The sequence below is a fragment of the Lathyrus oleraceus genome, chromosome 2 (genome assembly GCF_024323335.1).
Source record: "Lathyrus oleraceus cultivar Zhongwan6 chromosome 2, CAAS_Psat_ZW6_1.0, whole genome shotgun sequence".
NCBI classification, from domain to species: Eukaryota; Viridiplantae; Streptophyta; class Magnoliopsida; order Fabales; family Fabaceae; genus Lathyrus; species Lathyrus oleraceus.
In genome coordinates, this window is record NC_066580.1 from 60,276,074 (window position 1) to 60,348,162 (window position 72,089).

A 72,089-nucleotide genomic window follows, 5' to 3' on the forward strand; every position below is an offset into this window, starting at 1 on the left:
TTGTGTATTATCAATGACTTCCACCGAAGGTGGTAAAATGATGTCTTGAGCAGTTACATATCCAGAGTTGGTTGAAAGACCAAAAAGTGGAATCTAGGGGAGTTCATAGGTGAGAATAGTCAAAATTTATCTGAGATACATTATCCAAAAATCTGGCATGATCTCTGATTATAATACCTCGGGTGCAAATGAAACTATTTTCTTGAAATTTAACTGTCTCAATTCTCGGTTTTTGGTTCACACGTCCTATTGCGGCAAATGCTTGTCAAAAAGCATGAGCGATTCATCCTTCCCGAACGCAGCATACAACTATCCATTGTACTGCGCTCTCCAAGTGTGCTTGTTTCCCCTTCTTTCTTATCATGACAAGTCTTTGTGGAATAACTCTGATGAGAAGAAAAAAGAAAACGTTAAGGGAATAGTTCTACCTATCAATATGTATGGTCTTGGACTATAAATAATGATCTTTCTTTAGAGTTTGGCTAGAGCCGCGAACCATAAAGTACTTGCCACTGGTGCCACAGAGAGATATGTTTTTAGATCTCGCATTTCAAATCCTCCTTCGTTTTTTCTTGTAATTTGTAATACATAATAATACAGAATATAGGAATATTATTCAATGTTTTTTTTATTAATAAAACCACTTGGATTTGTCAGGGGAAGTCCGAATCCAAATTGAATTGTACAACAATTAATTATCTACAGGACGCTTGCCTCGCCAACGTTTAGCTTCGGCTCTGCCCAAACTTTTCTGGTTTACCCCAACATTCCCCAGTCTTTTTATTATTTTCTTTTTTTTTCAATTTTCTCACATTCATTTCTGTCGAATTCTATGTGAAGTGAAAGAGTTTTATCCTGGGCCGACACTGACACTGAGAGACGAAAGCTAGGGGAGCGAATGGGATTAGAGACCCATAAATTCTCGTACTTTCATTTTTTTTTCCAATTTTTCATTAAATAGATTGATGAATGAATAGAAAAAACAAATTAACACAACATATGTTGTCCCGAACAAATAGGACTGCAATAACGTAAGAGACATGTATAGATATCTATAGCTGAAGTTAGATCTATGAATGTTTAATAAATCCCAGTCTTTTTATGCACTGCAATCCTCCAATTCTAAAATAGCAGTTTAACAAAACATGCGCCAATTACAAAAATGGCTTTTTTAATAGGTACACTTTCTCTTTGTGGTATCCCACCTTTTGCTTGTTTTTGGTCCAAGGATGAGATTCTTAATGATAGTTGAGTCAAAGGAAAATTGAAAGCGAAGCAGTGGTAATTCTAAGGATTCCTCCGGGAAAAAATAGGAAGGTTTGCGTGTTCTTTGGCAATAAATATTTGTCATCATTTGTCGAATTGACAGTAATTTATTTTCTAACTATGTCTAAATTACATAAATTTTTATACCTTTTCATTATTCTTTTCTTCTAATCTTCTAAAATATTAAAAAATAAGAAAACACAAGGGCTCTAACCATATTTCGGCTCGTGATCAATCCATAGATACCAATAGAAAATAAATAGGCACTCAAAACCCTCTACAAAGGATAGTCCGGTTCGCTTGAAGATAATCTTTTCTATGATCAGACTCGATCATATCCTGCATGAACAGGCTCCGTAATATCTAAGGAACTCGGCAAAATAGCCCCGTAACTTCGGGAGAAGGGGTGCCTCCTCACAAAGGGGGTCACAGTGACTAGGCCCGGGCGACTGTTTACCAAAAACACAGGTCTCCGCAAAGTCGTAAGACCATGTATGGGGGTTGATGCCTGCCCAGTGTCGGAAGGTTAAGGAAGTTGGTGACCTGATGACAGGGAAGCAGGCGACCGAAGCGTGCTCTACGTCTGGAAGATTTGCGAATCCCTTATGCTTATGTTAAAACTTTCCAAGGTCCTCCTCACGGAATCCAAGTTGAGAGAGATAAATTATTCACATTTCATTTGATGGTCAAAGGCAAATTGAAAGTGAAGCAGTGGTAATTCTAAGGATTCCTCCGGGAAAAAATAGAAATGTCTCCTACGTTACCCGTACTAGGGTCGTGTTATAAATGCCCTAGCTAAACCTATTGACGATCGAGGAGAAATTTCAACTTCGGAATCTCGGTTAATTGGAAAATAAGAAAAAAATACCACTTGAAAGATACAATTGAAAATAATTGATTCATGAATCAATTATTACGGACGAACAAAAAGAAAAATAGAGTTACATAGGTAAGATGTAAGATACTTATCCAGAAGTTTTCGCAATTCAATGATGTAGGATGGAATCATCAAAGATTTGACCTGTTCGAACTCTGTCTGTAACTCGTTAGAGAATCCAGAAACACAGAATTTTCTTTCTTTTCGGATAGGTCCTGAAAGGAGAAAGAAGGTTGGCATGCCAACAGACGTCTATTATGGAATTCACCCGACCCGAGAGTACGGTACCGATTTTTTTGATGCCCTTCCATGGATTCACCTATATACGCCGCATCTAAAGTAGCAAAAATAAGAGCTTGAATACCGCTTGTAAATAATCCAAGGAGCATAACAGGGATAGGAACTACTAAAGGTACTAACGAAACAAGAACAACAGCAAGAAGGAAGTTTGAGCTTAATGCAAATGGCTAAAATTTCTTCTGCTTTATATAATTATCAAATCAATCAAAAGTGTTCATATCTCTCATCAAAAGGTGCTATTCGATAATGTCTATTTAGCATACTCCCGGCTAACCCGACACAAAGAAGCTATCATATCCCATTTAAGTTGGGCCAGCCTATTTCGTAAAAAATACCCCAACCCGAAGCCTACATGAAAGTTATCCATTTGTTTCCATTGATATTACAAGTTCAATTTTATTTGTTTTGTTGCACGATATTGGCTATTTCTTTATTTTCTGATTGCCTCGAAAGAACAAAAGAAACATCTTCTTTCTGAAATAATTTAGGATCTCGAGCGGACTTCTCAGTAGGATTCAAATCCAACAGATAACATTCTGACCATATGTCCGCCAAAAAAGGAGCTTGCGCCACTCATGAGTAAATATTTCATAGTAGCCTCATTAGACCGTACATCTTTCTTGGTATATCCAGATAGTAGATAGGAGCATAAACTGAAACATTCTAGAGCTACAAAGATCGTTATTAAATCGTTAGTGCTGCATAAAACCATTCCTCCTAGAGTAGCGGTTAATATGAATAATAGAAACTCTGTTATAGCGCAATCAAAATATGGTTTTTGGGGTTGGAATTTGTGGCGTCAACCTATGGGTTTCATCGTTTTTCTAATTTCTTCGTGCAAGAAGAGAGACGGAAAGAGGACCAGAAAGACGAGATTGAAAACAGACTTGAAAAAATCTATATTTTACTTTCTATTTTACATTGATTTCTTTTATTGTCTTCTTTGTTCTATTTTTATTTCTGTAGGTGTTTAATTGGCTGCATTATATGGTAAAACACTAATGTCTTGACTGATGTCATGACATGTATATGTGACTACATTGTAGTTACTGCAGGACTAGCTAACACAGGATTATTGAATGCTGTGACATTCATACCTGTCTACAGATACTAAGGAACAGAAGTTCTGTTAGAACTTAGTATTCATTTGCAGTCTGGTTATCAAGGAAGAACCAGACCTGGCATAAGGCCTACTGACTGAATGTCAAACTGGATGTTGTGACATTCATCATTAACAGCAGCTACTGAAGATTAGGCAAAGTGGTGTTCTGCTATACTTCAGCATAAAACTTAGTTTGTTCTTCAAAAGAATAACAGAACTAACTTAAGGCCAAATGTATAAATGTTAAGTTGGACACTTTGACATTTATTAATGTAAGCTGTTACTGTAGTATGGTCATTTTGATCATGTACAGGTCAGCAAATTGTACAGTCTGTTTTCTGGAAAAACAGACTCAGCATATGGACCTTGATGTCAAGCTGAATGTCGTGACATTCGTGCCTGACAGCATATGCTAAATTGTAGGTTGTTCAGTTTTCTGTTTCAGCTTTTTCTCAGGCTATTCTTTAGGGATTCAACAGCTGAGAGAAAATCCAGGAAATCAACAACCAAGCTACATTCAATGAACCTAACAAATAGCCTATTTGTTAGCAACCTAAATGTTGAATTTGAGGGAACTTGTGTGACCTAAAATTCAGGAAAATACAGGTGCAAAAGCCCAGGTGCTGCAATATAAAAAGGAAGGCATTCCTTCATTCAATTTCGGGGATTTTGAGGCGTGAAGAGTCAGTGTGTCCATCATACTTCACTGCTGTATTTTGTGAGTCTTGTATTAGACGTATCTTGTAAGCCAAGCCATTATCAAGTAGATGATTGCTTTGGCATAGGGTGTTCATTGAGTTGTAAGTGTTGTGTCACTCAAAGCTTTTAAGCGTGAGTGCTGTGTATCTTGATTTAAGCTGTGAAGCATAATCAAGAGTTGTTTTTGAAGTGTGACTTCAAAGTGTCTTTAATATCACTGAGGTGATTGAGGGGGAGTGAGTAGGAACTCTGATCTTAGGTTAAGATTGAAATTGCATTGGGTAGGGATTAAGTGATAAGTTGTAAACGGGTGAGTTTAGCTTTGAATTGATACTACTAATAGTGGATTTCCTCCCTGGCTTGGTAGCCCCCAGATGTAGGTCATGTTGGACTGAACTGGGTGAACAATTACTTGTGTTATTTACTGCACTTACTGTTAAGTTCTGCATAATCCCTGTCTGTGCAGAATTGGATGTCATAACAACCAGTGTGACATCCAAAGTCTGATAACTAGAATTTCAATTGGCATCAGAGCAGGCACCCTGCCTGTGAAGTTCTGGGTGAGATCTAGGGAAGTTACTTTCTAGTACCATGGACAAGGATTTAGGACACTCAAACAGACCACCCATGTTGGATGGATCTAATTATGATGACTGGAAGCCTCGCATGATAGCCTTCTTAAGGTCTCTAGACAGCAAAGTCTGGAGAGCTGTCAACAAGGGATGGGAACATCCAACGAGGACTGATGAAGATGGAGTCAGTGTGCAGATTCCCGAAGAAGATTGGGACAAGGAACAAGAGGCATTAGCTCTTGGAAACTCCAAAGCCTTGAATGCACTATTCAATGGAATCACTAAGAACATCTTCAGGCTGGTGCACCATTGTGAACTAGCTAAGGAAGTTTGGGATACCCTCAAGGTAACTCATGAAGGTACTTCCAAGGTGAAGATGTCCAAACTTCAGATGTTGACAACCAAGTTTGAAAATCTGAGGATGAAAGAGGATGAGACTATTCATGACTTTCACATGAATATTCTTGAAATTGCAAACACCTCTGGTGGACTAGGTGAGAAAATGACTGAAGAGAAACTTGTAAGAAAGATTCTCAGGTCCTTGCCTAAGAGGTTTGCTATGAAGGTCACTGCCATAGAGGAGGCTCAGGACATCAGCAATATGAAGGTAGATGAGCTCATTGGTTCTCTCCAAACCTTTGAAATGGGCTTAGGTGAGTATGCTGAGAAGAAGAAAAGCATAGCCTTTATATCAAATGCTGAAGAGGAGTCAGAAGAAGGATATACAGGAGGTGATGAAAGTATATCAGAAGCCTTAGCCATGCTTGGGAGGCAATTCAACAAGTTCATGAAGAAGATTGATCAAAGAGGTAGACCTAATGTCAAGAACATCCCGTCTGACATTAAGAAAAGATCAACTTCTGAGGAGAAGTTCAACCATGGGAAGGGAATCCAGTGTCATGGCTGTGAAGGGTATGGACACGTCAGAGCTGAATGCCCTACTTACCTCAAATTGCAAAATAAGGGGCTAGCTATCACATGGTCTGAAGGAGATTCTGAAAGTGAATCTGAAGGAGAATCTGCCAAACATGTCACTGCACTAACCAGTGTGTGTGTCTCTGAAGATGACACAAGTGCAGATGAGCTGACATTTGATGAACTTGCTGCAGCATATAAGAAGCTGTGTACCACCAGTGCAGAAGTGCGTGCACAAGGAGAAAAGCAGAAGAAACTCATCAAGGAACTGGAAGATGAGAGACAGAAGCAACTGTCTGCCATAGAGGGGCTAAATGATGAGATAGCCCTTCTGACCTCCAAGCTGAACCAGATGACCAAATCCATCATAATGATGAATAAGGGAACTGACACCTTGGAAGAAATTCTAAAGGTGGGACAGCAGTCTGGAACCAAATCTGGGCTAGGATTTGGAAAAAGAACTGAACACAAACGCCCAAAGGCTAGAGTTCAGAAGTTCAAGCAGATGTCAAAGCCAATGTCTCAACATCAAGGAGCTAGGATGAATGATCATCAGAAGAGGAAATACCAGAATTGGAGGTGTCACCACTGTGGCAGGCTTGGTCATATAAAAGCCTTCTGCTACTGGATTCATGGCTTCCCTAACAGAGCCTCACATGTCAGACCTAAGCATAAAACACGTAAGCGATGTGTTCCCATTAAGAAGCAACAATGGTATGCTAGGATAGCACACACTGCCCTAAGGGCTTCTTCCAGAGAAGACTGGTACTTTGACAGTGGATGCTCAAGACATATGACTGGTATGGAAAATCTACTGGTAGATATTCAACCTCACACCACCAGCTATGTGACTTTTGGTGATGGTGCCAAAGGAAAAATAAGAGGTGTGGGCAAACTGGACTGTTCTGGAGTGCCAAAACTAAACAATGTGCTGTTAGTAAGAGGACTAACTGCAAACCTCATCAGCATAAGTCAGCTGTGTGATCAAGGTTTTCATGTTCAGTTTACTAAGGAGCTGTGCATTGTGACAAATGGTGACAATCAGGAAGTTATGAGAGGAACCAGGTCCAAAGACAACTGCTACCTGTGGGAACCTGATCTCTCTAACTTTTCCACAACATGCTCCTCAGCCAAGGAAGAACAGGAGGTGAAGCTGTGGCATAGAAGACTTGGACATCTCCACTTACGGGGAATGAAGAAGATCATATCCAAGGAAGCAGTCAGAGGAATGCCAAAGCTTCTGATTGATGAAGGAAGAGTCTGTGGAGAATGCCAAATGGGCAAGCAAACCAAGATGTCACACCCAAAGCTGGGACATTCCACAACCTCCAGAGTTCTGGAACTGCTGCACATGGACCTAATGGGACCTATGCAGGTTGAAAGTCTTGGTGGGAAGAAGTATGCCTACGTGGTGGTTGATGACCATTCCAGATACACGTGGATAAGCTTCATCAGAGAGAAGTCAGACACATTTGATGTCTTCAAAGATCTGTGCATAAGACTTCAAAGGGAAAAGGACAGTTGTGTGGTCCGGATTAGAAGTGATCATGGTACTGAATTCAAGAATTCCAAGTTTGATGAGTTTTGCTCATCTGAAGGAATAAGCCATGAGTTCTCCTCCCCTATAACTCCTCTGCAGAATGGAATAGTTGAAAGAAAAAATAGAACTATTCAAGAATCTGCCAGAGCAATGATTCATGCAAAGAAGCTCCCTATGCACTTTTGGGCTGAAGCAATGAATACCGCGTGCTATGTTCACAACAGAGTCACCTTGAGAAAAGGAACCTCCTCCACTCTGTATGAAATATGGAAGGGCAGAAAACCCACTGTGAATTACTTTCATATTTTTGGAAGTAAATGCTACATTCTCACAGATCGTGAACAGAGAAGGAAGCTAGATCCCAAAAGTGATGAAGGCGTATTTCTGGGATACTCCACTAACAGCAGAGCCTATAGAGTGTTCAACTACAGGACCAATGTCCTGATGGAGTCCATAAATGTCATTGTGGATGATAAAGAGGAAGGAACCGATGTCATGGAGGATGTTGAAACATTCCTTGACAGTCCAACTGACAGTCCAGTCAAGCCTGAAGAAGTACAGGAACCTTCTCCTGAATGTGAAGTAGAAGCACCCACCAAAGTGCCATCTATCAGAATTCAGAAAGACCACCCTAAGGATCTTATCATAGGGGATCCCACCAGTGGTGTAACTACCAGGTCAAGAGGAATAAACTCAAATTCCTGCTTTGTTTCCAAGGTTGAACCAAAGAATGTGAAAGAAGCCCTGACTGATGAATACTGGATCATTGCCATGCAAGAGGAACTCGAGCAGTTCACAAGGCATGAAGTATGGGAGCTGGTTCCAAGACCTGAAGGGTCCAACATCATTGGTACCATGTGGATCTACAAAAACAAATCTGATGAGAAAGGAGTAATTACTAGAAATAAAGCAAGACTAGTAGCTCAAGGATACACTCAAGTTGAAGGAGTAGACTTTGATGAGACATTTGCTCCTGTGGCTAGACTTGAGTCCATCAGATTGCTGTTGGGGGTAGCATGCATCCTGAAGTTTAAGCTGTTCCAAATGGATGTGAAGAGTGCATTCTTGAATGGCTACCTGAATGAAGAAGTCTATGTGGAACAACCCAAAGGGTTCTGTGATCCTAACCAACCTGAGCATGTATACAAGTTGAAGAAAGCCTTGTATGGGTTGAAGCAAGCACCCAGAGCTTGGTATGAAAGGTTAACCGAATTTCTGACCGCAAATGGATACAGAAAGGGTGGCATAGATAAAACCTTGTTTGTGAAGGATGAAGAAGGCAAAATCATGATAGCTCAAATCTATGTTGATGATATAGTCTTTGGTGGAATGTCAGAACAAATGGTTAAAAAATTTGTTCACCAGATGCAGTCTGAGTTTGAAATGAGTCTAGTGGGAGAACTGACCTATTTCCTTGGAATGCAAGTAAACCAAATGGAGGACTCTATGTTTCTCTCCCAAAGCAAGTATGCCAAGAACATAGTTAAAAGTTTGGTATGGATCATGCCAGGCACAAGAGGACTCCTGCTCCTACTCATCTGAAGTTAACCAAAGATGATGGAGGGCCTAGTGTTGATCAATGCCTGTACAGAAGCATGATAGGTAGTCTGCTGTATCTAACTGCAAGTAGACCTGACATTTCCTATGCAGTTGGAGTGTGTGCCAGATACCAAGCAGAGCCCAAGGTGAGCCACTTGAATCAAGTCAAAAGGATTCTCAAGTACATCAATGGGACGTGTGACTATGGGATGCTGTATTCACATGGGTCTAAGCCTGTCCTATCTGGGTATTGTGATGCTGATTGGGCTGGAAGTGCTGATGACAGAAAAAGCACATCAGGTGGATGTTTCTTCTTAGGAGAAAACCTCATATCGTGGTTCAGCAAGAAGCAGAACTGTGTCTCTCTGTCCACTGCAGAGGCTGAATACATAGCTGCTGGAAGCAGTTGCTCCCAACTGGTTTGGATGAAACAAATGCTCACTGAGTACAATGTCACTCAAAATGTTATGACATTGTTCTGTGATAATCTCAGTGCCATCAACATCTCCAAGAATCCCATCCAACATAGCAGGACCAAACATATTGACATTAGGCACCACTTCATCAGAGATCTGGTGGAAGACAAGGTGATCACTTTGGAACATGTAGCCACGGATCTTCAACTGGCTGACATATTTACAAAGGCTCTGGATGCTACTCAGTTTGAAAACTTAAGGAGCAAACTGGGAATATGTCTCTCTGAGACCTTATAGCAACCACTGATGTTTGGGATAAATTGTTTAATATCTCTGACTATTAAACAATTTGTACTAGGCTATGATTGGTCAACAGATCATAACTATGCTGCTTGCAACAAGGGTGGATACAAGAGGGTAAGGAGACACCCTACAGAGAGAAGGCCACTGTACCTGCAGGAGTTCAAGGATGTTGTTCATGCAGGAGTGGTTCTGGATGTCAGAAACAAAATCATGGCATCTGATATGGTGGTACCTACTGTAAAGCAAAAGTGGGTGATCACTTGATCGAAGCTGTGAAGCAAGATCAAGTGGATGTTAACTTGGTTGAAACTGTGAAGTAAAACCAAGTCTGGAACTCTGTCATTGTGCTCTGACTATGTTGTTGGCTTTGGCAACATTTGTGACAAAAAGGGGGAGTAATAACCACCAATACCCCTGACAAACAGAGTGGGTCTCTACAACAGACTCTCATGACAGATCTGAAGATTCCTCCCCTGCAGCAGCTGTGTGTTGAAGTTATTTTTAACTTCTGTAGTTGTGCTGCTTTGTGAAGTTTTTATTTAACTTCCATGTGTGTGAGTGTGCTGCCACTCTGAGTGTATTAGCTAGTAGTATTCCGCTGCCATGAACTCTGTTATGGGGATCAAAGTGTTTTAGCCAAAAATTTGCCAAAGGGGGAGTTTGTAGGTGTTTAATTGGCTGCATTATATGGTAAAACACTAATGTCTTGACTGATGTCATGACATGTATATGTGACTACATTGTAGTTACTGCAGGACTAGCTAACACAGGATTATTGAATGCTGTGACATTCATACCTGTCTACAGATACTAAGGAACAGAAGTTCTGTTAGAACTTAGTATTCATTTGCAGTCTGGTTATCAAGGAAGAACCAGACCTGGCATAAGGCCTACTGACTGAATGTCAAACTGGATGTTGTGACATTCATCATTAACAGCAGCTACTGAAGATTAGGCAAAGTGGTGTTCTGCTATACTTCAGCATAAAACTTAGTTTGTTCTTCAAAAGAATAACAGAACTAACTTAAGGCCAAATGTATAAATGTTAAGTTGGACACTTTGACATTTATTAATGTAAGCTGTTACTGTAGTATGGTCATTTTGATCATGTACAGGTCAGCAAATTGTACAGTCTGTTTTCTGGAAAAACAGACTCAGCATATGGACCTTGATGTCAAGCTGAATGTCGTGACATTCGTGCCTGACAGCATATGCTAAATTGTAGGTTGTTCAGTTTTCTGTTTCAGCTTTTTCTCAGGCTATTCTTTAGGGATTCAACAGCTGAGAGAAAATCCAGGAAATCAACAACCAAGCTACATTCAATGAACCTAACAAATAGCCTATTTGTTAGCAACCTAAATGTTGAATTTGAGGGAACTTGTGTGACCTAAAATTCAGGAAAATACAGGTGCAAAAGCCCAGGTGCTGCAATATAAAAAGGAAGGCATTCCTTCATTCAATTTCGGGGATTTTGAGGCGTGAAGAGTCAGTGTGTCCATCATACTTCACTGCTGTATTTTGTGAGTCTTGTATTAGACGTATCTTGTAAGCCAAGCCATTATCAAGTAGATGATTGCTTTGGCATAGGGTGTTCATTGAGTTGTAAGTGTTGTGTCACTCAAAGCTTTTAAGCGTGAGTGCTGTGTATCTTGATTTAAGCTGTGAAGCATAATCAAGAGTTGTTTTTGAAGTGTGACTTCAAAGTGTCTTTAATATCACTGAGGTGATTGAGGGGGAGTGAGTAGGAACTCTGATCTTAGGTTAAGATTGAAATTGCATTGGGTAGGGATTAAGTGATAAGTTGTAAACGGGTGAGTTTAGCTTTGAATTGATACTACTAATAGTGGATTTCCTCCCTGGCTTGGTAGCCCCCAGATGTAGGTCATGTTGGACTGAACTGGGTGAACAATTACTTGTGTTATTTACTGCACTTACTGTTAAGTTCTGCATAATCCCTGTCTGTGCAGAATTGGATGTCATAACAACCAGTGTGACATCCAAAGTCTGATAACTAGAATTTCAATTTCATTCAGATTAATCAAATTCCGACGTATACCTTTTCATGCGGATCCATTGGGTTTTTTGTTAAGTTAATCAGTAAATTTTCGGAAAAATCAGTATCAAGTTTGGATTTTGACGCACTTCACTTATTTCCAGAACATGAACAAGGAAAAATGTATTCCGAAGAAAAAAAAAAGAAACTTTTTTTTCGACGCAATTCGGACTACTCATACCAACGATACAATTTGCACTACAAGTTCAGAATTTTCTTTCTTTTCGGATAGGTCCTGAAAGGAGAAAGAAGGTTGGCATGCCAACAGGCTGCCCTTTATTCAAGTAGTTTTTTCTCGGGGAAATTACCTGAAGCTTATGCTTTTTTGAATCCAATTGTAGATTTGCTATTATTGTGAAAATTGGTGAATACAACCAACTATCATTAAGAATCTCATCCATGGACCAAAAACAAGCAAAAGGTGCGGATTAGGTTTATCGTTGGATGAACTGCATTGCTGATATTGATCCCAAAAAAGAAACGGTGGGTACGCGTCCTCAAAATGGAAAAATTGATATTGGGTTTAGGGATAATCAGGTTCGAACTAATGATGCCGCTTAATTTCCCGAAATTAGTCACTTCAACAGTCTTCGATGGTTATATGGGTATCCAAAATACGAACGAGATGGATGTTCAGCCAGGAGGTTTGCCTAGAAGCAGCCACCCTTCAAAGAGTGCGTAATAGCTCACTGATCGAGCGCTCTTGCGCCAAAGATGAACGGGGCTAAGCGATTTGCCGAAGGGTTTCAGACTTGGTGCAACTCAAAGTCATGATTCTATTTGGTTTGCACAACCAACAATTTATTCCAAGTCCTATTTGACCGTTATACATTGCTAACATCAGGAAATAGAATAATTGGTATTCTCGAGTAACCGGTTGAGTCGTTGCACTAAAAAACAAGTAAGTGTAATTCCTCCTAAACAATAAAATATATTGACATGAGGAGGGACATATTTACTAGTTATATCATCGGCAATGGCCTGAATCTCAAGACGTTCTTCGAACCAATCATAGACTTTATTGAGATAGGTAAACAATTTCGCCATATCCCCCATTTTTTCTTTGAGATTGATATCATATCGCATTAGGCTGTTTTTATGGGGACTTTCGCAGTTTGTGGATCAGTCGAATAAATGCAATAATTGGCCAGAATAAAGAAAAAATCTAATATAGTAATTTAATGTATAATTTGTACACGAATCAATTGCTTCTTAATCGTAAAATCGTTTCACAAATAGCTATATAAATAACCCCCTTTGGTATTTTACGAGGATGCTTACGCGAACCAATACGTCCAGTTTTCCGTGAACCAATTTTTGGTATAGATTTTGCCATTTTTTTTATTTGAAAAAAAATATAAGTCCGAAATATATGGATATATCCATTTCCTCTCAAAAAGGATTCTTTACTATTTTCTATCTAGTTATTCTATATTTATTCGATAATTCGATTCCGACCCTTATCTGAAGACCGCCCCAGAACCAGTCGATTGGCAATGCGTTGCTACCTGTTGGAACGCCTTGATAGGTGCATTTAACATGGATTTCTTTTCTTCAATCCCTAAAATCTTCTGACTCGAAGTATTTGAAATACGGGAAAAAAATACCATTCGGGTAATATTTCCAAAGGAGTTGCAAACGGATCCGCGGGTTCCCCAATCATTGATGGTTCGAGAACCGCTAAGCCCACGTTACAGGCAATAGTCCCCAGAATCACTACTGGAAAAATATATAAAAGATCGTTAGGCCATGCGGGTTCGGTTGATTTTTTAATTTGAGTATATGATCTAAACGAGTCACACATACACCCTAGTACATGTTCCTCGGCGTTGAGGGCATCCCCGAAGAGCGGGAGATTTTGTGATCCACAAACTGCGAAAGTCCCTTTTTTTCCTATCTCTATCCTGCTGAGACGAAACCAAAGGGTTTTTGGAATACCTAGTATCAATAGAAGTTATTATTTAGAGTTGAAATACTTAGACTTAAAAAAAACAAAAAAATAGTGGTTGGGAAGGTTATAGTAGCAAAAGCCATTGGAATTTTTATTTTATACATTGGAAGAATCCATGGGTCTCAACGGGGCCATTTTACAAATCATATCTCATGGATTTATTGGCGCTGCACTTTTTCGAGCTACCAAGTTGCTCTACTCTGCGATAAATTGATATTTTTTTGTATGTTTGTATTTATTGGATTATGTTATGATATAGTAATTGTGTTCTGAAGAGCTAATATGAAATAGTTAATAACTAGGAAGGATCCCAGTAGTTTAGGAAAGAATTCTTAGAAATGAACAATTTGTGTTCTATATTTTTTTATTTTAGAGGACAGGGCGATATGAATGTTCTATTATGTTACATATTCTGTTATGTCCCTAGCATTTCCATAACAAAAGTTCGTGTTGGTGATACGCACCAAATTTTCTATATTTATATCCCCCTTTTTTATAGCCACAATAGTGAATTTTTTTAGCTTTTTCAACTCAAGCAAGTAACCTTGTATGTTGAAATGGCTGGCGAACTTATTCCAATTCAATAATAGATCTCAATATTATGCCTTGAAGAGGACTCAAACCTCCACGCTGTTTAGCACGAGATTTTGAGTCTCGCGTGTCTACCATTTCACTACCAAGGCATCAATCTTTTTTCTTAGGCGCCCATTTTGTATGGGCTTTTAGTTTAATGTTTCTATTCAGCGCAAAATAGCTATTAAACGATTTTTTTAGTTTACTAGAAACATCAACATATTTTTTTAGCTCGACGGAAATTTTATTCTTTTCCTAAAGATTCTATCAAATAGAAATATTTTTCCTTAGTTTATCCTTAAAGAATCTATCATGATCATAAAAAGTAAAAAGGGGCAAAGTCATTTGCGAGAGTCATGATGATATTACTGAGGGACGTCTTTATCAGAATATTTTTTATTCTCATTTCGGACAATTAGCAATAATTTTTCTGTGGACACTACGCCAAATAAGGGAAAAGAGGGCACTTATTTTGGCCTATAACAACGCTTTTAAGCGCCCTCTAAAGTGGCGCTGGCATAGGTAAAGACAACGCTTTGTTTTCCTGGAGAAAGCGTTGTCTAAAGTGGCCCTTTAAGGGCCACATTCTAGTGCGCTTTCAGAAAAAAGCGCCCTCTGGAGTGGTCCATAAAGGGCCACCTTAGAGGGCGCTTTCTGGATAAAGCGTCCTCTAAAGTTGTCATGTAAAGCCACCTTAGAGAGCCACCTTAGAGGGCGCTTTCTGGATAAAGCGCCCTCTAAAGTTGTCAATGTAAAGCCACCTTAGAGGGCGCTTTCTGGACAAAGCGCCATCTAAAGTTGTCAATGTAAAGTGTTTAGAGGGCGCTTCCTGCAGAAAGCGCCCTCTAAAGTGTTAGTTATTTTAAAAAAATTTGTTTGAAAAGCAGTGGGTATTTAATTGGGAACCTGTTCGCATGCTGCAAAAGTGTAAAATTCATATTGATTTCATCCTTTAATCCAATGTTATACACCATTAATCCATTGATATATACAACATGAATCCATTTATATACAACATTAATCCTCCATATATACAACATTAATATATGATTATTTGATCAACAATATACAACAACATATTCATGATTTAGTAAAACTAGTACAACAAAAATATACAACATATATACAACAACAACATACAACAACAACATTCCATACATATATGTACAACAATATACAACCTAGCTATATGATTCTTTGATCAATAATGAATTGACACAATTCATCCTTCATTTCATCCAAATGAGCTCTTGAGTAAGATTTGTATTCGTCAAAGTACTACAATTAAGAGAATAAAACATATTCAAGATTTAGTAACAAATTAGATGAAATATCCGATAATATTAAAATAAACCCTAAGTTATTATTCCATACCATTTTTGGGATGTCTATACGATTCAACGCAATGATATCTCTCATAAATCTCAATACAAAAAATCCGCAATCGACCGAATTGTTTTGCTGAGGACACTACACAGAAAAACAAACAATATATATATAGTTAATTTCTTACAAACACTATTATAAGCAAAAAATAAACACTATTATAATTAAGCAAAAATAAGATACTTAATATATACCTAAACTCTGACCCAGGTAATGTCCTTCCTATTACGATAATTCTTTTTCGATCTAAATTTTAGTATTGCCCTAACAAAATAAAAACGTATATTGAGATCAATCTGACAGACATAATTAAATATACAAATACACACGAATATTTAGGGGAATTTCACTTACGCGTCAACCGTCTTCTTCATACTCGGATATTTACTCCAATCACCCGATAACGAATCCAGATAATACACTATGAGTCTCGAAAGATCCATAGCAACCAACACCCAGTGACCACTGTAAAATAAAACAAAAATTTAGATGAATGAAAATTTTCTACGTAAAAGATATACATAGATTAGAATGAAATTATTAGAAAGAAAATCTAACCCGTTGCCAGAATTAAACGGTAAAAAATACAAACTGGGTGTAGTATTATCGCCGGCCGCCATGAATCTATCGACTAGATCATTCTTTACGGATGTTAGATTTTTCGTTATTAACGTTGCGTTGATACGGGAAGCAGCAATAAAATTGAAACGGTTACACAATTCAGTTCCCCGCATCAATGTTACATACATATACCTTAAATAGAAACATAATAAACATTAGACTACTCATTGAAATGTGTAAATAAATTGTTCAATTAAGTAAATTATAGATTGATCGGAGTACCATATGTATGTATGAATGACAGCGATGCCCAATTCGTCGTGTTCAAAAAGTTGTTGCATGTCCTCCTTTGCAATTATTTCGAAATGAGTAATTCCGAAAACACCTTCATCAAAATCTATACTACGAATGGCCCCGTGCATAATATCGGACTCTTCCACCATTTTCTCAAGACGCATCATAATTTGAGATTTTGTCCCAGACGTCGTTGGAATATCCTTACCAGCGCTTTTCAACTTTCGACCGGGAACCTAAAAATTCATATAAAATAAATCATGACTTTTTGTGATGCAACAGAATCGTTGCGTATATAATTAAATGGGTATATATATTTGTACCTCTTTTTGAGATGCAACCGACTCGATGCGTCTTGAAATCCCTTTACCAACTTTATGTGTGGGTCTTGTAGGAGTCTAACATTACCATGTAATAAGGATTGATTAAATATCATAATTGTAGCTGAATTGAAATGTGAATACTAAATATTCATAATCATTTAGAACATATATACCTCGGCATCTGGGAAAATTAGATCTGACGGCCAACCAACAAAGGATCCGACTGCATCTCGCATCAACGTTGTCTCTGAAACAACGTCAGGTAATGGTAGAAGGGCGTCCGTATCTAATACAAGGTCAACCGAAACTTTCATATATCCCACCGGGAGGGGATTATGGTGAAGTAATTCACCCGAAGTATTGTGCACTTTTCCCTTGCCAACTATGCGATAAGTTGGTGACGATAGATACAGCTGACAAGGTGAAATGCCCTAAACCAATAATAAATGTTATTGTTAACGTGTATATGTGTCAAGTAAAAAAGTGCTATTTTAATTTCATAATAACATATATAATTACCTCGGGAAATTTCGGTTGACAATTGATACTAGCTCGGTCACTAGTATCTTTTGCCTCGGAAGCGCACCTTTCCTCTCTATACCTTGCATTCTCGTTTTGCAGTTGGAGTACTTGTGCCCTTAACTCCGCCAAGGTCTTCATCACCTCTTTGTTGGTAGGATTTTTTGTTTTTGGTTTTTTATAAAATGACGACGGAGTCACACCAAAACCCTTACCCCTCACACGACTGGAATACTCAGGAACATTTAGTACTCGACTAAGTACGCTCCTGCAATCCTGGACCTCGGTTGAAGGTAAGGTTTGGGATAAAGTCTCCTGAAATATTATTAGAGGAGATTAAAAATGAATTATATGTCTAACAAAATTTTCGATATAATTAAAGAAATAATGTTACATATACTTACACATTCGTCATAAACATTTTGGACCGCTTCAACGACAGCCCCATCCTTCCCAACCCGAGCAGCCTTCCATAATACGTGCTCCGGAAGAGATGTTGCGTCACTTTTCTCCTCGGCTATCTACACATTGAATTAGATTATAAGATCATCAATTATAACATATTGTGACAATGTATACGCTCATAGCATTTGAATATACTCACAATTCTTTGTTGTAACCGTGCATATCCCGTACGCCCTTTTTTGTACGAATACGCGGGTTTTGATGCCCTTTTCCGATTTTTGTCGCTTACTTCCTGGATAAAAAAGTTTAAGGCATATTAGAACCAAGTAACTTAACAATTCTATAATACCATAATTAATAGACATTACATGGAATTTTTCGTTTCTTCGTTTGGCGACAAAGTTATCCCATTCATCGGCTGAAATAATCTCGGCATACTTCATTGGCCGTTCTGCTTCAACAAATTTTCCTTCCTCATCCTTGAGAAATTTGTTGGACAAAAAGGATCGAAATCCTCGGAGTCTTTTTCCGGCCAATTGAATACAATATTTTTGCCGGCTTTCATCGATGTGAAAGGATCTCTAAAAAACATACACATGAGGTGTGTTATTATAAGTAATATTATAACAATATATGGTCAACAAATAGTCAAAAAAAAAATATAACAATATATGGTAAGTACCTGTATCTCGGACCATATTTTTTCTTTGCCAACCTTCAATTCCGGACTTCTCCAATTATCACATGTAATCGGAATATGTTGTCGAACAAGGAAACCAATGTAACTTGCCAACATTGAACCGTTAGGCTCAATTAGTTGGTCTTCAGCACTCCAATGTACTTCAAATTTTACACCCTTGTCTCTTGCACGAATGATTGACTTCATAACAGTCAATCCTCGTTTGATTTCTTTTTCAACATTGTTACGTGATCCATTCGCGTCATGGGTATCGTCTTGGTTAGCCATTTTATCTGTAATATAGAAATGATTCAATAAGACCCAAGTAAGACAATGACCATATTCGTGAAGCTACATAAAAAACACATTCATATACCTTCCATTTCTCTCATGTTACAACAATCTAAACTCTTTTTTTTTATCATTATTGAATACAAACTCACACACACCTACTGCATACAAAAGACCAATGCAAACTTATGGTGTTTGGAACATGAACAAACTTGCATCCATAATCATCAAACTTCCAAGCACAAGCTCAAACACACTTCAAATGATATCAGTTTTCAATCAGAAATAAAAAACTCAGTTTGCCCTAAACAACATTAATCAACATAATGCACAAAATGTAAAACTAAGTTTAGAAAATGCCCTAATCAAACACATGAAGAAAGTGAACGGTAACGATGGAGAAGAGAAATACCTTCAAGGTGACGGTAACGATGGAGAAGAAAGTGAACAGTGACGGTGGACGCAGATAACTCAGTGAACGTGAACGCAGCAGCAGAAAAAGGCGACGGCGACGACGACGGTGAGGGAGGGAGAACGAACGGAGGACGAGAGTAATCGCAGTAGAGAGTAATCGCAGTAGAGAGAAAACCCAGTTACGTAAACAAAATAGCTTGTAGAGAGGGAAAATAAAGAGACATGCAGTATATGTTATAATTTTAATGTTTACTAAAGGGGACCTTAGAGGGCGCTTTTGTAAAAAAAAGCGCCCTCTAAAGAGGGCCTAAGAGGGCGCTTCTGAAAGCGCTCTCTAAGGCTTTCCAAAAGCGCCTTCTAAACTGGAAATGTACATGGACTTAGAGAGCGCTTTTTTAAAAGCGCCCTCTAAGGGTAACCTTAGAGGGCGCTTTCATTAAAGCGCCCTCTATTGGTGTCCATCCATTTCCTCATTATTTTTTTTTTGGCTTCACTTTAGAGGGCGCTTTGTTACAAAAGCGCCCTCTAAAGGGGGCCTAAGAGGGCGCTTCTAAAAGCGCTCTCTAAGGCTTTCCATAAGCGCCTTCTAAACTGGAAATGTACATGGACATAGAGAGCGCTTTTTTAAAAGCGCCCTCTAAGGTTACCTTTAGAGGGCGCTTTCAATAAAGCGTCCTCTATTGGTGTCCCTCCATTTCCTCATTATTTTTTCGCTTCACTTTAGAGTGCGCTTTGTTACAAAAGCGCCCTCTAAAGTGCGCTGTCTATTCCAGTAGTATGCTCCTTATTTTTTCTCTTCACTTTAGAGTGCGCTTTTGTAATAAAGCGCCCTCTAAGGGGCGCTGTCTATTCCAGTTTTTGGCGTAATGGGACTTCCGTTCTCTTTTACATTTAAGAAAAGTCTGGAATCTTGGATTACTAATTGGTATAATACGAAAGAATCCGAAATTTTCTTGAATAGTATTCAAGAAAAAAGTACCTGTGAACCAACCCCCCACGGCAAAATAGGCGCAAGGAAAGGGCAATAGACCGGACCAACCCACAAAAACAAAACGGTCCCTCCGGACCTGAGACTCTTGAAGAATCTTTTCCATTCTTTGGTTATGTATGGAAAGATAGAAATAAAATGACTACTATTTTAGGTATTCACTTAATTTTGTTAGGTATAGGGTCTTTTCTTCTAGTATTTAAGACTTTTTATTTTGGAGGTATATATGATACCTGGGCTCCAGGAGGGGGAGATGTAAGAAAAATTACCAACTTCACCCTTAGTCCAAGCATTCTATTAATTCTATGGTCTTCTTCACAATATACATACTATAACTGACTAATTGTACGGTACAAGGAATTCTCTAAATATAGTATAAAAAAACTCTTATATCGATCGTATAAAGAACAAATATTCTTATAGAATATTTATAGTCAATTAATTAAAAACAGAGAAGCATCTATAAATAATAAGATACAAAGAGTCTAATAACAAGAACAAAGAATATACAAATAATAATAAGATATATATAATAGAATTTATATATGAAAATAAGAATAATTAAAAATATTATTTTAATATTTAATTATAATATAATTCTTTGAATAAAATAAATAAAATAATAATATTTAGATCAATCCGCCAAAATAACCGTGAGCAGCTACAATATTATAGGTTTCTTCCTCTTGACCGAATCTGTAACCTTCATTAGCAGATTCATTTTCTGTGGTTTCCCTGATCAAACTAGAAGTTACCAACAATCATAACTAAATCTTTCCATTTCTTTATTTGTTTTGTATAGGAGAGAGTGAAGCAAAATAGCTATTAAACGATTTTTTTAGTTTACTAGAAACATCAACATATTCTTTTAGATCGACGGAAATTTTATTATTTTCCTAAAGATTCTATCAATTAGAAATAGAGAACGAAGTAACTAGAAAAAAAGAGATTGTTCAAAGAGCAATCTTATCTCTATCACTATTGAGCTCCAATATACTATTTCTTCTTAACTTCTTCTTCACGGCATTATTGAGAATTTTGGAGTCTGAATCCCCTTGTCTAAGCCACATGTGTCTAGATTTTAATTTGAGGATACTTTCTCTATTTTTCATGGTTTGCCAGACCTTACTTGAAGCCAAATACGCTTTTCTGCTACAGCCCCACCACCTACCGCTAGTCAAATGAACAAAGCGATCTAAATCAATCAAATCCTTCGCATCTCTATCCACCTCTAAGTCAACTTTCCCAAAGCAACGAAGGTGATGGTGAGGTTGCGAGGTAGCAGGTTTCGAGGAACCTTCTGAAGAATGGAAAATTGTGGCGGAAGATACCTTGAATAGAAAGCTATCATGGCATTATTTTGGACATGGAACATGCTGGTAGAAGATTTGACCACTAAAATATAATGTGCAACTGAGTATGGATGGTTAATGAATATGATACTGCATTTAATTCATTAATCGTCTATTAAACTGAATTAAATAATGGTATTTATAGAATTGTTGAACTCATATATGCTCTAGCTAATTATCTGAATGATGAAATAGAAGATGAGACTCATTTCATGTGATTTAGTATTATGGTGATATATGTGGATATTTTATTGATGCTGGTTTTAATTTGATGTCGAAATCATTATAGAAATTTTGAAGTTTTTGGCTTGCGAATTAGGTGTCGTAATATGTGATAATGATAGGTGTAATATTTGTTGATATATGATATTTTTTTAAACTAATCTGAAATGATTAACAATGTTTAGAAAAATATCATATATCAACATTAATTTAGAGATTGTATCAGATATTTTTCTAAATTAAAATTTGAGTGAAATGTTTAACCAAATGGTTAACATTGTTTCTGACCCTCATGATCCCACCTCCAAAATAATTTACAAAAATTAACTTAATTGATATTTAAATCTATAACATGACTTTATTAAATTAAATCTATAACTATATTTAAGAAGTTAATTACATTTCAATACTTTATGCTAGATGGTGTGTCAAAGGGATTAATTATTCGACATCATCATAGAATATTGCTCACACATAGATCATATGAAACCTAAAGATGAAATACACTTCACTTTATTATTTCTCAACTATTTTTTAAATTCAAATTTCATACATTAACAAGCATTTCATATATCAACCTGGAGGTTTTATTTTGGTCTAGCACAATGTTTCAAATGATAACATAATTTAAAGTACAACCGCACCTATGACCTGTTTCTATATTATTGAAGTGCATAATACAGACAAAGTGAAACTCTAATTTGATATCTAACAGATATAATAGAATAATCAAGGTGAGTTTGAGATCAACATAACATGACTATTATCGAGTTATGGAAATATGATTTATCGACTTTAATAAAATGGAGTAGCAAGGGGTGAACTTGAACAAACTTGTGTTAATTTACCCAATAATATCTTATGAAGTTAAGACGAGTCAATAATATATAACTTATTTTAATTCCATTCCACTTTCCTTTTGTGAATAAACATCTAAAAGACCACCTTAAACACACATCTTCTTTAAGGCAACAACCTAGTCCTTACCTCTTTCCACAACTAACTTACACCACTCCTCAAATAAACACAAACATACTATCCACCCAACAACACACATTTTATCATCCAAATTTTACTACAACAAAGTTACACCAACACCCATTGTCCAAATACAAATATGCAACCATCCAAACAACAATCATATTTTAGCCATCAAATTCTACCACAGCAAACTTACACTAACACCCCTTAACCATAACATTACATGCAACACGCATACTTTATTCTCAATTTTAACAACAACCAGCTTATACTACAACTCCTCGTCCCAACTGAAACCTCCAAACATCTTAACAATAATTCACATTTTATTCACCCTAACCCATCGATAAGCCAACAACTTCTATCCTACAATATAAACACAAACTCAAATATCAACTCACCACTATCTTAAATGCATCTAGCATTGCTCTTTAGTCAAATTTTTGTTGGGGGAGATTTTTACTAGGGAGCATTGAACATTGTGAGACTTCTTTCTTTTGGAGCAACACCTTTGTGAGAGACACACCACATATTCACCTAAAACCTTAAGGTGATAGGTGAATGGGTTCTTTCACTTATAAATGCTCAAGTCTTCACATTTTCAACCAACGTGAGACTATTATCCATACTACTCACACTTGATACATTCTCAACACTCCCCCTCAAGCGTGAGTCCATAATGCTCCCCCTCAAGTGGAAGCTCGTCTTACTTCCACAAACTCTTGTATCGCACAGAGCATTTCTTATTCACCACCCTGGCGCCGTTGACACTCTTCAACGAAATATTTCTTACTCACCATCCTTGTGGCGCTGTTGACTTTCGATACAAGTAACCTGGTCCCTTTCTCGAACCAAAGGCTCTGATACTAGAGGTAGGAAATCCCTCAAAACCTATGGAGAATTTCAATCAATCTTGATGAACAAGATTGTTATTACCCACACAATAGCAATGAAAAAAGAAGAACAATGGAGAAAGAAAGAGTGTAAAGAACGATGAAGGAGAAGAAGAATTAAAATTCAGCAGAGTTTCTCTCTGACCACAAACTATGGAAAACTTCTTATTCACTTTGCAACTGCCAAAATACTGTGAATGCAATGTTATGAATACTCTATTCTCTTCATTACAAAAACAAGGATTACTCCCTTTATTTATAGATTTAGGTTAACTTGGACCTCAAGGCAAAACCCAAAACTATAAAAGCCCAAAATAGCTAACACTACTAAAATAGGTCTAAGTCAAAATCCTGTGTGAAGCAACATGCTTCGACACTTCGACACACCAACACAACTCAACATACTAGGTGGTTCGACACTTTCTTATTCTGTCGAACAACCTGCTTCGACACAAGGAATTACAATTCAACAATTTTCTTAAGAATAATTAGTATGAAGGAGCTATTTCTTCCAACAAAAAAAACCTGCATGCACAAGATAAAAATCTAGACACTCATTATCTTCTACTATCGTAGTCGAAAATGAAGATACTACAATCAAATAATGACTCATCAACGTGGAAGTGATGATCTCATTGAAATACAACATTGATATTTTTTTTAAAGATTAATGTAATATTGTGATTATATTAATATATAAGCATTTCTTTTAATTTTTAACATGTATTAAATATCAACTAACATATTTATATTTATTTTAATTATTTATCAAATTAAAATATAAATTATATTATATTATTTAAACAAAATTAAAATATTTTCTTAAAATGGTTATAAAAAAATAAAACTCTTCTTAAAACTCAGCTTCCATTTAAAAAAAAATCGTTTTCCTCTTCCCGCGGTGTTCATTTGAGAATACATCTTCCCTCATTTTCAGAAGAAAGAGAAAAGAGAAGAAAAGTAAAATGTCCGTCTCGTCACTCCCACGAACCACTCTCTCCATCGCGAATCCCTAGAAATTATATTGCAGGTCGATGGAGCAGATTCAGGACTTTACTCTACAATCCAGAAAACCCTAGAAATGTGGGCATTTATTATAAATTGAATAATTGAATATTACCCTTGGCTTATGATTCTTTGGTTGTTATTATCTGTTTTAATGAGTTTAATTATAGATAGCATGAAGGAATTAAGTTTTCTATGAGGTTTAAGATACTGATTATTTAAGCACTTAATGCTTTTGTAATGGTTAAGATGCTTGTGTTTCTTTTGTGCTTGTAAAGTTCTGCATATTTGGAAAAATGAGATAATTATCACGAGATTATGAGTTTTTAAATTTATGTGTTTATTCATGTGAATAATGTTCAATTGTTCATGTAATTATCTATGTAGCCAATAGTGTGAATTTGTTGGTTGGTTGATGTCTAAGATATTTTATGATTTGGTATCTTGTTTTTCATGAGAATAAAGTAAATCTAGGAGAGATGAAGATGATGCGTTGGATGTGTGGTAAGGCTAGATAAAATAGGATTAGAAATGAAAATATTAGAATCTTAGTGTAGCACCTATAGTAGAGAAGATGGTGAAAAATATACTTAGGTGGTTTGGACATGTATAGAGAAGATCTGTAGATCATGTGGTAAGGAGACTAGATCAGATGGAGAGAAGTCAAACAACTAGAGGAAGAGGAAAATCTAGAAAGGCTATAAGAGAAGTTATTAAGAAAGATCTCGAGATTAATGATTTAGATAGAAACATGGTCCTAGATAGAACATTACAACGAAAGTTGATCCACGTAACAAACCCCTCTTAATGGGATAAAGTGTTGTTGTTGGTACCTTGCTTCTCTTGTTTATGACACATGAATGTTTAGTTTTGAAATGAGCAAAACAACATAAGCTTTCTTTTCCCTCTTGTGGTGTGTTGTTTTCTTCATCTTTTCCTTTCTAGTAGTTTAAAGTGAGAACGATAAACTTAGTTGTGTTTGACAGAGCTCTCTAGGTGCTCCAGGATGACAATGCAAAGACCACAGTTGCAATTTCGGTCTTCGAAGTTACTCAGGTGACTCTTGAGTGTTTATTAGATTGTTGTTGTTGGAGTTGATGTTCTCTTGCAAGTTGTAATAATTATTTTGTTCAATGCGCAGACACATTAAGCACTTGAGTTATCCAAAGAAATCAAAGATGAGTTGAAACTTGAAAGAAGATGATAAATATGGTATTGTTATTACTTTCAATTTCAATACTAGTTAAACTTTTGTTTCTAGATTTTAGTTTATTATTGCAAAGACGAGAATGATAAAGGGGCGATATATGACTTAGAGCTGTTGATGGTGTCTGTTTTTATTGTTGCGAACCCATAAATTTTCTTAAATTTTCTTGTCTCTACTACCGTAGCTTTTGCATTAAAATCAGTGTTACCAAATAGCAGTGCCATGGCCACTATGGTGGATATACATATCGGTTTTTAGACTTGCCGCAATGGTAGCCAATATTGCAGTTTTTCCACCATAATCCGCTATAACGGCGCTGCAAAGCAGCCGGTATGGTGGGATTTTGACTCTCCCCCATGGACTGCCGTCCGCTATGGACAACACTGATTAAGATAAATGTTCATGTTACTTTTGTATCACTATCACATGAATGGATAATTTTCAAAATTTTCCCCTTGGTTGCACTTATGTGCTTTACATGAAAGCCAACATTTGTTAATAGGCATGATCTGTTTTCAAGAATTGAATAGATTCTGGTAGAGTTGTGGGTCGTTACTAGTAATATATAAACTTCTATCTTTCAAGTCTAATTATTAGATTGCAAAGTCCTTCTGATATTAAAATGGTATGTTAAGTTTCAACTCGATTAGCTTTGAAACTATTTGATAATGCATTTGATTCTTTTAAGTTTTTGAACCGTCAATTAATCAAATCCATTTGGTTTTTTAAATTTTTTGACATGTTGTATCTAACTTAAGTGTCATATAAAAGATGATTAAGAATTCTACACTAACAAAGCATCAAAATTACATTTTCTATTGCTATGAAACATGAACTAGACAAATGCATTTGCAGTGCTCCTATACCCAATTTATTGTTCTCTTTGAGGGATATGTTATTATTATAAAAGAAATTGTGATTGCTATTATTAGAAAATGGGAGAAGATGAAGAATTCATCATTTAGAATTCTCTAGAGTAGAGAGAGTAAGAGAGAAATTCTGTTATGATTGGATCTAAATGATAATTCTGTTACAGATTAATTGTTGACAACTATTTATAGTGGCTTCTAACTAATGTGAGTTAGTTACAACCATGTTGACTTAGCATGTGGTTTGTTATAACAAGCTACCAATTATGCTGACTTAGCATAAGGTTGTTACAAGATAAAGTCTAACTCAATCTATTTTGTTACCCAAAACAGTTACTCCTTTAGATAATGCAGAGACTCCATTGAGACTACAATTACTTTAATATCTCCCCTTTAATCTCAGGAGGATTTGTCTATGAAAAAATATGTACAACTCTATATTTTTAGTCTTGGCATGCAGCGCTGGGTTGTGGCACAGAGCCACAATACTCAAATTTTCACAAAATAGAATATGAGTAGTGGAGGGAACTTTGAGCTCATGGAGTAGGGATTGAAGCCATAAAACTTCTGCTGCAGTGTTTGTCAGACTTCTATATTCAACTTCAGGACTGGATCTGGCCACTAGAATCTATTTCTTGTACCACCATCACACTAAGTTATAGCCAAGATAGATGCATGACCCTGAGTGGGTTTCCTGTCATCAGGAGCAACTATTCGAAATTAAGTTACCACCATCACACTAAGTTGTAGTCAAGATGACATTTGTTAGACTTCTTTTAGCCGTTGCAACTATTCGACATTGGCCTATTCATCAACTTGAAATCAAAAATACTTTTTTACATGGTGATCTTGAAGAGGAAGTATATATGGAGCAACCACCTAGGTTTAATGCTCAGGGAGAGTCATCGAATATGGTGTGTAGGCTACACATGTCTCTTTATGGTCCTCAGCAATCTTCGAGAGCTTGGTTAGGCAGATTCAACAATGTAGTACAACAATTTGGTATGATACGTAACGAAGTTGACCATTCTATTTTTTTTTATCTTCCTCAGTCCAAAGGTGTATTTATCTTATTGTATATGTAGATGATATTGCCATAACTGGTAGTGATCAACAAGGATATTCCAGTTAAAACAACATCTCTCAAATCAATTTCAAACAAAAGATCTTGGTAAACTCCGTTATTTCTTGGGTATTGAGGTAGCCCAATCTAAAGATGGTTTGGTGATTTCTCATCGGAAATATGTTATGGATATTTTGGAAGAAACATGTTTGTTGAATGCCAAACCAACTGATACTCTTATGGATCAAAGTATCAAACTACTATCCAATTATGTGGAGCCTCTATCTGACCCAGGAAGGTATAGGAGATTGGTTGGAAAGTTGAATTATCTCACAGTCACTCGTCTGGACATTACTTTTGCAGTCAGTGTGGTAAGCCAATTCTTAAATTCCCCTTATCAAGAACACATGGATGTTGTTATCCGGATTCTGAGATACATCAAATATGTTCCAGGAAAAGGTATAATGTATGAAGATAAAAGACTTACTCAGATAGTTGGATACTCTGATGCTGATTGGACAGTGTCACCCATAGATAGACGATCCACCTCTGGATATTCTGTAATTCTTGTAGGAAACCTTGTATTTTCTGGAAAAGTAAGAAATAAAACGTAATTGCAAGATCAAGCTGATAGAGTAATGTATTAGTTAGCATTCTGTCTTATTACAGTGCTGAGCTGTAATAGTTAGTGACAGTTGTAATAGTTAGTTACAGCATGCTGAGCTGTAATAGTTAGTGACAGTTGTAATAGTGACAGCTGTAATAGTTAGTTACAACATTCTTTCTATATAAGTAGAGTCATTGTATCTCATTGTAATAGAATGCAATTTATGAAATTCTAACAGAATTCTAACTGATTTCTCAGATTCTATCATGGTATCTAGAGCTGCTTCTTTTTCGATCCAGTAGAACTCTACCATGGCTTCTCCATTTCATAGTGACGGTGTGTTTCCATCTTCGCATGTTAAGCTTTCACATCTCATCTCTGTTAAGCTTGATGATAAGAACTTCAAGCAGTGGAAGCAACAAATTGATGGGGTCATTCGCGGTCACAAGCTTCAGCGATTTGTCACCGTGCCGGCGATTCCTCAGCAGTTTCCGGCCAGTTCGGATTCTGTTCTAAATGGTGCTAACTCTGCGTATCTTGATTGGGAACAACAAGATGCGCTTATTTGTACCTGGCTTCTATCAACCATTTCCGACTCCCTACTTCCGAAGCTTGTTGATTGCAGGCATTCATGGCAGATCTGGACTGAAGTTCATCGTTACTTCAACACCTTACTCACCACTAAGGCGCGTCAACTCCGATCCGAATTGCGTCGCCTCACAAAATGATCGCTTATGATAGAGGAATTTATGGTTCGTGTTCGCGAAATCAATGAGTCACTGATTTCGGTTGGAGATCCCGTTCCTCTTCGAAACCTAATCGAAATCGTGCTTGATGCGCTTCATGAGGAGTACAAGCCAATTGTTGCAGTTGTGAACAGTAAAGAGGATCTAGGTTCTCTTGATGAGCTTGAATCGTGTCTCCTTGCGCATGAATCCAGACTTGAGAAGCATCGGAAAGCTGTTCTCACTGAGCCAGTGTCGGTGAACTTGACGCAAGTGCCGCCGTCATCATCGCAGGTCACAACTGATCAGCCCGGTGCTGGTATGGAGTCGTTTCCTCTTGGAACTAGTCATGTCACTGCAAACGCTGAGAATCATGGTTATCACTCAAGAGGTGGTTGTTTTGGCCGCGGCGGTGGCAGATTTGGCCATGGAGGAGGTCGTTTTGGCAAAACTCAATGTTAGATTTGTCACAAATCTGGACATGATGCCTCTATCTGTTATCACAGATATTCGAATTCCAATGCTCCTTCGTTCTCACCTCATAGAGCTTCCTTCAATCCTTTCATGCTGATTGCACGACCTATGTATCAACCTTCATTTGGTTATGTTGCTCCTAGGCTAGCTCCTCCTCGATCTCCTCTACCTCAAGCTTTTCTCACTGGTTCAGATCCTAATTTCAACAATCAATGTTGGTATTCGGATTCAGGTGCGTCTCACCATGTTACACCTGATGCTTCAAATTTGTCTGACTCTATATCATTGCCTAGATCTGAGTAAGTGTTTATGGGAAATGGTCAAGGTTTGTCTATCAACTCTGTAGGCTCTATGCAATTTCCATTACCAAACTATTCTCGCATATCTCTCACCCTGCACAATTTACTCCTTGTGCCTCACATCACCAAAAACCTTATCAGTGTTAGTAAATTTGCTCAGGACAATCATGTTTTCTTTGAGTTTCACCCTCAATTTTGTCTTGTCAAATCACAAGTTTCGTCTGAAATCCTTCTTCGCAGCGTTGTTGGAGCTGATGGTTTATACAAATTTCTCAACCCTTCTTCACAACTGTCCAAGTCATTTCCTAGTCTTAATACATGTGTAGCTTCATCTTCTGAAGCTTGTAATCTCAGCAACTCTTGTAATCATTTCCTGCATTCTAATGCTAAGTGCACTTGTATTTCTCTCTGTACTAATGATTCCTATATGAATGAAATTGGTTCAGCCTGTCATAATATTCCTAATGTTAATGTTGCCACTCAAAATATTTCTAAATCATCTCAGCATGTTAATACCCCTGCTTCCATATTCCATAATAAGTATGTTTTATGGCATACACGTTTAGGACACCCTCACCATCATGCTCTTGCTGAAGTGCTAAAACTCTGTCACATACCCATTCCTTCAAAACCACCAGCTGAACTGTGCGCTGCCTGTTGTTTAGGAAAGTCTCACAGACTTCCTACCTCATTATCCACCACTGTGTATAACCATCCTTTTGAACTGGTTGTCTGTGACTTATGGGGTCCAGCTCCTGTTCAATCTTCAGGTGGCTACACCTATTTCCTGACCTGTGTTGATGCCTATTCTAGGTTTGTTTGGGTCTTTCCTCTTAGACTAAAATCTGACACTCACCCAGTTTATTCAGTTCAAAACCATGGTTGAACTTCAGTTTAATTGTAAAATTAAAGGTGCTCAGAGTGATGGAGGGGGTGAGTTCAGACCTTTCACGAAATATCTCACTGAGTTAGGAATCATTCATAGGTTTACGTGTCCACATACCCATCATCAAAATGGTATTGTTAAACGTAAACATCGTCACATTGTGGAAACTGGTTTAGCATTACTTACTCAATCCACACTGCCCTTAAAATTCTGGGATCACACCTTTGTTACAGCTGCCTATCTTATTAATAGGCTTCCTAGTCTTACTCTTCATAACCACTCTCCTTATTCCAAACTTCTAAACAAAAATCCAGATTATTCATGTCTTAGAGTGTTTGGTTGCGCATGTTTTCCTTTCCTTCGTCCATATAATTCTCATAAACTTGACTATAGGTCTCAAGAGTGCATCTTTCTAGGGTACTCCACTCTTCATAAAGGGTATAAATGTCTTGCTTCTAATGGTCGTATATATATTTCTAAGGATGTTCTTTTTCATGAATCTAAATTTCCTTACTCCACATTGTTTCCCTCTTCTTCTTCCAACAACACTGCATCTTCATCTCCCACTTCTTCCTCCTGGTTTATGCCAGCAGTTTCATCATCTCCTCTTCCTCTTCATCATATCAGCCCTACTCCCTCTCCGTCTCTTCCTTCTACACTTCCTGCCAATTCTACTACTGACTCTAGTTCTTCTCACAGTCCACCAAATCCTCTTGTGACTCCTGACTTATCTAGCTCCCCTACAACACCCTCCTTCACTTCAAATATTTCCCCTGGTCTTATTCTTTCAGATTTAGCTGAAGCCAGTACTATATCACCTACATCCTCCCCTGACACCACATCTACTGCTAAGTCTATTTCAGTTCCACCTAACCCATCCCAATCTGTAATTAATCCCCTCAATGTACATGCCATGCAAACTAGAGCCAAGAGTGTTATCACTCAACCTAGACTTAATCCTACACTTTTGCTCACTCACGTGGAGCCTACTTCAGTTGGTCAGGCCTTGGCTGCTCCTCATTGGTTTAAGGCTATGAAAGAGGAGTATTAGGCCCTTTTTGAATAATCAGACCTGGACTTTGGTGTCACCATCTGGTTCTAGAAAACCCATTGGTTGTAAATGGGTTTTTCGGGTGAAAGAAAATCCTGATGGATCCATCAATAAATATAAGGCCAGACTTGTGGCCAAAGGGTTTCATCAGCAAGCTGACAGTGACTTTACTGAAACTTTCTCACCAGTTGTGAAACCTGTTACAGTCAGAATTGTTTTGACTCTTGTAGTCACACACAGGTGGACAATTCAGCAGATTGATGTGAATAATGCTTTCCTCAATGGTACTCTTGAGGAGGAAGTTTATATGCAGCAGTCTCCTGGGTTTGAGGCTTCTGATGAGACACTTGTGTGCAAATTAAACAAGGATATCTATGGGCTTAAACAGGCACCAAGGGTCTGGTTTGATAAGCTTAAAAGTGCCTTACTACAACATGGATTTCAGGCCAGCAGATGTGACACCAGTCTGTTTCTACTTCATACTAGGAGTCTCAATATTATGGTCTTGGTCTATGTTGATGATATAATCATCACTGGAAATTCTGCAACTTTCATTACTTCATTGATCAAGAAACTTAATGCTGCCTTCTCTCTTAAACAGTTGGGCAAGTTAGACTATTTCTTAGGAATTGAGGCCACTCACTTACCAAATGGTTCCTTGCTTCTCTCTCAAACCAAATATGTAAGTGATTTGTTAGCCAAAGTAAATATGTCTAATGCCAATGGAATGCCTACTCCAATGGTTTCTAGTAGCAAACTCTCCAAAGTTGGGTCTGATGTAGTGTCTGATCCTACTCTGTTTAGATCTGTTGTTGGTGCTTTGCAATATGCTACATTGACAAGGCCCGAAATCTCATTTTTTGTGAATAAAGTCTGTCAGTTTCTGTCAAATCCATTAGAGGATCACTGGAAGGCTGTAAAGAGGATATTGAGGTATCTAAGTGGCACTCTTCATCATGGTCTTATCATTCAGCCTGCATCAGTTCAGCAACCTCTGTCTTTGCTTGGGTTCTGTGATGCTGATTGGGCATCAGATCTTGATGATAGAAGATCTACTTCGGGGGCTTGTGTGTTCCTTGGTCCTAATATTGTGTCTTGGTGGTCTAAAAAGCTACAGTTGGTTGTCAGGTCAAGTGCAGAGGCAGAATACAGGAGTATGGCTCAACTTGCTGCAGAAATACTTTGGGTGCAGTCCCTTCTCAAAGAACTACACTGTGAGTTTCAAACTCCAAAGATTCTGTGTGACAATCTCAGTACAGTCACACTTGCTCATAATCCTATTCTGCATAACAGGACTAAACATATGGAGTTGGATATCTTCTTTGTGAGAGAAAAGGTGCTCAACAAGAGTCTTGTTGTGGCTCATGTTCCTGCTCAGGACCAGTGGGCAGATGCTTTAACTAAACCATTATCTGCAGTGAAATTTCTTCCTCTACGTGATAAGCTCAGGGTATTCAACAAGCAAAGCTTGATTGACACACCCTCCACTTCTAAGGGGGAATGATAGAGTAATGTATTAGTTAGCATTCTGTCTTATTACAGTGCTGAGCTGTAATAGTTAGTGACAGATGTGATAGTTAGTTACAGCATGCTGAGCTGTAATAGTTAGTGACAACTGTAATAGTGACAACTGTAATAGTTAGTTACAACATTCTTTCTATATAAGTAGAGTCATTGTATCTCATTGTAATAGAATGCAATATATGAAATTCTAACAGAATTCTAACTAATACAATAAGACAGAATGCTAACTAATACATTACTCTATCACAAGCGTCGAGGTAGAGTATACCATGGCAATGACAACGTGTGAATTTATTTGGTTAAAACAGTTGCTAAAGAAACTTCAAATTGAATAAGCAAGACCAATGACACTTATTTGTGATAATCAAGTTGTATTGCACATTGTTTCAAATCCAGTCTTCCATGAGAGGACCAAACATATTGAAATAGACTGTCACTTTGTCAGAGAGAAGATCGAGTCAGGTGACATCGTCACAAACTTTGTCAACTCTAATGATCAATTGGCAGATGTGTTTACAAAATCCCTACAAAGCTCCATAACTAATTATATATGTAACAAGCTTGATGCATTTGACTTATATGCTCAAGTTTGAGGGAAAGTGTTGATATTTGTAAATATATAATATTAAAGAATATTTGTACATATAATAGTTTCACATCGACTATATCATGTAATTAGTTACAATCTCTCTCTCTCTATATAATAATGTCTCCGTAGTGCTTTTTAAAACACACGGTTTATTCAAATATCTCTTAGTGTATCGGATTTCAACAGAAGAAAATGTTTGAAGTGCGAAATAATTATGAACAAATTTTCAATACCCATAAATCGTGATGTAGTTGGAAGGTTAGATTTTAGACACATGACAAAAATGATGGGGGGTTCGAAATATTGATAGGTGTGACTTGATTTTTCTAATACACCCTGGTGCGTCTAACACTATTGAGCTTGATACACATATATAAATGATAGGTAACTCGAATCGGTAGACTAGTAATACCATATTAGAATTAAAATTTGATCTAAAAGATCTCTATAAAACCGAATAAGAGGTCTCACTTTGTTATAGGCTTTATCTTTAACGTAGAACTTGGTGTTTTCTTTGAACATTATCCTGTTTTAAGTGAATATCTATTTTATGTATTTTTGTCCTTCCTATATTTATCCTCTCATGAAGAGCTTGTTCTAGATAAGCAGCAATGTTAAGTCAACTTGGTTATGAAAGTAGATGAGAACAGCGTTGGCTTCAAATAATTGCAAATCATGTAGCAAAGAAAGTAATCATTGGGACTTGCACGTAAACCTGAAAACCGTGGCTTTTTTCTTTTCGAACATATTATTGATGAAGCAAGAAAATAAATCCAACTATGGATCTTCTATATCTATTATCTTACAAACACACATGGCGGGTCCTTATTTAGCAGTGAAGTCAAGTAATTTCCATGTGACACCACAGTAATTTCATCACCTTCAAATTCATATCTCTCTCTCTCTCATCACAATATTTTCCATTTCCATTCATAGAATAAAGATAAAATCCATGCTTTTTATTGCATAAACTGTAGGATTGCTCCTTGGCTTTATGTATATTATATTATTAGTTTTCATTAAGAACCGGGTGCTATACTGCCATTGCCTCCTGGTTTGGTTATAGTCATAAAGTTAATATATTTTATTCATATATATGTATATATTAGAATATTATACAACTAGGTGTCATTGATAAGAACCGTGTGGTAGGTAGAGTTATAGTCACAACTGTCATCACCAACTGGTCTTATTGTACTGTATACACTGTTTACACGTTCTACATATCAGTATCAAAAAGTCTTGGTCCTTGTTTTCAATATATTTCCAATTCATCATTATTTGTCTTTTTTTCAACTAAGTATTATATATTATGAGATTCCAAGTATAAAATTACACAATTGGGCAACATGTCAACAGTTGACTGACTTAATCAAATACAGAAGCACATTTTGTTTCTTAATCAATGTTTTTGATAGCTTGATGTATAATACTATTCTATAAAGCTGACTTCTATTCGGATTTGAAGTTTCTCTTCATTTCTCATCACCAAACAAGTTGTTTACAATTTCAGTCCTTTCATATTCATATATCTACATGATATATCTTTAGCTGTTTTTTTCTGCTACTCAATTTGAAGCTTTGTATTTTGTCATCATATCAACAAGCATGAATAAAAGTTTCCTTACTTTCTTCTTTCTTTTCCTCTTTGCATTCTTTTTCTTTGCCACCTTAGTTTTTGGAGCCACTCTCTCAGAAGATGAAGGTATATCAATATATATGCAAAATTGTAAATAGATTGTCTTATTTTTCTTACTTACACACATATCAATGTTATGTATTGTTTATGTAGATATCTAAAATTGTTTTTGGTATTGTAGTGGAAGCTCTTAAAGATATTGCTAAGACACTTGGAAAGAAGAATTGGGATTTCAGTGTAGATCCATGTAGTGGACAAAAAAATTGGACATCTTCTGTTCAAGTAAAAGGGAGTGAAAATGCTGTCACATGCAATTGTACCTATGTCAATGCCACTGTTTGTCATGTCACTAACATGTAAATCTCTTACCCTTCTGTTATAAAAAAAACTCTATTTTTAGTTTTCAATTTTTCAGAAACTCATGTGCTGTTGAAGAAAAAAAATACTCTAAAATCTTGAAAAAATTTAGCAATATTGAAACACACATACAATAAGGGTGGTAAAACTGTCCCCGATCGTTAGGCATGTCTGTGTTGCACTTTTGGTAGGATAGATAATATTTTAAGTTCGCATCCTTTACTATCACTATGGCTATTCTGCCTTGTTTTTTTTTTGACTTCGACAAATGCATAAATTAACAAGGCAAATATAGATTTGTCATGTTTTTGATTTTAAGATTGTAGGGTTGGCACCTCTAATAAGTTACCAAGATAAACTATTTGATGAAGTATTCTTATGTTTTAATAAAAGAATTGGGAAAGCAACAAATGTTCACATGCTAGCTTTGTCAACTTTGTAGTGCTGCTTTCATGCTGTTTTATGAAAACGTACGATATGTCTTTATTATTTTTGTATATATCTTTTATTTTAGCTTTATGGGACCAATGATATTTTTATTATTTATGTATTTTTTGCAACTTGTATATTTGGTAGGGGTTTTCAAAACCAAACCAACCCAATAGAAAACCGCAAACCAAACCAAACCAAACCGAAACCGCAAAAAACCGCATTTGGTTCGGATTCGTTTGGGTCATTTTTTAATAAAACCGCACGGTTTGGTTTGGTTTGTGGTTTGTATTTTGCAAACCGAACTAAACCAAACCAAATCGCATTATGTTACAACCCAAACTTCACATATCCCACATCCAACCCAAACCTCAAATCTAGTATGCCTTAACCTTATAATTACAAACGATTTTCTCTTAATCACACTTAGGGTTTCAATTTCAACCTTCTTAAATCTCTCATAATAGTATCACACATTTTTCTCATATTCTTTTCCATGTAGGTCTCATATTCTACTCTAATAAATCCTCTATTATGTTCTTTTTTTTTAATCTTTTATGTTACTATTTTCTCTTCCAATTACGTTTTTATTGCACTTTTCTTCTCAATCTCGCATCTCTTATGTTTTTTTTTCATCTTCTCTACTCTCTCATCTCATATGTTTTTTTTTATGTTTTATTATAATGTCTTTGATATTATTTTATGCTACTATTTATATTTGTCTTTTATTCCACTTTTGTCTAATATGATTTTTTTTATATTGAATAAAACGTTTTTGTCTAAATATGATGAATTTTGATGTTATTTAGTAATGTATGAATGACTAAATACAAAGTTATGTCATTATTTATAGGAGTATATATGGTTCAATAAAACTATTATAAAAAACCGAACCAACCGAATCAACCAAAACCGCATTGATTTGGTTTGGTTTTATTTCTAAAATCCAACCGAACCAAACCGAACCGCATGCTTATTTCTCTCGCGGTTTGGGTGATTTTTATCGGAAAAACCGCCCAAACCGCACCGCGAACACCCCTAATATTTGGTATGCTTGGTTTATTCTCCCACTTTCACAAACAAGGAATGATGACTCCGTTTTTTTTAAATGATTTTTATAGTGTAATATAATTTTATATAAAATAAATTTATGAATGTACATGTAGACTTTTGAAAAGTCAAAATCTCCGCGGTACTCTTCCAGCAGAATTGGTCAAGTTGCCTTATCTTCAAGAATTGTAAGTTTCATTTATTCCATTATTACTTGTAAATATTACCAGACATGACTTTAATATTAATTGGATTAAAAAAATACTCTGATATTAATATATTACTCTCAACCTATTACAGTGACGTTTCCCGCAATTATTTAAACGGTACAATTCCTAAAGAATGGGGCTCCACGAATCTCTTTAACATGTATGATTTCTGTTATTCCATCTTCTTTTTCTTTCTAGTTTTTATAATTGTTTTCTTATATGTAATAAAGAAGCTAATCATGAATAATGATAATGATAACATGTTTCTTAACCATTTACAGAAGTCTCCTTGGAAATCGATTAACTGGTTCAATACCAACAGCTATAACAAACATATCCACTCTACAAAGTTTGTGAGTTTCCACTTAATCAAATTTTTTCAATTTATGTTTTTAATTCAATTTTGTAGCCATTTTAACATGAATTTTACAGGGTATTAGAATCCAATCAATTTTCTGGAAATCTTCCTCCTGGGTTTGAGAAACTTACCCAAATTCAAAGATTGTAAGCACTTTATTTTATTTCAGTTTCCTTTTACATCCAATAAATACTAAATCTCCAATAAAGAGATTAAAGACGGATTTCATTTTTTCGGTCTCTAATTTTTGTTGCTGTTATTTATATTTAGGTTACTCTCTTCCAACAATTTCAATGGAGAATTACCTGCTGCATTGGCCAAACTCACCACATTACAAGATATGTAAGATTCACATTATTTATTGAACTATTGAGTAATAACTAAATTATAGAATATTGTTTTGATTCTTTTGAACATATAGTAACTTTTCTTTGTTTCATACACAACTTTACTATGTATAGTCGACTTGGAGACAATCAATTCACCGGGAAGATACCCGATTTTATTCGAAGCTGGACAAGTCTCAAAAAACTGTAACTATTTTTATTCTCTATTTTATTTTATCTACTTTAACTGTTTTTTTATTTTTATCAATTTCTTGAATTTAACTTGTCTGTTTTTTCATCAGAGTGATTGAAGGGAGTGGATTAAGTGGGCCAATTCCTTCTGGAATTTCAGTTTTGGAAAAATTAAATGACTTGTATGTATGATATTTTATATATTATGTTATTATATAGTAAACAATGTTTCAAAAATAAGTTTCTTATTTTACTAATTAGTTATGAATTTGATTTTAAATTAATGCAGGAGAATCAGTGATTTAAATGGATTTGAACATTCAACTTTTCCTCAACTTAGTAATATGACATTGAAAACATTGTGAGTTAATTGCACTCACTCTTAGAGTAATAGATAGCATAAAAAAAAGTACTCATAAATTCATAATACATTGTGTTATCTATCTTTCTGTTTCATAGGATTCTAAGGAATTGCAACATCAATGGAACACTACCTCCGTATCTTGGGACGATGACTAGTCTAAAAAACTTGTAACTCCATAATTTTTCAATTTTGTTTCATTTCAATTCATGTTGAATTCTCTTATGCGGTTTTTAAACTCGTCGTCCTTGGTATGGTTTCGTTTTCAGAGATCTCAGCTTTAACAAATTGAGTGGACCAATTCCAAATGACTATGATCCCCTAAGAAAAGTTGATTACATGTAAGAACAGATTTTATCTCAAAAAAGCTACTAGTATTATTAAGTTCTTAATGAATATTAAATTATGTACATTATTTTTTATGCAGATATTTAACTGGAAACCTTCTCACTGGACCAGTTCCTTCATGGACACAGAAAGCTGATAACATGTGAGTTTTCTTTGAAATATGAATTATATGATTCTTTGGAGTTCCTAAATGTTTCATTATTTTTAATTATTTTTATTTGACTTATTATAAGATTCTGAATCAAATTTTATAACTTTTATAGAGATATTTCATACAATAACTTCAGCCAAAGCCAAGGGAGTCAGACATGTCAAGATGGAAATGTGTAAGAATTCTCGGCTTTATATTCATATTTTTTTTCGAAATTAAGAACCTATTTGATTCACAACCATTTCTTATGTATCACAGGAACCTGTTTTCTAGTTCTTCGACCCACAATGACTCGTAAGTTTTCTGTTATACATGCTGCATTATTTCTTTAATGTATGTGACTTTTTCATTTCGTCTTAAGAATCTTGAATCGATTATTTGAGATTATGCTAACTTATTTTCTCCTCTGTCATTATCCTAGAGGAAAGGTTTCTTGTTTGACAAGCTTTGTCTGTCCTAAAAGTAAGTTTCTTTGTGGCGAAATTCCTATTGATTACTCACATTTCATTTTTGCTTCAACATTTTCAAAGGCATGCTAGGAATTCATAAATGAAATTTCTCACACTATTTTGCTTGTGCTAGCGTCGTATGCTCTACGTATAAACTGTGGTGGAAAGCCGGTAACAGTGAATGGAAGCTCATATGATGATGATGGAGATGCAGCAGGACCAGCTAGATTCCACCAGAGTGGAACAAAGAATTGGGCATTTAGCACCACCGGTAACTTCATGGATAATGACGGTGGAGACTATTATACATGGTCGAATAAATCTGCGCTTTCTATGGCCAATGCTGAACTATTCATGACTGCACGAGTTTCTCCCACGTCTCTTACTTATTACGGATTTTGCCTGGGAAACGGAAACTACACAGTTAATCTACATTTTGCCGAAATCATGTTTACCGATGATCAAACTTATAACAGCCTAGGAAGACGTGTTTTCGATATCTATATTCAGGTACATGGCTAACATTTGTTCAGACTAAATTTCGTCTCACTCAAAAATTGTACTTAATAGTTCATTACTTTGTTATCATTGTGAAGTATTAACATTTGAGTTGAAATGTGATAGGGAAAACTAGTACAAAAGGACTTCAATATTGCAAAAAAAGCCGGAGGAATTGGTAAGGCGGTAACAATACCATTCACCGCTGTTGTCGCGAATAGTACTTTGGAGATTCGCTTGTATTGGGCGGGAAAAGGGACAACTAGTATACCATTTAGATCGGTATACGGTCCTCTTATATCCGCTATATCTGTTGAATCCGGTAAGCTATACTTCATACTATTCAACCATTATATTGCAGCCGCAATTCAGTTTAAAACTATCTCGATATTGTGATCTGATCAAACTATTGTATAATATTGTTGCAGATTTTCCACCTCCTCCTGAAAATGGAAGCAGCAGCATATCTACAGGAGCTGTGATCGGAATCGTGGCTGCAGCAGCCATTGTTATCATTCTCTTAGTTTGTATACTTCGGTGGAAAGGCTGTTTTGGAAAGAAAAGCTCTTTAGAAAAAGGTAATCAAAACGATAAATCAGGGACTTTTCATGTGCCAAGAATTAAGTATTTTAACTTAACTTTGATTTTTAATTTTCATCAATTAACAGAGGTAAAGGGTTTAGACCTACAAATGAGTTTATTTAACCTAAGACAAGTCAAAGGAGCAACAAATAACTTTGATATTTCAAATAAGATTGGAGAAGGAGGGTTTGGTCCAGTATACAAGGTATTAACAAATTATCTTAATTGTCACACATTTATTATAATTTTACCTATTGTATAGTAAAAATTCTTAAACTATATATAACATATTTCCAAATTCAGGGATGTCTATCAGACGGAACATTGATAGCAGTCAAGCAACTTTCTTCTAAATCAAAGCAAGGGAATCGCGAGTTTTTAAACGAAATTGGCATGATTTCGGCTTTGCAGCACCCTAATCTTGTTAAACTCTATGGATGTTGTGTGGAGGGAGATCAGTTAATGCTAATATATGAATATTTGGAAAATAATAGTCTTGCTCGCGCTTTATTCGGTAATTTTTCTAAATGGCCAACTTCGATCGTCATTTATATTCTGCATATTTTAAATTATGACTTCATGGTACCATTTTTTAATATCTATACACTTCACAAATGAAGGGACTCAAGAACAGCAAATAAGATTGGATTGGCCAACAAGATACAAGATTTGTGTCGGTATTGCTAGAGGTTTAGCATATCTTCATGAAGAATCAAGATTGAAAGTTGTTCACAGAGACATTAAAGCAACCAATGTTTTGCTTGATAAAGATTTGAATCCGAAGATATCTGATTTTGGTTTGGCGAAGCTTGATGAAGAAGAGAACACTCACATTAGCACTCGAATAGCAGGAACATAGTAAGTTCTACATTTAAATTTATTTTATCAAGAAATAGTATTAATTAATTCGTACTTTCACAAGCACGACTCAATCTTTGAAACAAACATAAGAGTATCGTAAGAATCAAACAGGTATAGAATCTATTAATAACTTTGCCTATAGTGCAAGCTATTGAAAAATAATGGATTTGTGTTGATTTCTAAAGTTCATGTTGCTATTTTTTTAATTATACAGCGGATATATGGCTCCAGAATATGCTATGCATGGTTATTTGACCGACAAAGCAGATGTCTATAGTTTTGGAATTGTTGCCTTGGAAATCTTACACGGTAGTAACAACACCACTCTTCGACAAAAAGAAGAAGCATTCCATCTTCTTGATTGGGTAAGTATTTTGTTTATGTGTTTGCGTCATGCCAATTGTCTTTAGGGATCATTATCAATATAGTCAAACACAAGTTCTTAAGTAAGATCTGTTTGCTTGTCAAAGATCGTAAAACTCCAATCGTTAGCACGCCACGTTTTTTTTTATGATCTTACTTCAAAAAGCTCGATCTTGACCACACCAGCGACGAAAATGATCTTTCTATGATCGTAGCACTCTCAGACATTCTTAGAATCCAACCCTCGATCTTGACTATACTAACCATTACTATTTCAAAAGTAGTATCTAATTATTTCATTGTTCTTAACTTACCAGGCACATGTCTTGAAAGAGGAAGGTAATTTACTAGAGCTAGTAGATAAAAGATTGGGATCAAATTTCAAGAAAGAAGAAGCAATGGTGATGATAAATGTGGCCCTGTTATGCACAAATGTGACATCATCACTTAGGCCTGCAATGTCTTCAGTGGTAAGCATGCTGGAAGGTAGAATTGAAATTGAAGAACTGGTTTTAGAGTCGAGTGAGGTATTGGACGAGAAGAAAATGGAAGCAATGCGAAAATATTATCAAGATCATAGTATATCAATGGAAGGGCCATGGACTGCTACAACTTCTTCTTCAGTAGCCACTGATCTTTATCCTGTACAACCAGATTCTTCTTACTTGGAGAAAAGAGTTTGAAGACTATGGAGATGAATTCTCTCTAGTTTTGTGGGTTGGTTTGTACATTTTTTCTTCTTCTTATTATTTATTCCTTTTAAACTTGATTGTAATAATACCACTGTGATTTGTTTTTGCTTTTGGAATGTAGTACTAATAATTTTTCTTTTGATTACACTAATCATTGCTTTTGTACATTTTCTTTTCATCTTATTTATTCCGTTTCGATTTTTTATGGCGTGTTCCTCTGTATTGGATTCCTTCCCATTTCCAGTTTTTATAAAATAGAGAGAGACGTTTTTCTTCTTAGCCAGCTGTCCTAGCCAGCTGTCCTAGCCAGCTCTAATGAGAGAGAGAGTAATTTCTTTTTTTTTTAATATTTTTTTTCTACTTGTTTTATATACTTTCAAATTCTAAAAAATATTTACACAATTAAATTAAAACAAAAATATATAACACAAATTTAAACCAAATACTCGATTAATTCTAATTAATTCTCCTGATTATTTTGGTAAAAAAACAAAAACAAAAAGATTAAAAATCATGGATAAAAAAGATCGAAAAATTAAATTGAATAAACCAAAATGACTAGCGCGAAATAAAATTCTAGTAAACAGATAGGTTCTCATCAAATTTTGAAGTAAAAAATTGTTGGATATCCACTAAAATCTATGGAGAATTTCAATCAGTCTTGATGAACAAGATTGTTATTACTAACACAATGAAAAGAAAAGAGCAATGGAGAAAGAAAGTAAAGAACGATGACGGAGAAGAAGAATTAAAATTTTGTAGAGTTTCTCTCTGCCCACAAACTGTGGAAAACTTCTTATTCATTTTGCAACTGTAAAATACTGTGAATACAATGTTATGAATACTCTATTCACTTCATTAAAAGAATAAGGGTTAGTCCCTCTATTTATAGATTTAGGTTAACTTGGATCTCAAGGCAAAGCCCAAAATAGCTAACACTACTAAAATAGACATAAGTCGAAATCCTGTGTGAATCAACATGCTTCGACACTTCAACACACTAACACAACTCAACACCCTAGGTGATTTGACACTTCCTTGTTCTGTCGAGCAACCTGCTTCGACACAAGGAATTACAATTCAACACACCACCTAATTCATTGTGTCTAAGCTATCTACATTCATCATAGCTCTTAGTCTTCTAAACATTTCGACATGCACTCCCTTTGTCATGATGTTTGCAATCTGATTTTCAGTTCTGCAGTGTTCCACATTCATCTTCCCATCTGCTACCTGCTCTCGAAGATAACGGAACCTCATCTCGATGTGCTTACTTCGACCATGTGCTATCGGATTCTTTGCCAAATTGATAGCTGACATGTTATCAACCTTCATGGTAGTTGCTTCATGACTCTTCGCTGTTATCTCTTCGACCAGATTCACCATACATGTTGCTTGACATGCACAAAAGGAAGCAACTGTGTATTCTACTTCACACGACGATAATGCCACTGCTGGCTCTTTTCTCGAACTCCAAGCAACCGGTGCACCATGTAACATAACCACATAGCCAACTGTGGATTTTCGATACTCAGCATCACTACACCAACTTGAGTCAGTGTATCCCACTAATTTGCATTCTTTTCCTTCATCATTTGCAGGAAACAAAATGCCATAGTCGAGAGTTCCTTTCAAATAACTTAGTATCCTCTTCGTCGCTGCTAGATGTGATACCTTTGGCTTCTGCATAAACCTACTCACCATACCTACACTGTATGCTAAGTCAGGCCTTGTGTGACAAAGGTATCGAAGTGACCCAACAAGTCTTCTATATTGGGTTGGATCGATATCATCTTCGTCTGAATCTTTTGGCAATTATAATATGGGCTCAGCTAGAGTTGAAGTTAAATTGCAATCTTGCATCTCAAATCTCTTGAGTATTTCGCCTGCATACCTTCTTTGGTGCATCATCAAACCTCTACCACTCTTGTAGAATTTAATGCCAAGGAAATATGAAATGTCACCCAGATCTGACATTTCGAATTCCTTGTTGAGATCACCTTTTAAGTCTTCGATCTCCTTCTTGCAGCTACCTGTTATCAGCAAGTCATCGACATAAAGACATAGTATAAACAATTCACTCTTTCTTCTTCTTACATATACTTCATGTTCAGATCTACACTTTACAAATTCCTTCTCCCTTAGAAATCCATTTAACTTCTTGTTCCAAGCTCTCAGAGCTTGTTTAAGTCCGTGCATGGCTTTATGCAGCCTATACACCTTTCTTTCTTCGCCTTGTTTCACAAACACATTTGGTTGTACAACATAAACTTCTTCTTCTAAGGGGTCATTCAGGAATTCACTTTTCACATCCATCTGACACATCTTCCAGTTGTTCATGTTTGCTAGACCAACAACCAACCTGATTGTTTCGATCCTAGCAACAGGTGCAAAAACTTCATCGAAGTCGATTCCTTCTTTCTGAAGAAATCCTTTCGCAACAAGTCTCGCCTTGTGTCAAGTCACTTCTCCTTTGGGATTCAACTTTACCTTGTATACCCACTTCACATCGATTGTCTTATTGTCTTGGGGCAATTCGACAAGTGACCAAGTATTGTTAACTTCGACTGACTGCAGCTCTTCGTTCATTATTTTCATCCACTTCGAATCTTTCAATACCTCAGCTGCATTGACTGGTTTGACATCTGAATAGAAAGCATAGTGTACCAGCTCACCTTCTTCATCGACCACATCATCTGATGTAATCACACATTCTCACAACCTTGCAGGCATGTGTCTTGTTCTCTGAGGTCTGCTTGGGCCTGCTTCACCTCTGACTTCTTCCTGTCGAACTTCTCTTTCGACTTCACTAGCTGGTTCGTCACAAAATATTCTCACTGAATCTTTCTTGACATTCTCAGTCCAATCCCACTCATTAAGCTCATCTATGATCATGTCCCTATTGATCACCACTTGCTTATTCACCGGGTCGAACAACTTGTATCCTCCAATCAAATGATATCCTATCAGGATCATCTGACTCGACTTATCATCAAGTTTTCTTCTCAATTGATCTGGAACATGACTATGTGCTACAGATCCAAACACCCTCAGATGGCTCAAGCTATGCTTGACACCATACCAATTATCTTCTGACATGATTCCTTCTAGCTTCTTTGTCGGACATCTGTTCAGGATATATGTCATAGTCGACACAACTTCTCCCCATAAATCTTTGGGTAGATGCTTGCCTTTCAATATACTTCTAAGCATATTCGTGATGGTTCTATTCTTCCTTTCTGCTACTCCATTCTGCTGTGGAGTGTAGGGTGGAACCACCTCATGCACAATCCCTTCTTTAACACATAATGAGTCGAAGTCTTTTGACACATATTCTCCACCACCACCAGTCCTCAAAATCAAGATCTTTCGACCATAGATTTAAACTTGGAAAATACCTCGATCACTTCACTTTTTTCCTGGATCAGGTAAGACCACGGTTTTCGAATGAAATCATCTATGAATGTAACAAAGTATTTGTTACCTCTAATCGAATCCACCTGGAGAGGACCACATACATCAAAGTATATGAATTCAAGAATTGCCTTCGACCTGCTTCCTGCATCCTTACTGAAGTTGTTCTTATGATGCTTCTCCTACACGCATTCTTCACACACTTCGTTTGGAATGTCGATTTCTGGTAATCCTGAAACCATATTTCTTCTCTTCAAATCTCGGATGTCTTTGAAATTGAGATGACCAAGTCTATAATGCCATATTCATTCATCTCTGCTGGCTGCTGTTGCAAGGCACTTATGCTCCATCATATTAAGCCCAACCTTGAAGGTTCTATTCTGAGACATTTGAGCCTTCAAGATCAACCTTCCATTTGAGTCGAGAACTCTTATAATCTTGTCTTCGATCTGTAGCGGGGTATTCGTTACCATTAGAGATATTGACTAAATCCAAGGTAAACCATACAAGTCGAGTCACCACCACACTTCTATTTATCCAAAGGAATGGTTAGAAAGCGAACAAAAACCTAAAAGTTTTATCAAAAACTAGTAAAAGAGAGTTAGAGATCTGGGTAAGGGGGTTGGTTATGCAATGGGAAGGTGTTAGGCACCCAAAACATCCTAGGTACTCCTAGGGAGCCCTTTTCATACTTGTTGTAAAGGTTGTTGTTTTGTGAAAGTTGTTTGTGCAAACATGATTGAAGAGGTGAGGAGAGAATATACAAGTTTATTTACATTTGTGTTTGGATGGATAAACCCATTGCCTACGTACCATCTTAAAAAAAATTAGGATCAAAACCTCGTAGTTCGGGGTAAAAATCTCAAAATGAGTTGGTGAATTGATTGGTCCAAAAGCCTTAAGGTCTTTTGTTATCCAAGGGAGAAGACTCAACCTAAAACCACAAATCCACCATGTGAGGATAGCTTCAACATGCTAGTGAGGGGTTAACCCTGTAATAAGCATGGAAGACTCATTGTCCATCACTAAGGATATAGGTGAGTATTACATCTACCTCAAGGATAACTCAAACCTAATAGCTAAAGGTTATAAAAAATTTGATTAAGAAGGTGGCCATTGAAACCATAAAAAGACATTTGAATAGGTTGTATTTACCAATGAAAAGTATGTACAAAATGGTCAAAGTTGACTTAGAAGTTCAATTCGAAATGAGTATTAAGAAAAGATAGTTTGAAAATCAAAAGCATAAGGCTTAGGTTTCTAATGTTGAAAACAATTGTTAAATGTTTGCACAAAAGTTTTGGCTTGGGTTAGAGTGGAGAGAAGAAGAAGAATGACTAGAGTCCTAAGCAATGCAAAAGGTGAGGGATAAGAAACAAAACCACAAAAAGGAGTTCCTCTCTTGAGATCATATGGATGATTCAAGTAGCTCCCATCCTTTGGAATAAGCAATCACATAAGCATAAACTCAAGCAATCAACAATTAAATGAACTATTGGAAGTTTCCTCAATGTATCTTGAATCTCTCTCTCTTAGAAGCACATGGCAATGGTTCCCCAATTTGGATCAAGTTGGAATCCCTAGCACAAAGAAACACACACATCAAAAGGTTCTATTTACAAATCAAAGAATGGACAAGAGGGAGTTTAGAATATGGTCCTTTCAATGTTCATCTTCAAGCTTTAAGCATTCTAAAGGCATGAGGCCTAGTTGCTCTTTGACATTTATAGCACTCTAAAGGCATGAGGCCTAGTTGCTCTTTGACATTTATAGCACTCTAAAGGCATGAGGCCTAGTTGCTCTTTGACTCCATTTTGCATAGGGAAGGTCCTAAAGTCTAAGTCCTTTTGTCCATTTTTTGCATTTGGTTCACAACAATCAAACAAAACACAAACACAATAGTATATACACAAGTATGTGCTCAAGTGAGCAAAAGGCAGATTGCATTAACATAAACATGTGCTCAAGTGAGCAAAGGAAAAATCAAGTGGATAATATGTGCAAGAATAGTAAATTGCATAAAAAGTAAAGAGCAAAAGTAAATGTTAATGGTTAATAGTTAGTGTTAGTAGTTAGTGTGCCATAAGGCAAATTTAGCGCTATGTTAAGCAATCGTAATTGGACTTATGTAGAAGTCACAACTATCTGAGGCCGGTCAATAATAATGTAGGCAACAACACAAGTTAGAAGTCTTGATTAGTGAACCAAGTTCCAACAACTTGCCATGCCAAAAAGAAGAAGAGAATTGATCTTGTATTGGTTTAAGCCTTTTGCATGTTTAGGAAACAACCTATCCTTAATGCAAAGCCATTCACTTGATCAATTGATCAAGATGAATTAGATTTGAATCAAGGAAGATTAAGTCTCCCTAATCAATGCTAACTTATCAACCTTTAACTCATTGATCAAAAAGAAAGAAGAAGAAGAAGGTGAAAGAGATGAATAATGGAAAAAAAAAGAATAAAGTGCATAAGGTGAAATAAAATGTACCAATCCATGTGTGTTGACCAAATGACATTGAAAGTCAAAGTCAAACAATGAGAAACCAAAAATGGGATGAAGATTGGAGGTCAAGTAATAATCAAAATATTTTTGGCATTTTTAATATCAAAATAAACTTGAATTAAAAATAAAAGAGAGGTCAAACTTCAAAATCACTTCAAATCAAACTTGAAAGGTCCAAGGGATTTATCCCAAGTTCAACAAGGTCAAACAAAGTTTGACAAAAAAAATCAGCATTTTTAAAAGTCAGAAACTATTTTTAATCAATTAAAAATGAATAAAAATAACCTAATTGAACTAAAATCTCAAATAAATCTCAAATCAATTAAAAAATTGATGAGAATATTTTTCATAGATCCATCATCATTCAAATAAGTTAGGAAAATATTTTTGTATTTTTTGAATATCAAAAACTATTTAAAATGAATTAAAATCAACCAGAAAAGAGAAAATTCACAAAAAATATCAAATGACAAAATAAAAAATATTAAAAATCAAAATTAGAAACTAGAAATTATTTGGAGAAGAATGCAATTGGTCCCATATTTTTTGGATTAAAAATAAAGAAGTTATGAATTTTTGAAAATAAAAGAAATAAAAGAAATTAAAACAGAAAATAGAAAAACCAAAAAAACAAGGAGCGTCTGATCAAGCCTCATTAATTGACGTGGCTGATCAAACGCTCCAGAAGCGCGCTTCCACCATACGTCCAAGTCAAAGCGAAACACAAAGTATTAAAATAAGTCATATGAAGCAAAGGCCAGGATTAGATCGTGGTCAATGGATCCAAGGGCCATGAGGCCATCCACGTGTGGACGGTGGTGGAAACTACCGTCTTCTCCGGTGAGAAGCCAAAATCCGGCCACCAGTTGCAGGTTTTCAAACCTCAACCAAACCACACGATCCTTATATCAAAATGAAGCTGGGGTGATGTACATCACCCCTGTAACCTTGAATTGCACTCAAGCTTTCTATAGAATAAGAAATCTGAGCTGGATGATTCAGGTACAAAAGTTACAGTTCAACAAAACACAAAATCAAAGCCACCACTGGCTTGCCTCTCAAGTGAGGACTTCAGCAAACACAATATCCAAGCAAATAGATCAAAGAATAGTGAGTTTCAAAGAGAAAACCAGTTGAAGAACAACCTTGGATTGTGAAGATCTGAGCTCTTTTCCTTGCTTCCTTTGACAAAACAGAAGTGCAATGGACTAAAGGATGAAGGTCTAGGAGCTTTAGATCTAAAGATTCAACCAGATTTAGTTGAATTTTAGATCTGAAAAATTTGAAGAAAAGTGAAATAGCTCCTTTGGTAAGAGGTTTGGTTTTCAGTTCAGCAGCATTTCAGGTTGATTCATGGATGGAAATTGAATGGAATGATGCTTCTATTTATAGATGGAGAGGCAAGGCAAGTGTGATCAAATCCGTGTGCATGGCAAATGGATATTCATTGCATGGGCTTGCATGATCATGTAGAAGGCCCAAATTCCATGCCAAATGCAATCTGAAGTGTAATTGAGCTGAAATGGACGTGTAGTTGGCAATGCATAGGCTCGTGTAATAAGTTTCAACATGTTATGCACAATTATGCCTAAAACTTCTCCTCTTCGAAAATGCCATTTTCCAAATCCAAACATGAGCATGTGAGTAATTGTTGGAAAGGTCTTGATGTAAGGAACAAATGTTATGTTGGGCAAAACTCCATTTGAAGTGTGGAAATTAGTGAATTTTGAGTTTAAAGTGTAATGTGCAAAACATGCAAAGGCAAGGTTTCCAAATTTGGCCAATGTTCAAACCCCTATGTTTTGATTATGCAAGCCTCAAATGAAAAAACCTCCAACATCAAAGTTGTATATCTTTTTAAGAAAATCAAAATGGACTTAAATTTTGCATCATTTGGAGTTTTTATGGAAGAGTTATGGGCACTTGAAGTTGGACTTTTTTGACTTTCAATGCATTTGGTCCAAAGTGACATATAATGTTTTGCATTATCACATGTATTTCCTTTGAGATTTTGAAATTTTGTTCAACATAACATTTGAAGTAGACATATTAAGATTTCCAATTATTTGATCCCACCTCAAAATCATAAAAAATGAATGAGTTATGTTCTTGGGAAGTTGACCCAAAATTAGGGTTTCAGTCAAAATGACCTATAATGTATTGGAATGGGAGATAACATTCCAAGCTTCAAATAAATTTTTGATGAACATGAAAGTTGTTTATATTGTCCTTAAGAATATTTTTTCGTTTGGGATCATATCCATTTGACCAACACATAAAAAGTTAGGCCTCAGTGCGTTTCAAAATAGTCAGATGGATTGACTGATCAACTTCTCAAGTCTACAACTCATATCTTGATGAATTGATGATTGAGGACACTCAAATAAGTTCAAATATGCATGAAATGATGAGTTAAAGAACTTCCCTTGATTGTATTTGATCATGGGCTGAGGTTGCTTCAAGAGCAAAGCATTGTGGTACGCAGATGAATTAGGGTTTCCTTGGGGAACAAACCTCAAACCCTTTGACTTGCTTTGATCAAAATGATGAATTGAGATAATAGGGAGACATATTTGATGGGTGAGAGCTTTGGGGACCATTACCATGCTTGCTTTCATCTTCTCTTGGCCATATCTTAGCACTTATGTTCTCCTTGAAGCTCTTGACTTTGTGATTGCTCAAGCTACAAACAAGAAATGTTAGTGACATATTTTTGTGCTTTTGGTTAGTAAAAAAAATAAGAAAAGCAATAATATACAATTCAAACATGCTTGGTGATCTCAAACCACTCACAAGAGGTCCCACCCAAAGGTAAGGGGAGCCAAGATGCTTATGATCCTTGAGGCAATACAAATGAAATGTTATGATGTCATGAGGGATCTTAGGGTCAAAATTAGGGTCTTACACGATCGACACCTTGTAGTTCTTTTCGATTAATTTCCCTATACTGAGAAAATTGCTTTTCATGCCTGGTATGTACAAGACATTTGAAATTACTGACCTCTTTCCATCTTTCCTCATAATCGGAACATCACCAACACCTTCAGCTGCTAGAGTGTTGTCATTTGCAAATTTCACCATGTTCTTCATTGAGAGCTTTATGTTGACAAACCAATCTTTCCTTCCAGACATGTGTGATGAGCATCCTGAGTCCAAGTACCACTGGTCCTTGAATCTCTCTTCATCTCTTGTTGTAACCATCAACAATGTTTCTTCTTCTTCATGTTTCACCAGCTTTGCATAAGTTTCTTGTTCTTCTGCTTTTTTGTACAATCACTAGAATAGTGACCATACTTCTGTATTGGTGATTCCTTCCCATTTCCAATTTTTATAAAATAGAGAGAGACATTTTTCTTCTTAACCAGTTGTCCTAGCAAGCTCTAATGAGAGAGAGTAATTTCTTTTTTTTTTTAATATTTATTTTCTACTTGTTTTATATACTTTCTAATTAAAAAGAAAATTACACAATTAAATTTAAACAAAAATATACAACACAAATTTAAACCAAATACTCTTAATTCTAATTAATTCTCCTGATTATTTTAGAAAAAAAAAGATTAAAAATGAATAAAAATATTCAAAAAATTAAACTGAATACACCAAAATGACCAGCGTGAAATAAACTTCTAGTAAAGTGATAGGTTCTCATCAAATTTTGAAGTAGAAAATGACTAGTTAAAAAGGCTTGGGTACGTTAGGTTAAACTACACGAACTATTCGTCTGCTAATTCCATGTACATTTGAAAATTGTTCTAACCAGTCTGTCTGTAGATCCGAAAAATTATTTTGAGCGATATTTTAAATGTTATGTGGAACGAAATGCATGTTGTGATGAGTAGATAATGCATATGTCTAGTGAATGCATTGGTTTACTGACTAAAGAATTGTAAATAAACAATCAGATGCAAATGAATTACTCTTGGACCAATTACTTATGAATCTCAATTACATTTTAAATCCTACAAAGATTCAAATGACGATAATACTCTTGAATGCCACCTTCTGGTTCTCTCAAACATGATGCAATGGAATGGACGATGCACTGAGATTGAGAAATCAAGTATCTTGATTTCTTAATCAATAAATGGATGAATGAATGCCATCAAGACCAGATAAAATGTCACAACTCCCGACTTTTCATCTACATCCTGATGAATGATTTTGAATGAAAGAATGCATGATCAAATGAAAGTGAACAAGCTATGCTGATGCGAGTGAAAAAACTTAGGGTAAAATTTAGGGTATGACAATAACATTCAAAGCTTTGGAGTTTCCTAGAGCTTCATCATCTTCAACATCAGTCCATTTAGCTTCTGATTTTAAGTTAGAAGTTCTGTCTTTAGGAATAACCATTGAATGTTTTCGCCCTTTTATCATTTCTTTCCATGCTTTGTTGCCCACAGATTTGAGACAGCCCATCATCATAGCTTTCCAATAAACATAATTGGTGCCATCCAAAACAAGTGGTTTGTTGACTGATTATCCATCTTTAATTGTGTCCTTTTGAGCAAAATTTATCTTCCATAAAGCTCATCCAACAGGCTATGGTGTCTGCTCTGGTGCTAATTGAAATTATGTTCCTTAGAGGACAGATGTCGAACGCGATGTCCTAGATAACTAGTTCGACAAGTTAAACCAGAATCACCATAACTAATACAAATTTAATTGTACAAGATGATGAAGCAGAAAAGTAATAATCAACACAATAATTGGTAACCTAGTTCGATGCAACAACACTTACGTCTGAAGGGTTAGCTTCTAACCCAAGAAATAAAATTCACTATTATTAGCTTAGTACAGTTAGTCTTACAAGCAATAACAAGCTCTATTTTGTTTAATGTATCTTCCTAACACTATCCAATGGCTTTCTATTTAGGTATCCTCCTAAATATGAGAACTCTTCTCACTTTCTTCTCAATCATACAACCCATGATCGAAGATTACAACTCAACTAGACAAACCTACAACTATGTCAAGTTACTGAAACATAATGTGGTGTACATACAACAATAACAAGGACTTAAAAATAAACCCTAACACTCTAAAGATCTTTAATGTATTGCTTTACTCTCAATGTAGGTTTTGAGCTCCTTATATTGCAAAATATTTTGGGCTATTCTCCTTAGATCTTTGATTTAATTTTGTCCAGAATCTTTACACAATATGTTGGATAAGATTGGTTCCATGAATATCTCCAACAGAAAGATATGATTATCTTTAATTCAAATTCAAATTTAAATCACATTTAAATTCGATTGATCTTTATTATTGTCGAACAAATCATATAATCATATTACTAAATAAAAGAAATAAAATCTAACTGAATCTTTTACAGAAAATTTATTCCAAAATGCAACAATCTGGCTTGTTAAGCAAGACCCAGATGTTGTACCTGTAAGACCCTAATTTTGACCCTAAGACCCCTCATGCTATCTCATCATATGCATTGGCATTTGGATCACATCTTGACATCCTCTTCACCCTTCATTCATTGGGTTTGCATTGGGAGAGATCACTAAGCACCATTTGATTGTATCATTCTTTGTATTTTATCATTTACTAACCAAAATACCAAAAATATGTCATTTGTATAGTTTAACTCTTTTGTAGGTAGGGCACATGCTCACCTTTGATCTATCAAGCTCACATCTAGGGTTTAAGACCCTCAGTGCAAGGAGTTCAATCACGAGTTGGTTTACTATGGCTATAAGCATCATATATGAATCCCCATGATCTTCACATGTTATTTTTATCTGAAATTCTGGTATCAAATATGAGATGTCGAAGGTAATGTCACAACACTAATATCTGAGTAATGCAAACAGAATAAAGATAGAGAATAGTAATGCAAGAGACACAAGCAGTTGTTACCAGTTCGGTCCAACTCACCTACATCTGAGGGCTTCCAAGCCAGGAAGGAAATTCACTAAAATAGAATCAGTTCAAAGACTCTCCGTACACTTCAACAAGTTACAGTCTTTCTCACCTAATCTCTACCCGTGCAATTTCTACCTAAGCACTCTTAGATATGAGAACCCACTCACTTCCCTACAATCACACCTGTGATTTTAAACAACAATCTCTTCTGAAAATAAAACACTTTTCAATAACACACTCTTGATTTTACTTCACAGTTTCAATCAAGAAGACACACTCTTGATCTTGCTTAACAGCTTTGGTCAAGAAGACACACACTTGATCTTGCTTAACAACTTTGATCAAGTAGACACACACTCTTGCTTAACAACTTTAGAGTGACAAATTACAACCATAAATCAGACCAATTCAATCACCAATGGATGACTTGAATGGCTTACAAGTCTTACGACAAAACAAGACACAAAACCTAGCTCTCTCTATATATTTCGCTCAGTATTGGTTGTGTATCAAATCAGATTTTCCATGTCCTATTTATAGAAGCATTCAGCTGGGCTTGGACATCTTGAAAACCCTAAATCTATTTTCCAATTAAATCTTTTCATGACAGCTAGTTAGATCTCTTTGGAAAATAAGTAAATCAGGTTGTAATCAATGATTGAATGCGCTTGCAAATCAGATCTTCAATCATACACAGATTGCCATTAATTGTGCAATCACAAAACACCAGACATTCATACTGAATGTTCTGTGTACAGGATGTCATGACATCGGGTCTGACATCCTGGAACAATCCTGCATAATTCCATAATTCCATTTATGATTTCCAGCAGGTATAACCATATCAGATGCCATGACATTGTGTATGACATCCTGAAACAATCCTGTATAATTATGTTTCTTAAATTCCAACAGGTACATAATATCAGATGCCATGGCATGGTGTATGACATTCTGAAACAATCCTGCAGAATTATGTTTTCCATTTAAACTCCAACAGGTACACAGGATATCTTATGTTAAGACATCACACATAATATCTTGTGAACACTCTTTGTTTTACCAAAATTGCTGCCAACACTTAGAACCAACAAACTCCCCCTTTGGCAAATTTTGGCTAAAACATATATCTGTCCTTTTTGTTCACAAGAAAACTATCAGCAATTAAACAGCAGTTTAAACAGCAGCAAAAGCAAATATAATTACTAGTCATAGCTACTAGTAATACACACATGCACAAGGGTACTTCTCCTCCCCCTAAATCTGTGCAACACAAACAGAATTACTAGTTATGGATGCAACTAGTAAGACACACAAATGCACAAGGGTACTCCTTCTCCCCCTAAATCTGTGCATCACAAGCATCTCCTTTAATAATAACAACACCTGTAACCACAACACTTGTAACAATCAGAATGTCATTCTGACATCTGCTTCAACATCAACACCTGTGCACCACCACATCAGACATCCCTTTGACATCTGTAAACAGAACAACATTCTGTTTTACAACAAGCACATCTTCTTCAATAATAACTGTCCATCTGTTCAGCTACATACATCTCCTCACAACACCAGCTTCATATAAACACTTCTACCCCTTTTTAGTCAAAATTGACCAAAGGTGACCAATTAGACAAAATAAATGTCAATTAGCCTTGCAGAGAATGTCACCACAAATGTCATAACATATAACATGTTAAAACATAATTGTTCAGGAGATACATACCACCATTATACACAGCTGTGACAGCTGAGACAATGACAAATCCATGGAACTCATTAAGAGCCCAAAATATTACAAAAAGGCATCAATAAGGACTGCCACAAATTACACATATTAAAAAAACCATAAAAACTTCAGCATCCAAACACAGCAGGGGAAGCAGCTTCCATAACAGCAACACCAGAACAATCTTCAACCACAACACACATCACAGTCTTCACTACACTATACCTCACACAGTCTTCATACCAGTCTTCAACACAAAAGGGGGGGAACCATTAATCAGAGGAAGAAGTATTATCTTCACCTTCAGAGCCTTCAGAGCTGCCACTAGATTGAGTATTTGACCTCTCACTTGAGGTATTGTCATCTGAATCTTTGGTCTCACCAACCTTTTCCATTTATTCCTTTTCTAGGCTACTAATAAGAACCTCCAAAGCCTTTTTTCTTGCCTTGGCCACCTTTATACCATTATCCAGTTCCTTGCAGGTTTCCTTCAACTGATCAATTACACTCCCTTGAGATGCAGACTCCTTTCTGGCAGATGTCATGACAACATCATTGACATGACTTCCCTCAAACAGCTTGTAGTGAATAGATAGAGGAGGCTTTCTTCTGCTTGGAATGTCACTTTTGTTGAGAATGCCTGGTTGCTGGCTTAAGATGATTCCACAGATGATAGATGGGAAGGCAATGGGTAGCTTCACAGCATTAGTGGATGCATGTCTGACAATTTGATCAAACATAAACCTTCCAAAGTCAAAGTTTATCCTGGTTCCAATAGCATAAATGATTCTTCCAAGACCAATGAAGATGGTAGAGATATGATTAGTAGGCACCCAGTTGACTGAACCAATCTTGTGTAAGATGGCATACTTGACAGTTAGCTTGCCAGCTGATAGGTGATTCCTACTAGGCCATTCCTTAACTTGGCCAGCTATAATAGTCCTATAGATCTCATTGTCTGTAGTCTCTAAATCCACTCCTCCATCAGTTCCTCTCCCTAGGAACTTGTTGATTATGGTAGGGGAGAATCTCACACATCTACCCCTCACAAAAACCTTGCAGAATTCACTGCTGTTCTTTTCATAAATATCCTCAGGGATATTCACAATAAACTCTTTCACTAACCCCTCATAACATTGGGGTAAACCAACTGCAGTTTTCATAAGACCAACAACCTTAATTAACTCCATGACTTCCTTCACCTCAATAGCCTCTTTTCCCAGTTCTCTTTCAACAGCTATCCTCCTCTGAATGACAAACTTCCATTTGGCAGCACCATCTTCTAAGTGAAAAGAGATGTTATCTAAGTGCACAACTGCAGCTTTGCCTGGAGACTTCTTAATAGCCTGCTTTTTAGCAGGGGTGATGTCTGGAACATCGTCTTTGACATCCTCTTCAAAGTCAGAACTATCTCTGACTTTCCTCTTCCTAGCCTCTACTTTGCTCCATGATTTGGAGGGTCCTAAACCGGTAGTCTTCTTCCTAGTCCTGGCTGTCAGCATTTCATCCACAGTCTTCCCTTTTTCGGTCTTCAATATTTTAGCAGCACTTGGTTTTACATGATGAACCAAGGTGTCATCCTCTTCCTCCGAACTCTCTTCCTCCAGATTAACAATATCCTCAGCAGTTTCATGAGACATACTTGCTGGTTTCTTGCTAGGTAAGATTTTACCTAGGTAACATAACCCCTCAGTAGCCACTTCTTTTTCTGATCTAGATGAGTCATCATCTTTCTCAGCTTGGGGTTCCTCCTCAGGTGAGGGGTCCCTTCTGGACAGAGGGGTAGAAACACCCTTGACTGAATGTCCTTCACTTAGAATCCTAGTAACTAGGTTCCTAATGGCACGATCAGTATAATGCATGTCATTTGGAAGAGGAGATTTATCAGGGATATTACCTTGTTTACTTCCAGCCGTGGAAGAGGGGTCTGGGGCATCGCCGGGTATCACACAAAGAGGAGTGACGTCCAACACGTCTTCATCTAGAAACTCCATGGAGGGAGTCTTTGCATGACGAGAGGGTTTTGACCCAGATGATGAAGGATGTTGAGACATGTTGTTGAACTTTTGAGAGAATTTTTTTTGCCCTAGCAGAGGTTCTCTGAGAAGTTTGATGAAGATGGAAAGAGTTGTTTTCAGGTAGCGTGTGCAAATGACATAGATACTATTTCCAATACTAGGTAATGATTCATCATTAATATGGATCTTTCTTTTAATTGGGCAGACAATATTTTTATTACCTTTTCCACTCCACATTAATTGCCATAATTTCTCAAGAATCCAAATCCCTAATTTCCCTCTTACATATTCAAATTTAATATCATTCAAATCCCCTGCAAACTTGTCAGCTAATTGCATTTCATGCTTTAGAGCTATGAATTTGTCTTCCACAAATTTTCTAATGGAGTGATGACAGCAAATAATGTGCTTGGTCCAACTATGCTGAATAGAATTTTTGGTCATAGTTGTAGCATTCAGGTTGTCATAGTACAATGTCATGACATCGTGTGTGACATTGTATGCAATCATCAGTAGTTTCAACCAACCCTGTTGAGAACAACTGCTACCATCTGCTATATCTTCAGCATAAACATCATTTTCATCTCTCAAATGTGTAGGAGCAGGTGTCCTTTCACTTTCCGTCTCAATCTTCTCAACATTGCTCTTGGCACTTTTGCTTTGAGATAGATACATAGGCCTTTCTATTAGCTTGACTTGTAGCCCAAGTCCAACAAAGCTCTTTCCAACTTCAGACTGCATATGACCAGTAACATGTTTAACCATCTGATCCAACTTCCTATCTATTTGAGCCATCATGAGCTTTTCTCCTTTAAGTCTGAGTTTCTGGTGTGACATCCTTGTCTGACATTTCCCACATACTTTCAATTTGGGAGTTTCTCTAGCAGATATAATCATCTTCATCCCTTCCTCCTTGACTGAAGTATATTTTGAGGAGTAACTAATTTGAGAGTTCCACATGTAACAGTTGTCTTTGGTCCTGAATCCTTTCATAATCACTTCATTGTCTTTGTTAGTAATCAGACATTTAGTTTTGGTGAAGTTAACATTCAGACCTTGATCACATAGTTGACTGATGCTTATTAGATTTGCAGTCAAACCCTTAACCAGTAGGACCTTGTCAAGTTTAGGCACTCCAGGAAAATCAAGCTTGCCTATCCCCTTGATTTCACCCTTTGCTCCATCACCAAAAGTTACATAGCTTATGGCATGAGGATGAAGTCCAGTTATCAAGTCTTTGTTTCCAGTCATGTGTCTGGAACATCCACTATCAAAATACCACTCTTCTTTGGCTGAGACTCTGAGGGGAATGTGAGCTAATAGACTTGTAACATTAGTCTTAGGAACCCATTGCTTCTTGTTGATAGGCCTGTGCTGTTTGGGTCTGGGTTGATAGTGAGTCTGAACAGGGCTAGGATAACCATACAACTTATAGCAGAAGGGCTTCAGGTGACCAAATTTCCCACAGTAATGGCATCTCCATCTTTGGTGTTTCCCTTTCTGCTGTCTTCTCCTCTGATGTTGTGACATATGATGTGACATCACAAGTTTACTTTTACTATGGATGCACTTAGGTTTTGTTTGAGGTTTACAACCAGTGTAACTGCTCTCAGGATTAGAATCATTATACCCAATGCCAGATTTGTCTCATGTTATTTGTCCAGTTTGGAGAATCTTGTCTAAGGAGTCAGATCCATTGCTTAACATCCTTACATACTTGGTCATCTCTTCTAGTTTAGAATTTAAGAACATAGCTTCAGTTTTTAACTTGGAGATGGTTTTCACATGGTCTGCCTTCTTATTCTCCAACTGTACTATCTTCTGCCTTTCAACTTGTTGACTTTCATCTAGCTTGGCATTCAGAACCACTGCTTTTTTTTTTAAAATTTGGAGATGGTTTCCAAGTGTTCTACCTTCTCATTCTCAAGTTAAATTATTTCCTTCTTCTGGCTTTCAACATGTTTACATAATTCTACACTTTTGTGACACAACTTTCTATAGATAAAGGCCAACTCTTCAAAGGTTACTTCATCATCACTTGAGTCTTCATCAGAACCCCATCTTCCTGTCAAGGCAGTTACCAGATTTGCAGCTTCTCCTGTTTCACTCTCATCAGATCAAGTGGCAGCAAGACTCATCTTTTGCTTCTTGAGGTAGGTTCCACATTCAGTTCTAATGTGTCCATACCCATCACATTCATAGCACTGTGTGACGGTGTATTCGTCGCTATATGATCTATCGATTAAACCATAAGCTAGGAGATACATTCAAATTTCGAGTCGCCACCGCACTTTTATTTATCCAAAGGATTGGCTAAAAAGCGAACAAAAGCCTAAGAAGTTTTACACGTAGAAAACTAATAAAAAGATCAGAGATTCTGGGTAAGGGGTAAATTACGCAATGGGAAGGTGTTAGGCACCCACTACGTCCTAGGTACTCCTAGGGAGCCCTTTTCACACTTGTTGTAAAATATTGTTATTTGTTATGACATAAAGATTATGCAAACATGATTGGGATGGTGAGAAAAGAATATACATTTTTATTATTATTGGGTTCGAACGGATGAACCCGTTGCCTACGTACCTTCCATCAAAGGTAAGGATCAGAACGCCGTAGTTCGGCTAAAAGATTTCCAAAAGTGGGTTAGGTTCAATTTTAAACACAAACCCTAGGTCTTACGTTATCCACGGGAGAAAACTCAACCTTATACAAACAACAACGTCCACCATGTGAGAACAGCTTCAACTTGCCAGAGAGGGGTTAACCCTATAATAGGCAAGGAAGGCTTACAATTCAATCACTAAAGACAGAAGGTGAGATTAACATCAACCACTAAGATAAATCAAACCTATAGCTCATGCATGAAAAGATTAATGGACAAAGCCAAAACAAGTGAATGGGTGGAGTTACTGATTATGATTATGAAAATGAAGTCAAAATATAATTAAGATCAATTCAAATAAGTATTATGAAATGGAGTTTGAAAAAAAGGTCAAGGACTTGAGTCCAGGTTTTTAGTTAAAAAGCATGAAGAATGTTTGCACAACACTTATGTCAATTTTGAAAGATAAAGTGTGAAAAGGTTCTAAGACGTAATGAATGATGAATGGATGAGGATGGGTAGCAAAACTTCTTAGAAGGTTCACTTCTTGAAATCATATAGCAGATGATTCAAGTGTGTCCTTTGGAATAGCAATTAATAATAACAAACAAACAAAGCAAGCAAAAGCGGATATCGGATGCCAATCAATGGTCTTATACCAATCTCCTCAAACAAAACGGGATGTCAGATGCCACTCAATGGACTTACACTAATCTCCACAGACAAAGAAATAAAAGGCGGATACCGGATACCAATAAATGGATTTACACCAGTCTCCTAGAACAGAAATGGATATCAGATGCCACTCAATGGACTTACACCAATCTCCTCAAAAGAAAAACAAGGATGAGAAATGGAAGTTAACTGCCAATTTATCTGGACTTAGGTTAACTCCACAGTATGCTCACAGGAAATCCAATGCCACATCACAGGGACTTACAATGGATCCTCACATACAAGAACAAAAGCAACAATATGATCACAGGTATGCAAATGCCAACTTACAGGGACTTATAATTGCAACCTCTCACACAAACAGATAAACAAAACTATGATCACAGGAAAGCAGGTGCCAACTTACAGGGACTTATAACTGCAAACTCACATACACATAAAACAGATCAAATTATGATCACAGGATAACAGATGCCAACTTACAGGGACTTATAACTGTATCCTCACATACACACAGATAAGCAAGAAGATATGAGTGACCAATGAGGTCTTACACTCTATCCTTCCATATCACAGGAGCAAATGCCAAAGCAATGGTCTTACAATTGTCCTCAATGGGCAAACAACAATGATAGCATCACAAAGATAAATGAGATGATCATGCATTAATGGCAATTGATGATGATGATAAATGCATAGCATACAAGCAAGCAAGTGCATATGAAGCAATCAATCAATCAACGAATAGCAAACAGCACACTCTATAGCCAGACAATGGGGGCTCACACAAGAGGGTTTGACTTTAAAAGTCCACTGTAATGGGTGAAGGTTGCTCTTAACCTGGCCATTGAGGGGCTCAGGTGAAGCAGATTAATAGGAAATGAGGGGTGTGCCTCATTGCTTCTATCTCATATCAGAGAGAGCATCAAAGAAAGTGTGGGAGTTCAGAAAGTAGGAACTCTCTCCACATTATTGACTCGATTAGATCTTGGGTATTTATCTCATTGCTTCAACCATGTAATGGGAGCAAAGAGAGGACACACTGAATAGTGGGGGATAGATTGCTTATCCCTACCTTCCACCAATTGCCTTACTTGAAGGACTTTTCCTGCTTAGGACAAATATAAACAAACACAGGCATTGCCTCTTAAGGAGGACTTCAGACAGTTTGCCCGGTCAAATAATAGACCGGGTCTCCAGACTACATGAAGAAGAAAGGTTTATACCTCAAAGCAAATGCTAAAAAGCAAAGCAAGCAAGCAAGTTCAAAGAACTTAAGCAACTAAAGCACCTGCAAAAGTCAAACTCATTAGTAAACAAGTCAACAGTCAAAATCAAAAGGAAATGAACCAATGGTCACACAGAGGGACCAACTGTGCAAGGCACAAAGACTCAAGCATATGAGTCACCTACAAAACAAGTGTTAGCATGTGGCAAACAATCAAATTCAATCACATTTGAGTGATCCTTAAAGCATTGGTGCTTAACCTGAAACAGATGAACTCAAACATAAGCTCAGAAGACCACTAGGACTAGCCTAGGGTCAAAGATGAAAGAAAAAGTCAAGGCAGCAAGCAATGTTCAATCAAAGTCAAATTCAATCATGTAGGAAAGTAAACACAATTGGATTCAAACTTATATCATGCATCAAAGTCATTTCATATGCAAAAGAATGCAAAGCATAGCAAAGGAAGCATGCAAAAGTCAACAGCAAAGACTTCATTCAAAAGTCAACTCAAACATTTTCAAAAATTATGAAATAAATCATACTCAATCCTAACATCTAACATAGCAAGCATGTCAAATTTCATGGCATTTGGATGAGAGGAAGGCAGTCAATGAAAATCATGAAGTCAAATCAAATTCAAGCAAGCATGGTGAAAGTCAACAAACATGGGTCAACTTCAAAAAATCATATCAATTTGAAAACAGAAGAGAAATGAATGAGATTAACACCAATGCAAAGCTTGAGATGTCTAGTTATCACATATGAAATTTCATGATCATACAATAAGATTTGAGAATTTCACAAAAGATTTGGCAAGGCATAGCACGAAAAGTCAACAAATGACCACATATGGAAGAAAATTCTCAATCAAATGGAAAACAGCAAGATTAATTCCAAGAAAATTCATACATGAACTAGACATACAAGGGATCATTCATGCAAAATTTGGAGTCATTTGGATAAGGGGAAGCATGTGAACAAAAATCATACATTTGCATATCATTGGTGTGACACAAATTGTCACACCCTAATTCAAAATTCATATCTATCAAACCACCAATGAGAAATCCACAAACTTTATATGGAAATGAAGATCAATGTGTCTAGTTTTACCACAAAAAATTTCAAGCTCATTGGATATGAAATGACAATTTCACAAAAGGAATGGCACAATGTGTCATTTATGCATACATGTCAAGAAAATAATTACCAATTAAAATCCAACCAATGAAAAATTAATTAAAATTCACCATAAAAATCTAGACACATTCATGAGTATGAGGAAAAAATTTCACAATTTTTTGATGAAAATTGAATGAGAAATAAAATGTGGAAATTGGAGGAAACAATTGGTGAAACATGAACAAAGGCAAGGCATGGCAAGTCAACATAAGTTGACCGATGGCATTTTTGCAATTCTAACTATCACTTATCAAAACGGCTGTGTTTTGGAGGGCCAAACGAAATAACCTGATTGGTTGGCCCTCAATGTAACAGTACACACAACAACAACAGCCAATCGGAAATCAAGTTGCTGGGCAACACAAACCCTAGGGTTTCAACTATGGCAAGGCATCTTTCCTTCAAGCCAATTAACAAAACAAAATCAACTAACAGTAGCATGCAACATAACAGTCAAACCATGATCAAGCATCTACAACCCAACACCATAAACATGCAAGTTCATGCAAACATAACCAATCATAATCAACACAAAGCATGTGAAATTTCTTGGACAAGTTTTTATGGTTCATCACAAACAGCATGGCACATTCAACAACAGCAATAATCATGGTATCAAATTCATCATCAGCATATCAGCAAACATAAACAACGCTAGCAGGCCACAATAGCAATACAGAAATTCGACCAACAATTGCAACAGCATAGCATTATTAGGGACAAAGTATCTGTTTTAAACAACAGCAGCAGGGTTCAGCAATAGCCCATGTAATTTCAAGCAATTGATCAAAATAAAGTCCAACAAACAAATTCAAAACAGCAGGGCAATTGCAACATCATGTTCATTATTTAAATCACCCAACGCATGAGCAAAAGCACATAGCAGCATGGTTCTATGATTTGAGAAACAACAACATTCATCACTTTATCACAACAGCAATGACCAACAGCATAAACAACAATAACAGGCCACAGCATGAAAAAATTATTGGACAGTTTGAGGTTTAATAGCATGGCAGCTCAAACATCATCCCCAAGCTCAATATCAATTAAAATTCGAACAAACCAACGACTAACATGGCAATGGCAACAACAGCAACATGGTTCATCACCAATCACACATTCATCATTATTTATCAACCAAACCAAATGAACAACAGCATGGCAAAGGCATTTCATACAAGTTCAAAACAGCATCCTAGCAACAACCAAACCAACAGTCATTCGAGCAAATTCTGGGCAGGTAAAAGGCATGTGCAACAGGGTATGACTTCCATCAATTTCAAAAAATCACAACAGAAAAATATCCCCAGAAATCAACAATAAGCAGGCTAATCGATTCATCAAATTGAACACAAGCATGATAAGGCATCCATGACCACTAATTTGAGCACACCAAAAGCAGAATCAACAAAAACAATTTTGGATATTGAACTTCAGAAACAAATTTCTCTTAACCTAGTTGATCATTTGCAGTGGTTTAAAGTGTTTCGGGATCAGCAAATCACAAACTAGCTAAAGCATGGCATGGTTTAGAGAGTAGTATGAATCGAAAACTTACTCAACCTGCAGGACAGTGATGCTACCAGTGTTGTTTGGTCTCGAAAGGCTGCAACAGATGTTCAAGGGAGTTTGCTTTGATGAATGATCACTGATTTTTAGCTTAACAGTCTCTAGGAGGGTTCCACTCGAGATATACCATGGAAGGAGCTTTGGGAAGACAGAACCAGATGGGCCATTACAGTTGGTATTTCATGCTGGAATTGAGCTCACCATGTTGACTGTATAATGAAAACGAGAAAGGGTACTCGAGTTTTTAGAGCTTGTGGGCAAGAAGAGTAATATGGCCAAAATGCAAGAGAGGAGACAAAGAGATTTTTTGAGGTCTGCAGCTGCTACTAGGGTTTTGAAAGTGTCAGAAAAAAGGTTTATATGTGCTGTTTAAACCTGCTTAATCAGAAGCTAAACTGATTTTGTCTTTTGAGCACAAAATGCAAATTTGCTAATCTTTGCATAAGTGTAAGTGGAGGTGCAATTGGCCACGAATTGGGCTTGGTTATGCTGCAGAAGGACCTTACCAAATGCTGTTTTGAAGTCTGCTCTTTTAATTGCCAGCTTTGTATTGCTTAAAATGCATCATTTGCATATTTGTCCATTGTGTGCACAAGTGAAAAGGAGGGTGCAAGGCTGGTCGAATTTGGGCTTGGCAAACAGCTGCAGAAAGACAACCTGTTTTGCTGTTTTTGGTTATACATGGAAGGCTGTACCTTGCTTTGTTCTTATGCTCCAATTTGCAAAAATAACAACTTGTGCAACTTTGGTCAAAATGAGGTGTAAAGGTGGTATGATGATGGTTTATGGCTTGGAACAAATCACAAATATTGTATGGAACATTTCCCAATTGGCAAAATGATGAAAAAGTCCATAAATCAAAAAGTCAAAGTTTGGTCAAACTTTGATTTTAAATGCAAAAGGTCCAAAAATGCCATTTTGATTGGCAAGGTTTTAGGTCATGAAATTTATATTTTTGGAAAGAGGATGAAAAATGTGGTTTGTAGGAAAAAACCCCACCAAATTTGGCCTTATGGTTTGAGAGTTATGGCTTGTTGAAGTTCAAAAATTGGGGAAAATGATTTGATCATATCTTGACAACCACACATGGGATTTGAGAGTTCTTGGACTTTTTGAAAATGGGAAGACAAGATCTTCAACTTTCATGTTGGGCAAAAATTCATTTGGAGCTTGTATCATGATGCAAGTTTAAGATCAAGAAGTTTCCATTTTTGGCAGTTGAAATTACAGGTCCACTTTCTATTTCTGGAAAATTTTCTGATTGACTTGATTTTCTTCCATGATGAGGTTGAACATGATAGATGAGGCTTAGATGAGCATGAATGAACTCCTTCAAATCAATTCTATCCATCAAATTCTTGATTAAATCAACAGTTGACCAAGTTTGACTTTTCTAGGGTTTTGAGTGACTGGACTTCTTCTGATGAATTCCAAACCCTAATTCCTTGAGAACTTGACTTCAAATGATGTCACAAGATGTATGAACCTTTGATTGTTGATCATGATGCCCAAATTCCACAAGAATGGCCATCATCCATTGCTTTGACTGATCAATGACTGACTTTGACCTAATTGCTGATGATTGCTTCCACTGCAAGCAACAAGGTTAGACTGACAATATTTTTGTACTTTTTGAATGATAAACATATGAAAGCAAAGATATACAAATGCAAAGTATGCTTGGTGATCAAGAAACAAACCTACAAGGCAATCTACCCACTAGAAGGAAAGCAAAGGCATGCAATGATCCTTGAGGTCATGATATGAATGATATGGGCCATGAGGGATCTTAGGGCCCAAAATTGGGGTCTTACAGATGCCCCTATTTAAGGTCATTCTAGCCGGAGAAGTGAAGTTTAGAAATCTTCATCTCGACGCGGTAGAATGGACTTAAATAACAGTAATGAGACAAATTTTGGTCCCTAAGAGACCTCATGATGCAAATGTATGCGTGCAAAAGACACAAATTCTGTGGGGAATATATGGTTCACACAGAAGAAAAGACGATCCATCGGAGTGATGCACTCACCAGGAACAGAGACTCTAACAAGACTTTATGGGGATAATAAAAGAAAAAGAAATGTGTGAACAAGACACGACTCCAAACTGGGGAATATAAGACTGACATAACGTGAACAAAACACGACTCTGATTAGAAAAACAGAAAAACAGACAGGAGAACTCACTGGGGAGTGAAGGACTCACACTGGGAAAGAATTCCGAAGGAAAATAAATCCATTGGAGAGACACAAGCTGACTCCTGAGGAGAAGCAAAAGAAAAGTTCCACTGAGGGAAGTAACAAAGAAAATGAGATGTTACCAGGCATACGGGTAACAAACTCAGGAAAAATCTGACTCCACAGGGGGACCGAGGTCATAATAGGGAGCAGAAAGGAGGGAACACCAAGGATACCGGTTACTGGGTATATAATAGGTGACCGACCAAAGCGTGAATTGGATTTCACTTCCAATACACTCATCATCCTGAAGAGAGCTAGAAAAGCAAACTTGTTTATAGGATGGACATTCAATTCCACAAGGAAAATGAATCTTACTCTGAGGGGAAAACAATCAAAAGATTGACTCAAGAGCGCACGAGATATAATATCCATTACCGTCAGAACGTGGATAGAATACTCAGATGAGACATATTATTCATTACCGGCAGACCGTGAATAATATACTCGAAAGGAAAATTATCCTGAACCGGTTACTGGGTTGTTTATAGGATAAAATCCGAAGACGTGAATTGGTTTTCACTTCCAAAACACTCATCATCCGAAAGGAGGGCTTGAAAAAGCAAAACAACTTACAGGATGGGCATTCGAATCCACAACGGGAAAACGAATCTTACTCAAATGGGGACACAAACCCAAAGAGTGCATGAGATATAATATCCATTACCGGCAGACCGTGGATAAGAAACTCGCATGAGATATATTATCTATTACCGTCAGAACGTAGATAATAAACTCGCATGGTAAGAAACACCAGAGATACCGGTTACTGGGTATATAATAGGTGATCTACCGAAACGTGAATTGGTTTTCACTTCCAAAACACTCATCATCCAAAACACAAACTGGTTAAATGATGGATATTCGATTCTACAAAGAATACGAATCTTACTCAGCTGGGGAAAATCAACAAAGGATTCCAACTAAAGAGCGCATGAGATATATTATTCATTACCGGCAGACCGTGAATAATACACTCGAAAGGGAAAAGACACCAGAGATACCGGTTACTGGGTATATAATAGGTGACTAACCAAAAAGAGAGACCATCGATACCAAGCATACGGGTAAACGAAAGACAACTCAAGGGATAAATTGCAAGCATCCGGCAATTATCCAACAACAAAGAAATATTCGACTCCGCAAAGGGAAATAACGAATCTTACTCGACTGGGGAAACACAAAAGGCTTCGACTGAAGAGTGCATGAGACATATTATTCATTACCGGCAGACCGTGAATAATATACTCGCATGGAAGATTATCCACAACCGGTTACTGGGTTAATAAAGGATAAATCAACCGAAAAGAAAGGCATCGGGATACCAAACTAGGTACATAATGATAACCAATCAAAAGGAGCAACAGACATTACCGACAAAAGGGTAAATGAAAGGCGAACTGCTGAGGATAAATTGCAAGCATCCGGCAATTATCGACAGAAGACTAGCTGGGGATACATTGGTAAACAACCAATGATCCGGGGAACAAATCACTAGCATACGGTGAAAAGACCCACTGGGGATAAAATTGCTAGCATACGGCAATTATCCACAAAAGACTTGCTAGGGATATAAGTGCTGATCTGAGCAACTTACGCAAGCAAAGGAAAATCATCATCAAATATTGAATGAAGATAACCACGAAATTAGGGTTTACATCTACCGAATACAGGGTAGAAGACCAAAAACTCCGCGTGGGGATAGAACAAATCACAAATCCGCACGGGAAACCAAAATAGGGTTTATAACAAACCACAAACTGCTGAAGAGCAGGAAAATAGGATTTACGACTACCGGGTATGAGGTAGAAGACCAAAACTCTGGCTGGAGAATAAAAGGTGTATAACCACAAATTCTGTTAAGAAAGCCAGGAAAAATAGGACTTATAACTACCGGTTACTGGGTAGAGGCCCAAAAACATTCCGCTGGGGAACAACCCACTGGGAAGCACAAGACTTTTGACAAATAGCCAATTCGGGAATAATCCGAAAAGACAGACTGAATAAAGACACGTCCTAATGAGGATGTAACTCAAATAGGAAAATCCATCCCAATATATGTGTTGGGAGGAAACGGAAGAAACCGTCATCCACGAGGATATATCTCGGTGGGGAACTGCAGAAGAAAAGACAGACATATTTTCTGCTTATGGGGTTGACTCTATATGGAGAGATTTTAACACCCAACATCTGCTTGGGGAGATCTGTAAAGAGATCTATATCACCATAGCAGGAGACACGACAAACAAAAGATATATGGCGAAAAATGCAACATGAATATCTGAATGTTTATGAATATGCATGAATATGCGTGATTTATGTTTGATGAATGCTGACAAAACAGACAATTCTAACACAAACAGGTTCAGGAACCAAACGTCCGGTATTATACTTCCAGGGGAAAAACCAGCTGGAGAGCCAAACTGCGGAGATCTATATGCTGTAAAGCAAAGATCTGCAGGTACTGCTGAAGAAGCAGAGAATCATAGATATTAGGAAACAACCCAATCAGGGTACAGAAAGTCACAACGGGCGAAACAGCCACCAAGACGAATCTGTAAGGGAACAAGAGAAGTCCCGAAGTATCTGCAGGGGATCCCAGTGTCGACTGAGAAACAAAGGTGCATAAACACGAACTGCTGTTGAAGCAAATCCACACAATTCCGCTGGGGAACAACCCACTGAGGGAGAATGATATCATCCAGATAGAATCTTACTGCATAAGCAACTCTACTGGGGAAAACTGTCGGCTACTCTCTTGGGGATGAACCACTGAGGGAGGACAGATCAAACAAATATATTCTGCAATAAACCACTCCACTTGGGGGGAGAATACACAAAGCAAACTGATCACAACAAGTAGATTCTGCAATATAAGCCACTCTACTGAGGATCACAAACAGTCAGGAGATAAATCCGTTCACTGGAGGCTAGAGCCATCATCCAACCATATTGGGGATTGAAAGGGTATTCAACAGGCGAAAATGCCACAACAAACATCCTGCAGACTAAGCTGAGGGAAAGATGGTTGTAATGCTGGGATGTCAACCCAAATCATCCACTGAGTAGGAAAATAAATCCTGCTCTGCTGAAGAGAAAACTCTGATGGAGAGATAGCAACGATTCCACAGACGACTTCGCCGGGGACAAGGGTAAAGTACCGGGTATCAAACCACTGACTTACCGATTCTTCAAAAAGAAAACAAATGCGCTAAGGAAACAGACAGATCCTGCCGGCACACTGCATGGGGAAAAGCGGTAACAACTCCACTTGCAACTCTGGTGGGGATATCAATAACAGCTCTAATCGCGACTCCGAGGGGAGTATCAATCAATCAGTTACACTCATGACTGCTGAGGAGACAAATAAAGTCTGGGGATACAACCCACTGGAGAAAGTGACGGGGCACCAGGATGACAAACCATCAACCACCGAAACTTCCCAAGAAAACACCCATGCTGGGGGAAAACTGCTGCTGGAGAGAACGAAGTCTTCAACAACACTTACTTGCGACTGTACTGGGGAACAACCCCAACAACAAATCTGTCTGAGGAACAACCTCAACAAAGATCTGAAGAAAGAAGATACCACCAAACCAGGAATATGAACGAATGTCTTACCTGTTGGGAATCATGCCACCCTCGGGAGAGCACTGAGATATTCTTGAGTATCCTTTCAATCTTGTGAATGTTCACTTTGTTTAAAACAAAAATTTTGAAAAATTGATTTGTTTAAAACAATGACATTTTATCAATTTAAAACATGCAAAACATTTGTTGAATTGAAACAAATAAGAGTGCAAATAATTGGATAAAAAGCTCAAATTGATTTGATAGAATGGTAGTCTGCAAATGGCAAGACTCCATAGATCTGTACAAATTTGAAATCAGTGATATATATTGGAAGAGGGCTACATTGAACATAATGATCCTTTCTCTACCAATTTGAATCTCGATGTATCCGAAGCTTTAGTTGATGACGAATCGAGAATATTCTGACGAAATGACGACTGATGAACCAGAAAGTCTTGTCAGGATGCAGTTACTTGCCAAAAATCCCTAATTTTTGCCTAGGTTGCCCCAGAGTGAGGTACTCAATCTAGCGGGATGCAAATATATCCTTTTTTTTCAAGTCTCTAATTTTTGCCTGAATTACCCTTGCGGGTTCTCCACCGAGACGCTCATTTTTGCCTAAGCCGCCCTTTCGGGTTTTCAACTTAGCGAGCTATTCTGTTTTTTTTCATTCTTTTTTTTCATTTGCATATACTTTTTTTCTTTAGGCAAAGTATCTCTTAACTGCATCTGAATTCACAGGACGAGTGAAATCCTCCCCATCCATTGTTGTAAGCATCAAAGCACCGCCTGAAAAGGCTCTCTTAACAACATATGGACCCTCGTAGTTTGGAGTCCACTTGCCCCTGGAATCGGGCGCGAAAGACAAAACTTTCTTGAGCACAAGGTCACCTTCT

General features: G+C 36.8%; 2 protein-coding genes across 2 annotated transcripts; both read left to right on the forward strand.

The window, feature by feature from the left end:
- Positions 1-27,743: 27,743 nt before the first annotated feature.
- LOC127121923 (uncharacterized mitochondrial protein AtMg00240-like) lies at positions 27,744-28,172 on the forward strand. Its single transcript, XM_051052347.1, has one exon. It carries the CDS (start codon positions 27,744-27,746, stop codon positions 28,170-28,172), a length of 429 nt encoding a protein of 142 aa, XP_050908304.1.
- A 6,755-nt stretch (positions 28,173-34,927) lies between these two features.
- On the forward strand, positions 34,928-42,745 carry LOC127118083 (probable leucine-rich repeat receptor-like serine/threonine-protein kinase At3g14840). The gene is made up of 24 exons (XM_051048230.1): positions 34,928-35,418; positions 35,534-35,708; positions 37,305-37,376; positions 37,489-37,557; positions 37,679-37,750; positions 37,830-37,901; positions 38,026-38,097; positions 38,217-38,288; positions 38,384-38,455; positions 38,563-38,634; positions 38,733-38,804; positions 38,904-38,975; positions 39,062-39,124; positions 39,246-39,308; positions 39,392-39,427; positions 39,555-39,595; positions 39,716-40,092; positions 40,207-40,402; positions 40,509-40,658; positions 40,749-40,867; positions 40,966-41,176; positions 41,283-41,520; positions 41,738-41,888; positions 42,204-42,745. The coding sequence occupies exons 1-24, from the start codon at positions 35,322-35,324 to the stop codon at positions 42,567-42,569; spliced, it is 3,000 nt and encodes a 999-aa protein (XP_050904187.1). The 5' UTR covers positions 34,928-35,321; the 3' UTR covers positions 42,570-42,745.
- Positions 42,746-72,089: the final 29,344 nt, after the last annotated feature.

Excerpts from the sequence above, each read along its gene's own strand:
- LOC127121923 (XM_051052347.1), top strand. The coding sequence starts at position 27,744 with ATGGATATTTTGGAAGAAACATGTTTGTTGAATGCCAAACCAACTGAT.
- LOC127118083 (XM_051048230.1), top strand. The coding sequence starts at position 35,322 with ATGAATAAAAGTTTCCTTACTTTCTTCTTTCTTTTCCTCTTTGCATTC. Across the intron at positions 37,751-37,829 it reads ATATCCACTCTACAAAGTTT|GGTATTAGAATCCAATCAAT; the intron begins GTGAGTTTCCAC and ends TGAATTTTACAG. Across the intron at positions 41,521-41,737 it reads ACTCGAATAGCAGGAACATA|CGGATATATGGCTCCAGAAT; the intron begins GTAAGTTCTACA and ends TTAATTATACAG.